Source organism: Equus quagga, chromosome 5 (assembly GCF_021613505.1).
Source record: "Equus quagga isolate Etosha38 chromosome 5, UCLA_HA_Equagga_1.0, whole genome shotgun sequence".
Lineage (NCBI taxonomy): Eukaryota > Metazoa > Chordata > Mammalia > Perissodactyla > Equidae > Equus > Equus quagga.
The window spans coordinates 128826818-128898906 of NC_060271.1; positions in this window are offsets into that span (position 1 = coordinate 128826818).

Below are 72089 nucleotides of genomic sequence, written 5' to 3' on the forward strand. Positions count from 1 at the left end.
AGATTGGATTTCTAACCTACAGAATTGTGAGGCAATAAATTCGTGTTGTGTTAATTCACTGTTTGTGGTAATTTGTTACAGCAGCAAGAGAAAGCTAATACATATCCCGATCATTTTGCCTGTTCCTGAATATCCAGTACATTGCATCATACTATATACACGTGAATGTTTTCTTTCACTTGGTTAGATGCTTTCGAGATTCATCCATGTGGAGGAAAGTCAGATCCAATGGTGCTACAGGAATTTCTGCTGAATGAAGTGCTGTATCCCAGGAGGAAATGGTTCTTTGAGGAAATATTAACACATTGAACAAGAACTAAAACTGCCATCTGGTTCTTTTGGGCTCCACGTGCCAATGAATCAAAAATCAAATAAAGGAAATTGCTATATCAGAGGAAGTAATTAATACACATTACAATGAGGAGCTAGATTGCTGCTTCACAATAAGGGTATGGAAAAGTATGTATAGAACAGAAAGAATTCCTTAAGATATCACTTTGTCTTCCTGTAACCATTGATAACAATGACTGGACAATTGTAGCAACCATAGATTGACTTAGGTAGACTGAAGTCTTACTTCTCTCAAGGAGAAAGGTCTAAATTCAAAATGCAGCCTCCAGACCAGTAATATTAGTGTCACCTAAACTTGTTAGAAATCCAGACTCTCAGTCTTCATCATAGATTTAGTGAATCAGAATCTGCATTTTAACAAAATCCCAAGGTAATCCATAAACATATTAAAATTTGTGAAATACTGGTCTAAATAACTTCATCAGGCAAGCAATGTAAAACAGATGAAGCTCTGGCTGAATGTGAGGGAAGCCTAAAATGGATGGTAGATGATGGAGAGGATAAATATTAATTAGAGATTCAATGAAGAATTGTATCTTGTTTATCTAATTGTCTTTTATTAAATTTTTTTGGTAATTGAAGTTGGCAAGAAGAATAGGTATCTCTTGGTGAAAGTCGTATGAAAAAGATTTATGTGACTAGAAATAGAGGAGGTTCTCTTCCTCAACTTGATAAAGAATATCTATCAAAAAAACCCACCACTAACGTCATACTTACTGGTGGGAACCTCAAAGATTTCCTAGTAAGGTCAGGTACAAGGCAAGGATGTCCCCTCTCACCACTTCTTCTCAACATCATACTGGAAGTTCTAGCTAATGCAGTAAGACAAGAAATGGAAATAAAAAGTATATAGATTGGGAAGGAAGAAATAAAACTGTCTTTGTTTGCAGATGACATAATAATCTGTGTAGAAAATATGAAATAACTGACAAAAAGACTTTTGGAACTAAAAAGCAATTACAGCAATGTTGCAGGATACAAGGTTGATATACAAAAGTCAATCACTTTCCTGTATACCAGCAATTAACAAATGAAATTTGAAATTAAACACAATACCATTTACATTAACACCCCCCAAAATGAAATACTTAGGTATAAATCTAAACAAATATGTATGAGATCTATTTTAGGAAAATTACAAAACTCTGATGAACTAAATCAAAGAAGAACTGAATAAATGGAGAGATATTCCAGGTCAATGAATAGGAAGACTCAATGTTGCCAAAATCTCAGTTCTTCCCAACTTGATCTATAGATTCAACGTAATCTCAATCAAAACCCTAACAAGATATTTTACAGATATTGACACACTGATTCTAAAGGTTACATGAAGAAGTAGAAGACTAAGAATAGCCAACATAATATTAAATGGAATATATGAGAAATAAGTTCCTACCTCTCAATTTTGCTGTGAAGATAAAACTGCTCAAAAAAAAAAGTCTTATTAAGAAAAAAGAAACCTCACATGTTCTATCCTAAATCCTCTGCCTCTCCCTTTAAGCTAGTCATCGATATGCCAATCAATTCATCACAAGCTTCAATCACCCCTGTAGAATTGCAACCTGAGAGCACTTTGCCTTGGAACTGTGCCTCTCACCTCTTGCCTCCTGCCCCAAGGATTCTCTAATTCCATGCAGGGTGCCAACGGATGTCTATTCAGCACTCAAGTTAGCCCAATCTTGATGTGCCAAGGAGTTCATACCAGAGGAGTCACCCTTAGTGAATGGAAGTTTGGAGCTAGGGGTCCCCTGCAAAGACAGTTCTGAGATAGGCTCCTCAGAAGATCTACAGGACCCCGGAACAGTTGCCTATGTTTCTGACCAACTCAAAGATATATCTTTGCACTGGCTTTCCCTCCTTCTCTCTTTCACTCCTGCTTTTCCTTACTCTTGCTACCTGAGTTCACTTCCAAAATAAACCACCTACTTGCAAAACTCTGCTTCAGATTGTGTTTCTATGAAAAACCGAGATAAGATAAAAGGATTTTTAGTGTATATTAATATTTGGTAATTAGGATTGGACTTCCAAACCTATCCAAGATGGAATAATAGGGAAAGGATTTGCCATCCCATCTGAAATAACTAAAAGGCCATAGACAGCTCTCAAGACATTGGGCACTGGCTCACAAATAAAATTGTCACTAAGTGATGGGCAACAGAAAAGTGAGCCCAACAGCTGCACCGGTTTACTGCATGGAGGTTATTTCTAAGCCCAGAGAACAGGGAGAGAAACTCAGGAAGACACTGACGGTGATGTAAGGAGAGAGAACTGGGGTCCAGAGAATGATGTTATACCATTTCACGTGTAGTATAAGGAACTTTAGCACCATATGCACAATTTTCCCTCCCAGCCTCTATGCTAATATTGTCATATATTTTGCATATAGATATGTGTTCACACACATGCACAGATTCACATATATATATCCCCAGTGTTACTATTTCTGCTTTAAAATATTGTTGTCTTTGGGGACCAGTCTGGTGGCACAGTGGTTAAGTTCACACATTCCACTTCCCAGCAGCACGAGATTCGCTGGTTCGGATCCTGGGTGCAGGCATGGCACCACTGGGCACGCCATGCTGTGGTAGGCGTCCCGCATATAAAAAAGTAGAGGAAGATGGGCACAGATGTTAGCTCAGGGCCAGGCTTCCTCAGCAAAAAAGAGGAGGACTGGCAGTAGTTAGGTCGGGGCTAATCTTCCTCGAAAAAACAAACAAATAAATAAATTAAATTAAATATTGTTCTCTTTTAGGATGGGGGTAATCACACTGCAGCCAGTAGACCAAAACCAATGAGTTACCATTCCATACCCATTAGGATGGCATAAATGCATGCATAACCATCATGCATACATACTGACAACACCACATGTTACAGAGAATATGGATCAGCTAAAATTCTCACACATTAATAATGTGAAAGGAAAAGGGGATAAGACTTTGGAAAAGATTTCTCCTTTTAGTATATGCTCAATGAAAATATCATTCCACAAAAAGACTTGTACCAGGCCGGCAGGGTGGCACAGCAGTTAAGTGCCTACCTTCCGCTCCAGCAGCCCGGGGTTCACTGGTTTGGATCCCAGGTGAGCACATGGCACCACTTGGCAAACCATGCTGTGGTAGGCGTCCCATATATAAAGTAGAGGAAGATGGGCACGGATGTTAGCTCAGGGCCAGTCTTTCTTAGCAAAAAGAGGAGGATTGGCAGCAGATGTTAGCTCAGAGCTAATCTTCCTCAAAAAAAAAAAAAAAAGAGAGAGACTTGTACCAGGTGACTTACAGGCTTTTTATAAGAGCCCCAAACTGGAAATAACTCAAATATTCCTCAACAGGATACTGGACATACATATTTTACAATATTTATAATGTGGAATACTACTCAGCAAATGAAAATAAAGAAAATACTGATACACAAAACAACATGAATGAGTCTCATAAATATTATTTTGAGCAAAGGATGTGTATTTCTATTTATATGAAGTTTAAGAACATGAAAAATTAATCTATGGTATTAGAAACTAAAGCACTGCTTCCTGTGTGGGCCAGGATTTATTAAAAAGGAGTTTGAAAGAACTTTTTGTAGTGATGAGAGTATACATACCTTGTTTCTATAAATATTCTGATAATAAGTGGGAAAGGTCAATCATATAATTTCTAACAGTAAATTTTAATGTCCCAAAGGCAATAAGCATTGTGATATCAAGATCAGTTTACCTTGAGACTTGGGAGTGACTAAGAGACAGGAATACTAAAATGTGTGTGAGCTAATTCCTACCACCCTATTCCCTCCACCAAAATCAATTTCCATTCCAATATTCCATATTGATACAAACAACAATGAAATGAATCTCATAAACAACAAAAAAGAAAACCAAAAGTAGTGTGAAATATAGAGCCAAGAGATCAAGACAAGTTTGAAATTGCCCACACGTTAAAAAGAAGAGTTGTTGTCATGAGGTAATGGCAATGGCGTAGCCTAAACTTGCGTTCAAACCACTGAAATTTCAATGAGTGGATTTATCCCATAAGAAAGGTATCTGGGGGCTGGCCCCGTGGCCGAGTGGTTAAGTTCGCGCGCTCCGCTGCAGGCGGCCCAGTGTTTCATTGGTTCGAATCCTGGGCGCGGACATGGCACTGCTCATCAGACCACGCTGAGGCAGCGTCCCACATGCCACAACTAGAAGAACCCACAACGAAGAATACACAACTATGTACCGGGGGGCTTTGGGGAGAAAAAGGAAAAAATAAAATCTTTAAAAAAAAAAAAAGAAAGGTATCTGGCAGGAAGGGAAGCACTAAAACCTCATTATTTCTTGGTCAATCTCTTCACTAGCTATAAGTGATAAACTTTTATGGTAAGCATGAATATTAAATTAAGGCAGAGGGAGGTCAATGATCTTGGAGATGTTTGCTTCCATTAGAGACATCACACGCGAGGTTTATCTTAAGTCTAAGAATAAGACTCGGAAATCCACATTTTATGCCATGTTCCTTAATCACTCTGATTCAGTCATAAGCAACAAGGGATAGACAAGAAAGAACACATAAGAATTGTGGTAATAATGCCTAAGAGAATACTTTTCCATAAATTTGTTTAAAACCTACAGTCCATAGATCTTTTCATCTCTGCAGCTAAATGAAGTTACCCACGTGTACCTTCTACAGAGCCCTAGCGCTCGTGGAGTGTTCTGTCTCTCATCCTCTCTCTCCATCTCAGTACAGGGCTGTCAATTTTTTGATGACGTATGCATTTCAAAGACATTTTCCAAACACTGCACTCAATAATGGACCATTTGTTTAAGAGGGTCAGGAGTAGTTCAAACCTCATAATGTGTATAAATGTATAAAAGTGGTTAAATATTACCTTATACTTCTATAACCGAATACAAGTTATTATGGTTTTATTTTAAGGGAGGTTATTGTGACCTTGGTACTCATACTCTAATAAATTGCTACCGCGTTCAATGGCTAAAATTCAAGCATTTAATCAGAGGTTCTACTTGATTTTTCATCTTAATCTAGGAAATAATTTGGTTTCCAATATTTAGTCTCTTGCTTGTAGTTTAACTACTCAAATTCCTCTGTGTTATTCTTTAATGTAGAAAAGAAGATAATTCTTAAATTCTTCAGACTTACAGTTTAGACTTTTATATATCTATTGTTAAAGATTTATAAATATAGGAGTGACAAGCTCTGTTAGGCATCATATAACTTGTTTTATGAAAGATAATTTTCTTAAAATGAATATATTTTAGTCTGGAGGAGGTGGAATTGACATAACACCTCTGGAGAGGAATTAAAATAGGTGAAATATGCGTAAACACTAATATATACATTTTCTTTTATTCTTGTTGACTATCTGGGTTAGAAAAATAGATAATATGAAATGGAAATAACAGGTTTGGTAATCAATCGGATCTAGAATCAAGCCCAGGCTTGAGCCTTCACTAGAATCTTCCGGGATCTTAAGCAAGTTACTTAATTTTTTCAGACTCAACTTCCTAATAGGGAAATAATATTATCACCTTTTTTTGTATGGGGGGAGAGGGCTGCAAACAAAATTATATATATATATATATATATATATATATATATATATAATGTGTTCAATAAGTTTGTTTTTCATTCCCTTAACTGGGCCCTTATCATGTATCAGCATCACTTGTTCCTCTGAGTCTCTAGGTTAGTGGGTGGTATGAGGATTTACATTGGTTTTATGTAAGTAGGCAATACGCTGTGATTTAACCAAAACATTGGATCTAGATTCAGGGGTGTTGAAGCCCAGTTCTGCCTCTGATACTCTTCCTCTGTGTTTATTAGACATATGACTTAAATAATGCTGGTGAATTTTCCTACTAGGTTGCAGGCATTTGTGAGTTCAAAAGAGATAACAAGGGCAGACATTCTTTAAAGCATTGTAAAAACACAAAAGTCTATTTTAGTCATGATGTGTGAATTTAGGGAGCTGAAAACTATTATAGATTTACTCCTACTTTAAGACCAGGATAAATGACCATAAACAACTCTGATGCTTCCCCTATCTAACAGACAATACCCAGCAAAGTTCACTCATTGCAAATTGGCATTTACATCCATATCCTGATCAAGTAAATTACTTTGATAGTTAAAATTCTTTATGCACATACTCACCATCAGACAGATTTACCTGTTTGGTACAGGGAACCAGATTCCTCAGGTTCCATGGAATCCTGGCGTCAAAGCTGGACTTTGGAAGAATATTTTCCAAATTTATGCACGGTTTAGAGTAATCATTTAACACTTGGAAGACATAAAATAATAATCTCTTAAAATAATTGCTGAGCTTTTCTAAATAAGCTAAGGGATCCTCATAACGACCCTGTGAAGTGGAAATCATTCTCTTTGACAGAAGAAACCAAGACTCAGAAAAGTTAAAGAATGTGTCAAAAATTATATTGTCAGCAAGTGGAGGTCTAAAAATAGAGCCAATTTAGCCTATTTTTAATTAAAATGAAATTTTCACAATGTAAATATTGTAACACTTACAACACTTTCCTCCTATTGTCCAAGTAGGTCTCTAACAAGACTGACTGGCTTCTTCACTTTTAGGTGCCCCAGGGTGAGTCCCTGGGCTTGGCACAGAGTTGTCTCAGTAAATGAGTTTTGCTTAAGTAGATGAATATGGTGAGATGAAAAGAAGGAAGATGAGAGGCAGAGCTACAACAAAAGTGATTCTGAACATAGAGCAACGGACATTTAATAAGAAATTGATAATTGACAAAAATGAAAATAGAGGCAGCTATTTGCAACAGAGGTGTTACATTATCTTACTTTAACAAAAGATGAAATTTAAATGTTTTCTCTAAGATAGAGATACTCAATCACATGAAAGACAGACTGTATTCAGAATATTTACATAATTTAAAAAATAGATTTTGGGAAAATTTATTAGAAGTCAAAAGTCTAATGTGATATTTTGGAGAAACTGTTTTAAATGGGAATGAAAGAAAAACTTGAATTCTGTCAATCTTCTTTATTCATTTCCACAGTCACTTAAAGAGGTAGATTTACGTGTGCTTTTTGGTCCTGCATATGAGTTTAATACTAACAATTTAGACTTATAAAAATCCATAGGACATTTAAGGGTTCATAAGTCAGTTAGCTTGAAGAATAATCGCATTTTACTATCCCTTCTTCTCCCTGTTCTCACTGAACCACACACACACACACACATACTCGTATCCCCTAGCGGGATGCAGGGGACGGTGGGAGGGAAGGAGCACTTTTAACAGTGGTTACTCTGGAGAAAGAGCAGTTCAATAATAAGCTAAAACCTACCTGGACTAGATGATAGGACCGACTGATGATGATTGCTCTCACATTAATTACATATTGAAGGTGTTAGGCATTTATATCAGATTAAACTTGATAACCACACATCACTATGTCACATTCCATAATGAGAGTGATAACAAATCATTTTGGTTCATCAACCAAACCTAAGCACTGCCATGTCTTGTTAATATCAAGGGATATTGTAAACTAGAAAAACAGAACCTCAAAATGTCAGCATTCATTCTCCCTGTGAGCAGGGGGAAAAATGCTGTAATAAGGTCACAGACCCCAGCCAATGTGTAATATTGGCTCAGTTGAGAACTGTAACAAGAACTGAAAAGGAGCTTTTCATCAGCTACACAACTGCTATTGTCAGAAATTACTGCCAAATCTAAAAATAAAGAAAACACTTCCATACAAGCAAAAAGGCATGGGTTGCCCAGTTATTATTTTGTAGATTTTTAATAGGTGAGAGCCTCACATTAAAAATAATGGAGCTTCTATTTTTTTTTTTAACAGAAGAGGGAAAAATGAAGAGTTCCATATTCTGTGGCTCAATTTTTTATATAAGATGCTGTTCTGACACAACTGGGTGATGCAAACACACGCCCACCAAACTTGCACATGTTAATTCAATGTTAACCTCCACACGAAGAGCTGGTTTGGGGAATTAGTTTTCTTTGTCTTCCCCTCCTATCCTACTACTTTAATAAATACCTTTCCTCCGTTTTGTTACTCTTCTAAAATTTCTACATCAGAGTCCAGGTCCAATAGTTGCCAAGAACTACTGCTTATCTGAATCCCAGAGTCTACACCTCGGCATTTCCTTTGGTATGGGAAGGGCTCAAAAATCTGGCAGCAGGACCTCTCTCTTTTGATTTAGAGAAGCTTTCAGGATGTCTGCTCTGTCGTTGTCTCCCACTGCCCTGAGTCTGTTACTAGGAATCTATTGAACCAAAGGCTCCAAATTTCTCCTGCATCTGGTCGGCCTGACTCCACAAGCAAAAAGCTCTTGTCCATATGCAACACTTCCCCCGCCCCGCTATTGCCAACGCCCAGCCCATTGGTAAAGTTAACAGTTACGTCTACTGTATATTGGACAAACTGGACCACATTTTTTCAAATATTTTTTTCTGCACTATTCTTTCTTTTCCTTTTGGAACAACAATTAAATACATGTTAGACCACTTGATATTGTTCATCAGGTCACCCTGTTAAATTTTTTCACCTGCTTTTCTCCGTGTACTTCAGATAAGATCATTTCTATTGATCTGTGTTAAATAACAAACTTTTTGCTTCCATTTGCAATCTGCTGTTAAGCTCATCCAGTGAGTTCTGTTTCAACTTCAGATATTTTACTTTTATTTCTAGAATTTCCATTCAGTCTTTGTTTTATAGTTTCCATTTCTCTCATGAGGATCTCCATTTCTTCCCTCACTTTGATCCATCTTTTCCCTTAAGTCCTTTAAGATATTTGCAATAGTTTCTTTAAAGTCTTTGTCTGCTGGCTGCAAATCTGCCTCATCTAGGGTCTGTTTTCATCACTGTCTTTTTTCTTGATTTTTCTGGACATCGTGGGGAGACTGGATTGAGGTGTCTACCCGTAATGAGTGTTAAATTTTGTTCTCACAGGTGGTTGAACTACTAGCATATGATTTTGATCATATCAGGTTTGTCTTTATTTTTTGTTAGGATGAGTCTGTTTCATTTCTCCTTAGGCATAGGGCTCGTCCTAACTATAGAGCATGGACCTCATGCCTGAGGTTCCCATAGTAGTCTCCTCATGTAGCTGGACTGAAAATCCAATGTCTCTCAGCTCTGTCTTCTAATATCTCTATTCATCTTCAGCCTCACAGCTGGCACTCTGATGGCCTTCTGAAACCTCAAATAGTGCATGCGTAGTCAACTGTTGGCCAAAAAGACCCACTGACTCCAACGTTTTGCTCTTCCCTCTATACTTCTTGAGTATCATGGGCTTCTGCAGGATCCTCTGAGCACCTCTCTTCTTTCTCACTGAAAATCCCAGCCCCTTCAGCTTCAGTCTGCCTGACCTCTTCCCTTGGGTTCTACTTTCCTGTGTCACAGCAAGGAAAGTGTCCCCAATCAGATAGTCTGGGCTGTGAAATTAGTAAAGGAACTTCAACTAAATTAGACTGGAAAAGACCTGTAGGGTGAACTCTCTTGCCCTATCACACCCAGTCAATTACTCTAAACAGGAAGAGACATATGCTTGCTTGTCTGACAGGCAGGTGTTTCCTACTTGACTACCAGCAGAAGGACGGAAGATTTCTCAGCCTTTCCCGACAGCAGCCCAGCCAATGAGAGACTGTAATAACCCAACCAATGAGAAGCCTCTACACTTTGGACCCCCACCCCCTAGTTTCTTCCAATGAACTTTTTGTTTATTACAGCCCCTCACAACTCCCCCTTCTCCTTTATTAAAGCAAGTCGCTTCCCTTGTTCTCCGGATTTGCTTATCGTCTGCCATAGCCAGCATACCGGGAATTGAAATTCTTTGTGTTGTTCCTGAATAAACTCGTTTTGCAGGTAAAACAACAGGCCAATTTACTTTTTTAAATTGACAGGGCAAACGTGGGCCTTAATTTATGTATTCCATTCTCTCAAGGATCACAGACTATGCTACTTCTTATCCAAGGTATGAATACAATAGTCTTGTATATTTTGTCCAATGTTATGGTTTTTATGGTGGGTAGACAAGTACTATACTAATTACTTCATCATGATTCCATGTCAAAATTCCCCCATTTCCTTTACATTTAAAGGTGCTCTATTAATTTCTTCCAGTGATAACCAGAACTGCCATCCAATTATTATTCTTTCACACATGACTAAATACTTTTCTTTGAAAACTGCAATACTAGTGATAATTTTGGGAAAAGTCTAAGTCATCAATTTCAATTACTTTAATAATAATGATTTTACATAAATTATTAAGTTCTTAGAAAATATCAGGCATTGTGCATATCACTATATGTGGATTTCTCATTAATCGTTACAGAACTCTATAAGGTAGGCACTCTCCTCATTTCAACTATGAGACAAATGAACAGAAAAACAAAATAACTTATTAAGGTCTTATAGCTAGCTAGCACCTTTTGAATTTAGGAACGAAACTCAGGGAGTTTGCCCCCAGAGAGTCTATATCCTTGACATGTGATATCATGTGAAAATACTGAAATAACTAATTAAACTGAGAAGGGACACATTAGTGATCAGTGCTAAATAAACAACTTTTAGGGAGAAAATATTAAAAATCACAAAATGGAAGCATAACCAATTAATATTTGTAAGCAGAACCAAAGGAGGAGGAGAAAACATACATTTTGCAAATATGTCATAGTAAAGAAGGTACCAAAGAAAAATACGTATTTGGTAATTAATGTGTAGAAGAGTAAAATTAATAACTCTAAGTAGCTCAAAGTTCAAACTCATGTCTTATTGTGTCTTTAAAGGAATGACGGGAAAGACAAATCCCTAAAACTGGATGCAGGCGGGGAACTTGTTTGAGAATCCCTGCTTGCGGAAGGTTCATAAACCAGCATAAATCTGCACCACACTTACTTAAGTATGATTAAAGGAATTACTTATCACTGCTAGGGATTAAACTAATTTTAGGTAAGTCACTGGTTTCTGGCAGGACTATAAGGATTTTATAAGCCTTGAGTCATGGAAGGAAGACAACTGGCTCTGGGCCCAGCCTGGTGAATGGTGAGCTCCTTGACGTTGGGCAGGTCATTTCTCCTCTTGGGCCCTCTGTGCTTTCATCTACAAATAAGGACCTGAAATACATAGTCATTAAAGAACTTCCCTGCTCCACCTTCTGTGCACACTTTATCAATGAAATGAATAGAAAGTTTAAAATATTTTCAATTCAAAATAAATCTAAGTGAACACCACTTAATAGAATTCTTCTGGGTTATAATAGATTTCATTGTAATAAACAGTTATCGATAACCATCCTTGAGACTTGAAGCAACCTCACAGCAAATCTAGAAAAAATTAGTAACTGGCCCATTACACTACTCATTCAAAGGTACTCTTACTAGCCCTTGATTCAAGTTCTGTCCGTGGAAGTTCTTGTGGATAGTTAACAAAGTAATCATAGAAATTCCTCTAGGATAAGTATGGAAAATCCTGAGCGTCTGGACATCACAGTGCCCTGCTAAAGGGGAAGCTTTGTGATGATCAAGAAGTGAGAAAAAAATATCAGTCAGTCTACTGACTAGAAGCTTATTTTGTCTTTTAAAAGCTGTGTGATGTTGTGTTATTTTAATTTGTTGAGCTTCAATTTATGATCCTTTGAAATAGATTAATAATGCCAAATCTACATACAAATTGGAGGACTGATGATATTGAACATAAAAGATTGGGCATACTGTCTGAAACATATTAGGTTCTTAATAATTAGTAGTTATCATTCATTATCTTTCTTTGATTAGCATAAAAACAAAGCTGTTATTTTATTCTGTTTTTTAACAACCTTCTTGAGATATCTCTGTCATAAAAATTGTATATATCTAAGGGGTACAACTCATGTTTTGATATATGTATATATGAAAAGATTGCCTCAATCAAGCTAGAGAACGTATCCATCACCTCTACACATTTACTGTGTGTGTGTGTAGACGATTTAAATAACTATCTTAGAAAATTTCAAGTAGAGAAAACATTATTGTTAACTATCACCACCATGCTGTCCATTAGATATCCAGAACTCATCCTTCTTGCGTAATTGACACTATGTGTCCTTTGACTAATATCTCTTCCTCCCCCCATGCTCTATTCCTGGTAACCACCATTCTACTCTCTGCTTATATGAGTTTGACTATTTTAGATTTCACATATAAGTGAGATTATGCAGCATTTGTCTTTCTGTGTTTGCCTGATTTAATTTAGCATAATCTCCTACAGGCCCATCCATGTTGTTGCAAATGCCTGGATTTCCTTTTTTAACACTGAATAATATTCCAGTGTATGTATATACCACATTTCCTTTATCCATTCATCCATTATTGGACACTTGGGTTGTTTCCATATCTTGGCTATTGTGAATAATGCTGCAATGAACGTGGAAGTACAGATATCTCAATGACAAATCTATACGCTGACTACGAACTATCCAAAAAGGAATTTTGAAAGACAATTCCATTTACAAAAGCAACAAAAATAATAAAATGCTTAGGAATAAAGTTAACCAAAGAGTCAAAAGACTCGTACACTGAAAACCATAAAACATTGATAAAGGAAATTAAAGAAGACACAGATAAGTGGAAAGATATGCCACATTCATGGAAGAATTAATGCTGTTAAAATGTCCATACCACTCAAAGTGATCTACAGATTCAATACAATCCCTATTAGAATCACAATGGCACTTTTTACAGAAACAGGAAAAAAAATCCTAAAATGCTTATTGAACAGCAAAAGACCCAAAATAGCCAAAGTGATCATGAACAAGAAGAACAAAGCTGGAGGCATCACACTTCATGATTTCAGGTTATACTGCAAAGCTATAGTAATCAAAACAGTATGATACTGGCAGAAACACGGATGTATTAGTCCCATAGAGCAGAATAGAGATCCCAGAAATAAATCCACGCATTTATGGTCAAGCAATCTTTGAGAAGGGTGCCAGGAATTCTCAATGGGGAAAGGATAGTCTCTTCAATAAATGATTTTGGGAAAACTGGGTACCCACATGACCCTTATCTCATACCATAAACAAAAATTAACACAAAATGTATTAAAGACTTAACTGTAAGACCTGAGAATCTAAAAGTAGCAGAAGAAAACATAGAGGAAAAGTTCTTGGCTTTGGTCTTTGCAATGACTTTTTGGCCATGACCACAAAAGCACAGGCAACAACAGGAAAAATTAAAAGATCATGTGACCTGTTCAGGAAACTGAGAAAAACTGATACAGATTATTGATCTAAGTTGGATTGGGAAGAACATTGAACAGAGAAAGAAACTGACTTTGCTCATATCTTTGGTGCACAAGGGTAACTTTATACCTAAAAAATTAACCCTCATTCACATTAAAAGAGCTCAGAACCATCTCTCCTCAATAAAAATCTTCAACAGGCATTTCTGCCTGGCTGGATTGAATTGGGAACCCTTGTATGATATAAATAGTAAGTTACTGCTTAGCACCTGTGATAGGCAGAATAATAGCCCCCAAAGATGTCCATGTCCTTATCTCGGGAACCTGTGAATATGTTATGTTACATGGCAAAAGGAAATGAAAGATTCAGATGGAATTAAAATTGTTAATTGACTGACTTTAACATAGGGAGGTTATTCTGGATTACCCACATTGTAATCACAAGAGTCTTTAAAAGCAGAAGAGGAGGCAGAAGAGGCATTCCGAGAGGTATGCGAATTCAAACTGCTGTTGCTGCCTTTGAAAATGGAGGAAGAGAACCATGAGCCAAGGAGTGTGGGTGGCCTCCTGAAGCTTGAAAAAGCAAAGAAACATTCTCCCTTAGAGCCTCCAGAAGAGAACGTAGCCCCACCGAGACCTTTGCCCAATGAGACCTGTGCCAGATTTCTGACCTACAGAACTGTAAGATGGTAAATTCAGGCTGATCTAAGCCGCCAAGTTTGTGGTAATTTCTTATGGCAGCAACAAGAAGCTAACACAGCACCTTTCGTGAGAGAATGATGATGACACAAAAGTAATCACTACCCTTTCCGTGAACTTGTAAATTCTCTGATTGTTACTCATTAAAGTGGGGTCATGTGATTCTGCATGCGTGTAATTCTGATTTCAGATGACCACTGCTCTGAAAGTTTGGAAAATCTTTCTAATTCCTTGGTAACAATCTTTCTAGAATATCTGTTGTTAAATAGAAAACTATAGACTGAAAATAAACTACAGAGCTTATTTTCAATCTCAGCTTCTTGCTGTTTTCTTACTGTTCTTTCTCTTTAACTATTTTTACTGCTAGAAACATCTGTGAGGAGAAAAGCCAGATGTGAAATAGCCTGGAAAACAGTTTGTCTAGAGGTGCTCTGAAAAAAAAAAGACTACATCAATTGTTTTTACTTTGGGAAAAGTGAAGGTAGGCTTTAAAAACTGCACAGACAGCATTATAAAAATACTCTTCAAAGTGTATTTTATTTTGGGATAGCTGCTCATTAGACGAAAAGCATTGCTATATTATGGAAAGAGTATTGGATTGAAAATTAGGCTATTTTGTCTCTATTATCAGTTCTGTATTTTTACGCTGTAGGCTAATCTCAGTTTCTATATTTAAAGGGTGCAAAACTTTAATGAACTAATGTGTATGACTTCATGACTTTAAAGTGTAAAGTGTGGTGTTTTAATATGAGAGAAAACTATGATACGTAATGGAAAGAACAACAATTGAATAAGCCAGAGACTGGTTCAGTTGTAGGAGAAAGAGCACAGGTTTTAGAGTTACAGTGAATTTGGTTTAAATCTTCACTCCACCATTGCCTACCTAGGCTTAATCAAGTTATTTACTCTCTTTAGTCATTCTTTCCTTATTTGTAATAATAACGGCAATCCCAATGTTAAGGGCTTTTTCGGGGCTTAATATAGTAATGCAATCAGCTTCCTAGCACAATCTCTTGCCTTTAATAAGTGAATGACGTTAACTGAAATAGATCAATGCAAGTTTGTGGGGAGCTTCTGCAAGACTTAATGCTCAGTCTTCTTCTGCAAGAAGTGATTCTCACTTTTCCTGTGAGAATTTAATGAGAAAACATATAGATTTGCCTAACACAAATTGTTGGTGGTGGTGCCATTGAGTTGATTCTGACTCCAGCAACCCTGTGTACATCAGAGTGGAACCCTACCCGATATTCTGGCCCTATATCAGACAATGCTTTGCTGCTATTCATAGGGTTTTCATGGCCAATTTTTTCAGAAGTGGGTGGCCAGGTCCTTCTTCTTAGTCTGGAAGCTCTGCTGAAACCTGTCCACCATGGGTGACACTTCTGGTATTTGAAATACTAGTGGCATGGCTTTTAGCATCACAGCAACATGCAGTTGCCATAGTATGCCAACCGACAGATGGGTGGTGTGGTTCCCTGACTAAGAAATGAACCCAGACCGGAGCCATAAGAATGTTGAATCTTAACTGCTGGACTACCAGGGCTGGCTAAAACAAATTAGGTATTCAATAATCACTTACTAAAAAATGCAGAGTACAAAGTCCATCGGTTCCCTGTTCTGATTAGGGCTGGGCACAGACTAGGAAACATGTCAACATCTCGACCACACGCCCCCATCTTACACAGTGCATTTTCACCTATTTCAAAGGAGGTCTCATGGTAAAGTTGACCTTCAGGATGGAGAAGATGGGATGCACATTGTGGGAGTCTTTAGGGTTTGAAGCAGCTACTACCACAGAATTGCAGCATCAAAGGAAAAGAAGGCCCTGATGTTATTTGTTAGGCAGTTAAATCTAAGTCCAAAACTGAATTAAAAGACCAGTGTAAGGAAGACAGTAAGAGAAGGAAGAAATCAGAAGTATGATTTAGGTGATTTCATTTTACAGAGAAAGGTAAGGGTTGGAAAGTAATTGCTGTGATGTCCTCACGTCAATACTCTCTCCCGGTGGGCAGAGGTGTGTACCCTTTATGGGGTCATGAACCTCTTTGGGGATTCATAAAACATGTTGACCTTCCCTTAATAAATTCAAATGAACATTTGCACAAAATTGAAGGGTGTTCAAGCCCATCCATGGAGTTCAGGTAAAGATCTCCTGCTCTGGAGATTAGATTGATTACCAGAGGGGAAGATGGGAGGGGGGAGGGAGAAAGGGGTGACTAGGCACATGTGTGTGCTGCTGGATGGTAATTAGTCTTTGGGTGGTGAGCATGATGTAATCTACACAGAAACTGAAATACAATGACGTACATCTGAAATTTATATAATGTTGTAAACCAAGATTACATCAATAAAAAGGAAAATTTAAAAAGATCTCCTCCTATGATCATATATTCTTAATGAGTAAATTAATTGATAAACATGGACTCAGTTCAATAAATGTTCAGTGATGTTCAGCTAAAAAAGTGCAGTGTGTCTCCCACAGAATTGACAGCTGTTTTGCCGGGGTGAGAAAGGATTGTCCTTAAGTCTGGAATTCTCCTTTTGAGAACACTAACAATTTGATCTTTAAGATTTTTTTCTCCAGTGTTTTCTTCAGTTTGGCTTACCAAATTCCGAGTTATAGACTTGTTCGAGGTTTAGTAAATTTCTTGCCAAGGCATAGAGACATATCTTTATTTATAATTGCTGAGCACCACAGATTTGGTTTCAAATGTGTTAATATTACAGTTTCATACTGAGAGAATTTTTTTCCCATTTCTAATGGAGTTGGGAAAATGCCGTCAATGCTGCCTAGTCTCCTATAGTGCCTCTTTTTATGCACGTCTCCCAAGCACAATTCCTCACATTCTCAATTCCTAAGTCCGCATTCTGTGTACTTAGGCCACAGAAAAGAGATCAATCCACTAGCAAGTTATCTACCTTTCAGGTGAGGAAGAAATTTTCCTCTCTCCTTCTTGGTTCTTCTGGCTAGTCTAAGAATTAAATGTGAGTCAAAATAACTGGAGAAAATAAAAGTCTAATGGCATATATAAATGGGAGAAACCCAGGAAAACTGAGTAACTCACCAAAAAGGCTGAAGCCACCACCTTAAATACTGTCTTCAGCTAAAGACAGAAGAGGATGTTGGGGGCAGTGGTTTGGGACTTCAAAGAGGAGGAAGGCAATTCACATGGAGATGGAAAAGCAAATGTTTGGTAAACAAATGTTTGCCATGCCATGCAGAGACAATGGGACATGGAGATGACTTTGATCAAATGGGCCTTGCTAGGTTTCTCTGTGTCTACCACATCTGGTCCGTATTATACTATAGCTATCTATGGTGGTAGCTCCTTCCTGGAACAGGCCTTCTAGCCTTTTCTTTTTTTCTTGAGGAAGATTAGGCCTGAGCTAACATCTGTGCCCACCTTCCTCTATTTTATACATGGGATGGCTGCCATAACATGGCTTGATGAGCGGTGCATGGGTCCACACCTGGGATACAAACCAGCAAACCCCAGGCTGCTGAACCAGAGTGTGAGAATTTAACCACTGCACCACCAGGTGGGCCCCCAGGCCTTCTGTCTTAAATTTGTTTGAGCAGTTGTGGGGTGAAAGGCCAAAGTTTCTTCCTGAGATTTTTTTCTTAAAAATAAACCAAAGAAGGGGCTGGCCCCGTGGCCGAGTGGTTAAGTCTGTGTGCTCCGCTGCCGGCGGCCCAGTGTTTCGTTGGTTCGAATCCTGGGCACGGACATGGCACTGCTCATCAAACCACGCTGAGGCAGCGTCCCACATGCTACAACTAGAAGGACCCACAACGAAGAATATACAACTATGTACTGGGGGGCTTTGGGGAGAAAAAGGAAAAAGTAAAATCTTTAAAAATAAATAAATAAATAAACCAAAGAAAAACATTTCGCAGTGGCAAATTCTGCTCCCCTACAACCTCTATGTGAACTGTTGTATTGCTTTATTTCACAACATTTTGACTACTTCCATCTAAATCAAAGCCACTGCCGGGTTACTATAGTAGTCTCCCACTCTTCTCCCTAACTTTCACCATTTCACAATTTATTCTCAATACAGTAGGCCAACTGATATTTTGAAAAAAATATTCGGTTGAAATATAGGACACCAACATTTTGTAGGTCAAAATGTTGTATATTGGATATTGCATAAGATCCAAGATAATACATTGTATCATATCACTCATTTGCCCAAAATCCTAGAATGGTTTTTTATCATTCCTAGAATAAGTCTGAAATCCCTGTCTTCTTCTACAGGGCCAATGTGATATAGTTTTCGCCCAGGTCATCCACACCATCTCAAACAAAACTGCTTCACTTACCCAGCTAAAGCCACATTGTCAGACTTGCTGCTCCTTGAAAATTCCAAGCTGGTTCCTGCCTCTGGCTTATCTGCCTAGACTGCTTTTTTCCCAAACTTTCTCATGGCTGCTTACTTTTCAGCATTCATATCGCAGCTCACACATTATCCTTTTTGAAAGCATAGATTCATACATTGGCCAAATTATCTACTATCTATCTACAGATAGCTCTCCTCTCCTCATCACCGCAAACACCCTACTTTATATCATTTTCTATTATCTTAGCCTACTTTAATATTGATGGCTTTTTTTCCCTACCTGTCCATATGTTTTTCTTTATTTTCTTGTCTAATCCTTAGTTATCTTTATAATAATAATGTGAACCCTCAGGGTCAGGGATTTGTCTGAGTGACTTCTCTAGTTCCAATACTAAGAGAGTATCTGAAATACATTTAGTATTTGAAAAATACTTGAATGAATGAAGGAATGAATAGCTCAATCAAAAAGTGAGGAAAATCAATTTATTCTTTCAAATTAATTAATTTATTTTTAACCAAATTTCACTGGGCATGAATTATGTGAAATACATTAAGCCAGGCAATCTGAGTAAGATCTATACTAAAAATAGTAGATACCACAAATGGACTCATAGTTCATAATGAAGAAACACAGGTGCAATATACATAGGTGCAAGATAGAATACTCTTGGTACCCTAAGACACATGCAGGTAATTTTTGAATTCAGAAACAATGGACAAATGTTTATAGCAAGATTAATTGAGTCACTAGGTTCCTTTCTCCTAGGGTAAACAGTAGCTCATCTGCTACTTCAGATTCTAGGAAGGTTAATGTGGTAGCAAATTCCTGGATGAATTGGATGGGAAAGAAGCCAGAGATTAGAAATGTAGATTTGAAGCCAAGAGCAAACAGTAAAGAAGGAAAGAAAGGGTCAGTTGACTTGGAGATGAAGAAAATGCACAAGAGAAAAAGCCCAATAGGCAGCTGAACATATGGAATTAAGGGAAATCACTTCATTTATACAGGAATTAATTTGATATCAATTTTGTTGGCTTTGTTTGGTGCTATAAATACTGTCTCTTTATAGAAGTACAACCATTTTGTTATATAAGCCAGATCTTTGGAAAGAATCCAAGAAACCTCACTTCCTCTTACACACAGTGAGATCCAGCACTGGTCTGTGAGAGGGATGGAATAAGATCAGGAGTGTATGTCCTACTGAGACTGAAAATTGACTTCTGATTTATAGTCCCAAACTGCACTGGAACAACTAATACGGATGCATTAGTATCGGTTATAATATCGAGCAGGATTACAAGGGTACAATCCTTCCCAAGATTATTAAATTTCTAATATAAACTGGTAACATAGAGAAATCATTGAACTATGTAAAGGCAGAGGTGATACACCTGCAATTACTTTGGAAAACCGTTTATTATTGCATGGATAGCATGAGCCACTTACATTGACATGTCACCATTTTTGAAAGAGAAAGACCTGGATCTGAGTTCCTTCCATCCTTCCTTCCTTCATATTCTTTTCTCTTTAAATTTACATTATGGAATGCCTACAGTAGAATATATATAATATGCATGTAGAGCTTAAAGAATAAAGATAAAATGATGACTTAGGCAACTACAATCCAGTATAAGAAATATACACCTTGATCACAATTCTCCCGCTTCCATGAAGAAAACCACAGGGCTGAATATTTTAATACTAGTTCTCTGGATCTTTACAGCTTAGTTTTACCTGTTTCTGGCTATGTGTAAATGGAATCATACCACAAGCTTTTTGAGTGTGTGATTATTTTTTTCTTGCAAATGCTTAATTTCTAGGTCATTTGTCAAAGGACCTTTCTTTTTTATATTCTCTTTTATATTGTGGAATATAATATGCTCAGAAATAACATATATAATATGTAGGTACAACTTAATTAATAGTACTAATAAAACAAAGACCTATATACATACAAACCAATTTAAAAGATAGGAAATTACCAATAACTGAATACTCCAGTGCACTTCCCACTGATCACAGACTCTTTATCCAGCTCAGAAAAAAAATTCTGTTTCTTGTTATTTTCCTATTTCCGTAGTGTTTGATCACAAATATATGCACTCCTATGCAATATTTTTAATTTTACGTATTTTGACCTTTATATAAATAAAATCATTAAAAATGTTCAAAATTAATTGCATTTTCTTCTCAATGTTTTTCAGTAGGTATCCATGTTGTTTTATGAAACTATAGTTTCACAAAATAGAATTATATAATTATTTTGAAATAATTAATATGTTTTATATTTAAATTATATATTTTCATAGATCGATGCTTATATTTAACTCTCATTGCTATATGCTATTTCACTGTTTGACTACACCATAGTTTATTTATCTGTGTTTTCATAATCTGACTTTCGTTATTTTTATTGTTTCTATTCTAGATGCTGCTGCTTTGAACTTTCTGGTATTTGTCTCCAGATGTACATGTGCAAGTTTCTTTTGACTATATATACCACAATACGTATTTCAGGGTCATAGGTAGGAAATAATAAATTTTTCCATGTAGTCCCAAATTATTACTCCCAAATTATTGATTCAAGTGCATCTATCATTTTGTCAGTATTCTCAGTGTTTTACGTTGCCAATAATTGGTATAATCAGTTATTTTAATTTTTTTTTTTTATTTCTCAATCTGTTGAGGGTGAAGTGTTGCCTCATTTTGGTTTTCAGTCACATTCTACTTACTGCTTATGAGGCTGAATCTCTTTTTGTAAATATTTACTGGGTATTTCTGTTTTCTTATCTATGAAATGCTGTTTTATGCATTTTTCCCATTCTTCTCTGGTGAAGTCCGTCTCTGTCATCGATTTAGAGAGCTTCATTCTGTATTCTGGTAATTTTGTTGGGTTTACATGTTACAAACATATTCTATTAATTTGTGGCTTTGCATTTTCGCTCTCCTTTTGGTGGCTTTTGATGTTCTTTATTCACGTAGTCAGATTTATAAGCTTTGCCTTTAACATTGTTCATTTCAGGTCTTACTTGAGAAGTTTTTTGTTATTCAAGATTCTAAGTATTTTCTCTGACATTAATTCCTTTTTTAAGATTTGCTTTTCACATTTAAGCTCTTAGATGCTCTGAAATTTAATTTTTGCAGATAGAATGAGATGAGAATCAATTTTAACTTTCCCATAAATGGGACCAATCGTTCTATTCTTTTCAATTGTCATTGTATTTCCATTCATATTAATGCAAGATCTATCAGAAATCAAATATGGATTTACTTATATGTCCTCCTTTGTCTACCATCTTCACTTATCTATCACTGCACAAAATCACAGCATCTTAGTTACTATATCTTTATTATAAGTTTTGATATCTGATACAGAAACCTTGTTATTTTCCTTTATAGCAATACTGGTAAATATTGACTCTGCTATTATGGGGGAAAAAATTGGTTGTTAATTTCCAGTCATACTCACACAAAAATATCTGTTTTTAGTTTATCGGAATTATAATTGACTTCTATAAAATTTTTTGTTGGGGTTACCATTTTTATGATATTGGGTACTGCTATTCATCACCTTAGTATATTTCTCCATTTATTTAGATTATTTTTAATGGCTATAAAATAAAATTTTATAATTTTCTGCTAAGAGTCTTGTATATCATTGTTATTGTTAGCCAAGGGGATCTTATTTTTTATTGCTATTGAAAATAGCATCCTTTTTAAACAATATATTTTACAGCTATTGCCGGTAAATAGAAATGAAATTTTCTCTTTCTTGATAAGGATTATATATCTGACAAACTTGCTCAGCCCTCCTATTAATTTCACAATTATCTGTAGATTCTTTTGGGATGCTATTTGGAAAAAGTATTTTCTGGGAATAATGATAGATTGTCTTCTCTTTTTAATTCTTTTAATTCTCATTTCTTTTGGTTTTTGTTAAGACTATAAACTATACAACCTGTTCTCAACACAGTAATGGTATATTATACGTTATCTTTGAACTTCAGTTTCTTGGTGTTACAGCATGTATGCTATGTAACCAGTTGTTATTAAGAGTAGATAAACATGAGACACAACCATATGAGTTCAAGGCATAAAATAAATACTTAAAGAGGGTCTTTTGTCCCTTCCTTCGCATATGCACAGAGAATGGTAAATATTTGTTACAAGTTTAATAGTTTACCCTGATTACTCTAGATTAATAAGATATCTTAGTTGTAAATTATATACCTAGCAAGGATGATAGTAGAGAGAAGCTAGAAAACACACACACACACACACACAGGGTGTCTAGGAAGAAGAATATCCTGAAATTGCTTTTTTTCCTCTGTATCCAATTAGAAATCCTTTAAAGACAGGATAAAAGAAAGATGACCTTGAATTATTTTAGCTTAGTAGAAGCACTCATAATTGTCCTAAATCTCTGCCTAATATTTGTGTCCAGGAGATGTGGCTTAAAATTTGTCTCCTATGAATTAAAGAATGTCAAGGGCCGTCACAGGAAAGTGAAACAATATGGAAACAAAACCTCATTTACATCGACACATTCGTTATAAACAAGGCCTTTGAGGAAAATCACTCTGTTAGATATTTTTTGGGGGAAAGTGAATCATAAGTAAAAATAGCATAAATTTTATCTATGGGATTATGAATTGAATTATGACAGATAAATTCCTAGGATTTTCCTTGAAGTCAGCCCTAATTATACTCTTTCGGGGGTCCTCGGTGAATATTCAGTTTTACGACAGTTTTGACTTTCATTAATTTGAACAAGAAGGGAAAGAGTTTTCAGAAACCATATGAGCAAAATGTTTTTACAACCCCAGCGGTGCTATTGATTCTAATAATTAAAATCTGTAACTAAAATGAAAAACAGATTTAGAAACTGAAAATATGTAGGTTTTTCAAATCACAGCAGTTGCAAGCCAATAAGCCAATGTTTCTCTCTTATTGTGAAGTCAAAGTACTAAAGTGATTTCTATAACCTTAGGAAAATTATGGGGTTTTGCATGTAAAATGTTGTATTTGCTAAATTATTTATTCTCTTTTTTATATAAGCCTGCTCAAATGCTGCCTCTTTCTGTAGATACATAAAGTTTGGGTTAGAATTCCAAACACTTCTAGAAGCATGATACAAGGATCCAGAGTTGGGCTGACCTCAAGGACTAGAAACAAGAAGATGTACGTAAAGAGGCAGGAAGCCAGAGTTCTGGTGCTGTTTTGCAGATGACTAACTGTATATTCTGATAAAAGTCACTTTGTTGCTCTTGGTCTGTGTTTTTCCATCAGTGAAATGAAGAGGATATTGGACGAGGATCATCTACGACAAAGCATTCCTTTAAAATTGTATATCAGTATAATTGGCACGAGAAAACATTGAACCCATCAGGTGAAGCTCAGCCACATCAAATCCAATACCCAAGCACAAATCAAAGTGGGTTAATCCCAGGCAGGTAAGTGATGAGAAAAGCAAGAGATACCAGATTTTTTATCACTCACTTCTACTTGCCTCTTTCAATTTCTGTTTGCTTGGCTTTCTTACATCCTTCATTCCAGAAGACCATCTTGGAGCAATCTCCTACCTCTGGGAGATGCCTTTGACTAGATAAACCCTACGATGGTGTTTCTCAGTGGATACTCAGAGGTTCACGGAATGTAGTAGTTATTAAGTTGGCTCCACAGCTATGGAACCTCTAGTTAGTTCATCTGTAAAATTGAATTGATGATTGCAGTAATAACACCTATTTAGCGGTGTTCTAACAATTAGATAAGATGATGTATATAAAGTGTGTTCAATAAACATTAGCTGCTATTGTACAATTATTATCTCCCAGAGTGCTTATTAAAATTCAAAATTCTTGGCCTCATCTCAGAGTCTGATGAAGTGAGTTTGAGGCATGTATTTTTTTAGCAAGCTCTCCAGGTGTTTCACATTCATACTCATATTAGATTATTATTAGCCAAAGGGAAAGAAAAAAGAGATAAGAGGACCTAATTTTACTTTTGTTCTTGACCAAAGTAAGAAAATGAGTCCTTGAGACTTCTTTGTGGTCTAGCTCAGCTGACCAGAAAAAAAGGTCCAACCTATCCAAAAATTACACTATTACATTATTTGGATTTGCACACTGTGCTAGTTTCTCCTTCAAGAAGGTAGAGGGTGTAATTGTAGTAGAAGTAGCTGTGTGGGGCCTCCCATGGGCAGAATCATGAACCACTAACAATGATCCCTTGTCCTTAGCATGAGGACCAGTGGTTTTATATAAAAAGATAAATAGACCATTGTCAGATAAGATGATTCAAGACGATATTATCAAGCAGGCTAGTTAGAAAGGTAGCCTCTTTTAACAGATGGCATTTAGTCGTCTTTTAAACATCTTTTTTGAAGTGGAAAAAATTATAGTTAGAATGATTTCAGATCATATTCTACCAACACTTTTAATTATCAACTAAAGTTACTGAAAGATAAGGCAACTTAACTGATTCAGGTAGAGAAATAGGTTGGTAAATTCATGTTTTCTTCCCCATAGTTGGTCTCCTGAGATCCTCTATAGAATAAAAATATCTCGTTTTCTACACAAAGTAGGAAAACCACGGCTCAGACAGTAAATCACAGGTATTTGCAGTAGGCGACATCTGTTGCATAGAGATGAACCTGCTGGAGAAAGTATGCAATTGCATTGAATCTATGATCAATTTGGATACAATTCTTAAAAGTATCAAGTCTTTTAATCTATGAAAATTGTGTAAATTTCCACGTATTTAGGTTTCCTTTGAATTCTCTAATAACTTATGTTATTGAAAAAAGTATGAGTATGGAATTTATAAAAAGTATAAAGGTCTTTCAAGTCTCCTGTTAGATTGTTTTCTGGGTATTTGATATTTTAAAATAATATTTAATATGGCATAATATTTAAATTATTTTCTGGGGTTTTTTTTGCTGCTGGCATATAAAAACAAATACTTTTGCTATATTGTCCTTGTATCTAGTAATCACGGCATATTAACATATTAACTCTAATTATTTGTTGATAGATTCCTTTAGGTTTTCTAGTCATGTAATCTGAAGAAAAAAGTTTATTTTTTCCTTTCCAATCTTGCCTCATTCATGAACCCCAGAAGAAAATGCTTTCAATGCACATGACTAGGTGTAACATTTACTTTTTTTTAAATAGATAACCATTATAAAATTTAAAAATTTCCTTTCATTGTTAGCATGAGAAAAGATTTATCATAATTAATATTACATGTTAGCAGTTTCACTTTCTGCATCTAAGATCATCACACGATTTTTCTCCATTAATACAATCCCATTGTTGAATTGCGTTAATTTAGTTTGTTAAATGTTAACCACTGTGTGTTCCTGGAATAAACTACACTTTGCCTTGATGTATCATTCTATTGAGAAATTATTGGATATGATTTGTATTATATTGTTTAGGAGTTTTGCATCTACGCTTATGAGAGAAAATAGGCTGCGAATTCTTTTTTCTTATAATATCTTCTTCAGATTTTGATATCAAGTCGCATGACTTAGGAAATGTTACTTCTATTCTGTTCTCTGAAAGATTTTGTTTAAGAGTTATATTATTACTTCATTAAATGTTTGCAAGAATATGTGAGACTAGACATTTGGACCTGGAGCTTATTTGTTTGGAAGTTTTCTAGTATGGAATAGAATTTTTAAAATCAAACACCAGAGATTTTTATTTCTTGCAAGGTCAGTTTTGATAAATTTCATAGTTTGGTAGACTTATAGTGTTGTAAAATATGAATTCTTTGAAAATTTACATATAGATTAAATGCAATCTTAAAATTAAGCGAGACTTTTTGGTGCACGTGGAAATTGAAAAGATGATTCTGAAATTTACTTGGAATTGCAAAGGGGTAATTATGGTCAAGTTAATCCAAAAATAAAAGCATAACTGGAGGGTTTACGTTTCTATACTTCAAGACTTTTAAAAAATTTGATACCTTTAAAAATAATAGTAAAGAGATTGTGATGTTGGTACAGGATAGATGAATTGAACGCTAGAAGAGAAGAGTTTAAACATAGACCTATTCATAATACATGAGAGAGAAAACATGACAATGTGTCAGACTGGGGTCAAGTTTTCCCCTCCAGAGATATTAAGTTCTATGAGAACAGGGTTCAACTGGGACTACAGAAGGCATCAAGTACATATTTTTCAAATGAATAAACAAAGCATTGGTAGACATGGAGACCAGCAACCTATGTTCAAACACAAGGTTAGTTATTGTGATGGTTAATTTTGTGTGTTAACTTGACTAAGCTAAGAAATGCCCAGATAGCTGGTAAAACATTAATTCTGGGTGTGTCTGTGAGGGTTTTTCTGGAAGAGATTAGCATTTGAGTCAGTAGACTGGGTAGAGATGGCCAGCCCTCACCAATGTAGGCAGGCATCTTCCAATCCTTTCAAGACCTGAATATAAAGAAAAGGTAGTGGAAGGGTCGTTTCTTTTCTCTCTTCTTGAGCTGGGACATCATCTTCTCTTGCACTCAAATATTGGAGCTTTTGGTTCTAGGCCTTCAGACTCTAGAACTTACATCAGTTCTCCCTTCTCAAGCAAAAAGAGGAAGATTGGCTACCGATGTTAGCTCAGGGCCACTCTTCCTCACCAAAAATAAAAAAAAATTGGAGCAATCACTTCACTTTTTTAGATCTCAATTTCTTCACCATAATATGGGAATAATAATGGGGCCTATAGTCTAGCATTTCCGAGGGGATTAAAAAATTCATATCTAGTGCTTGGTATAATGAATAGGCCATACTAAATGTTTAACGCAAGCTGGTTATTACTGTAACTACGATTATTGCATGAAACACGGTCAACTCTCTAATCAACAGAGACTCTTGGTGCAGCCTGAACTCTATATTATGAACTCCTCCAGAATTACCATGATCAATTACGTTTATGCCCCAATAGGATTGTTTCTTTCAATGACATTGATTATACAATACCTTTAAAAGAGTATACACTTTGTACTCTAAGTTGACTGTACTGTTCACTAGAGAAGTAAGAGTGACATCAATAATACAATTCAACACCATATGTGCCAATGATTTTGAAGATGATGAGCAATTTTCTATGATGCATATCATAGTTGCACTATTTTGTCTGAAAAACTCCATTTGGATATCTGTTTAGACCAACATGTGTTTCCTGGCTTGCACATTTGGTGAGAAATAAAAATGTTCATATTATGTGTATAATGTCTTATATGACAAACATTCAGCAACACCTCTGGTTTTGCATTAATCCAAAGGGAGACATGATATTCTTCACTTTTGCTTATTCATCTCTTGAATATCTCTGAATTTCAGTGAAAGAAAAGGGTTTAGGGATTTGTACTGAAGATAGGAAAAAGGAGTGTTTTCCAGAATAATGGAGAAAAAAGTGTTATCTAAAAATTGACTAAGAAATTGGCATTCTTGCCTCAATCCTTACCATAATAATATTACTGACCATGACAGTTTTGGAAAATCTCTCTTTATAGGTTTGTCTTGCATAATTACCTAACTAAATCATTGGCCATTAACACACTTCTATCAACATTTGGAATTTTCATATATTATTTGATTTTGTAAAATACAATCAAGCGTCACTTAACAACAGGGATACATTCTGAGAAATACATCATTAGGCGATTTTGTCCTTGTGAGAACATCAAAGAGTGTCCTTACACAAACCCAGATGGTATAACCTACTACACCTCTAGGCTACATGGTGCTAATGTTATGGGACCACTGCCATATATGTGTTTCGTCCTCTACTGAAACATTGTCATGTGGCAAATGACTGTATTCAACTTTTTTGTTTGTTTCAAGTAACACTTTTATTGGCAGTGGGAAAGTGATGGAGAAGTTCTAGAATAGCAATCAGAAATCTCAGAAGCCTGCATTGAGACTCCTCTCTCTCCAATCTGTTTTCTACATGGCTCCTAGTCTGCTCTTCCTAAAATGTAAATGATCGTATCACTTCCTGAATAGAACTATGTAATGGCTGTCTTTTACAACTAAGATAAATTCTAATCTCCTTAATAGAATATACAATAAATCATCAAGTCCTGGCTTTTATTTATGTCTCCAGCCTCACACATCACCACTGCCTAATACCTTCATGCTTTGATTAGCTAACCTCCACCTACTTGTCTAGTAAGAAGCCTGATCTCCCACAGGCACTCAAGAAATACAAATGTGAGGTCTGAGCAAGTTGGCAGCAGTAGCAGCATACTATTGGAATTTCCCAGTCCCCTCTATAAAAGCAGACAAAGCCACCAAAACAAAGCAAAATACATGAAAAATATTTACGATAAAACCAAGTAACCAAGTATCCTCATGAACTCTAAAATGTGAAAATGAGGTGCAAAATATCACCACTGAAGCCCAGATCATCCAAGCAACTGGGCAGAAGGAAATGGAAGGAAGGCCCTGAGAACTTGGAACACAGAATCTAATCATTAAGAGATACTGACTCCCAAAGGGCCCACATTCAGTCTGGGAAGTGAAGTGAGCCAATCAAGAACAGAGGAAAGGAGGAAGAGGCTTCGCTGGCTTTATTTTGCTAATGAGTATCAAGAAAGGCCTGGCAATTCATGGGAATCTGTGTCATGAATTACTTGAGGCTAAAAACTGAAGCACTTTCCAAGACAAACCTCTGAACTAAAGAGAAAGTACTAGGAATAAAATCTAAATTGACTGAGACAGAGATACTCCAGGCAGAGGAAAGAGAAAATCCTGATGAAAGCAGGAAGGGAAGGAGAGAAGACAGATCTCAAAAACTGCAGGGCTTAATTTTTGAGTACTGTCCATGAGCAACATGAGAAGAAACTACAGAATCATGAATCTAGGAAAGCTATCCTGGTCTAACCTCTCTTCTTAAGAATAAAGTAAAACCCATGTGATTCAAATATGGGGAAAGTAAAAGAGGCTGAGCAAAGGTACAGTAAAAATACATGCCGTATTCTAAAGAGATTAAAACAAACACACTTTAAACTACTGTTTTAAAACCAACTAAAGAATTCTTTTTTTTTTAAAGATTAGCCCTGAGCTAACATCTGTTGCCAATCTTCTTTTTTGTTTTCCTGCTTCTTCTTCTTCTCCCCAAAGCCCCCAGTACATAGTTGTATATTCTAGCTGTAGGTTCTTCTGGTTGTGCTATGCGGGATGCTGCCTCATCATGGCCTGATGAGCGGTGCCATGTCCGTGCCTGGGATGAGAACCAATGAAACTCTGGGCCACCGAAGTGGATCACGCAAACTTAACTACTCAGCCACAGGGCTGGTCCCCCAACTAGAGAAATTTAATAAAGTGATAGAAGTAATGAAAGTGCAACATAAACCAGAATTACAAATTTTAAAATGAAGATGTAAAAGAAGGGCTGATAGAAGCTGGTTCCATGATGTAGTGATTAAGTTCAGCACACTCTTCTGTGGCAGCCCAGGTTTGCAGGTTCAGATCCCGGTCACGGACCTACAACACTTGTCGCAGCAAACCACATATAAAGTGGAGGAATATTGGCACAGATGTTAGCACAGGGCTAATCTTCCTTAGCAAAAAAATAAAAAATAAAAGAAGGGTTTATAGAAGTAAAGAAAGAACAAGAAATATATCATTTCAAAAATGAAGATTACACTGTAAACAACATAAGAGAAAATGCCTCAAGTAAAAGAGAATGTGGAAAAGAAGACAATTTTTAAATGAAACTTTAGAAAAAATGAAGAAAAAGATTAAAATGATATAAGAGAAGTGGCAGACTTAGGAAATAGAAAAGAAAGTCAAATATGTCAAATAGTGGTTCCTAAAGAAGAATTCCAAAGCAATGAAATAGGAAACATATTATAAACCATAATTTAAGAAAACTTTCCTGAAATAAAGAATACTTGAATCTAAATATTAAAACTATGCACCAATATTTTCAAATAACATTATTGGACTTTAAAAATTAATAAAAATAATTCAGAGAACATCCCAGCTCCTCCAAAAAAAATTTACTTATGAGGGAACAAAAGTAAGATTGACATCAGAATTTCCAATAGCAACACTTTGCAACCTATATAAAAAAGAAAATAGTAATAATCTTACTGGAAAAAAATTCTAAAAGAGGAAGAAAACGCTTAACAACCTGATAGAAAATTGTTCAAGAAATAAGAACAGTGAGTCCACATTAAGAAAAGAAAAAAAGAATTCAAACGGCCCTGAAACATGTGGAAAGACCCTCAAAAGTAATGAAAGTTAAATGTACATGAAACACAATTTCTTAACTGTTTTTTTGTAAAAATTCAAGTTTGTCAGTATATTCTCTTGGCAAAGCTATGGGGAAATATATTTCTCTCATATATTGCTGGTAGCAATGCCAAAGGATATGAGCCTTACAGAGGAGAATTTGGCAATATCTAAAAAATTAGATATGCATTTCTTCTTTGATCCAGCAATTTCATGAGCAGAAATCTATCACAAAAATACACTGCCAAAACTATGAAGAGTTGTATGTACAAATCCACTAATTGGAGCACTATTTGTAATAGCAAATGTTTGCAATAACCTAAGTGTCCAGCAGGGACGGTAGAAAAAATATAGTAGAGTTCCACAACGGAGTACTCTCCAGATGTAAAATTAGGGATTTCTGGATAAACTCTTATGACAAAAGTAAAGTGGAGAAAAGTGTCTACAATTTGCTACTGTTTTTCTGAGAATGGGGTCACTCTTCAATAAGATAGTAGCAAATGAGCCATGCCTTAGGATGTGATATCTGGGAAACCCACATTAAAACACACACCAAAGATAATTGAATCAGTAAATTCTCAATAAAATCAGTAAATTTCTATAAAATGAAACAGGACAAAAACTTTATTAGCCACCTTAGCAAGAGGCTAGGAAACATAGTCCTTATTTTGAAAGTCAATCTGTCCAGTTTTTCCTAGTCAAGCTGTACCTCAGGATAACCAAAGTGTCGATGGGAAGTAATTTTACTCCCCAGAACTATTATAGATAATATATGAAGGAATAATGCTAAAATTATAACAGGAACATTTTACTACCCCCACTCAAACAATAGATCAAGACAAGAGTCATCAGTGGCTGTTAACATCATAGAAAATGAAATGACCAGGCAATGTTGCATTTTGATGGAAATTCAAGATACCACCTATGAAGTAAGACCGTACAAACCTAACCTGAATCTAATCAAGTCTCCAGGTCTATCTACCAACTTAGAAGAAATACAACGAAGAGAAGAACACAACAGAGGAATCCACATAGTTACAATCAGCAAAATTCATATCCTGGGACTTTGAGGAAAAAAGGACTGCTATATTAAACAGAAATTGCAAAAAAAAATTAAAAATTAAAAAAAATTTAAGTAGTTGAAGGAGGGAAACCTATAAAGTTGTTAAAAAGACATAAAAGACATGTTGAATATTTGCAGTATATGAATATTATTTCATCTTGATTTGAACAAGAAAAATGAATAAAAGTAGAGGTGTAGAAGAAATTGAGCACTGACAGTTTTTTGTGATTAAAGAAATATTATCATATTCTAGATGTCATGTGGTATTTTAATCATACTTTAAAAGGGTCATATTTTAGAAATACACAGTGAAATACTACAAATAAAATGAGGCATTATCAGGGTTTTGCTCCCCATCAATCTGGAACGGGAGAGTTGAAGGGTATCATTGAAATAAGACAGGCTATGACTTAATGATTGTTGAAAGCAGGTGAGGGATATGAATTTATTATATTCCCTCTACTTTTGGATATATAAGAATTTGTCCTATAGAAACTCACAAAAAAAGAGAGAGAGAAAAATGTGTGGAATTAAAAGAAATTCGTGTCATACTTCAACCATTTATTAGCATCATCCATGACTATTTCTTGCTCAAGGAATGTCTGCTCACTTTACAATAGAATGGGCAGGGATAGGAGGGGCCGGCCTGGTGGCACAGCGGTTAAGTGCACACGTTCCACTTCGGCGGCCAGGGGTTCGCCAGTTCAGACCCGGGTGTGGACATGGCACTGCTTGACAGGCCATGCTGTGGCAGGCATCCCACAAATAAAGTAGAGGAAGATGGGCATGGATGTTAGCTCAGGGCCAGTCTTCCTCAGCAAAAAAAGGAGGATTGGCAGCAGTTAGCTCAGGGCTAATCTTCCCCCCCAAAAAAAAAAAAAAAAAAAAGAATAGAATAGGGAGACTCTTTTACCAATAGTCACTCAGATTCAGGTGGGAAATGTTTCCACAGTCCTACAGCTACACCATCTAGAACCCCTGGTCTTCTTGCTTGCAGTTGGGGCAAGAAAACCTTGAGACTTGTGCAAGGGTGTTCACTGCCTCAGCCAAAAAGCGATGTCCTTCTGTTCACATGATTTGGCCAGAACTAGTCCCATGGCCCTGCTTGATTGCAAGGACTTTGGAGATATAGCATCCTACACAAGGAAGGAAAGGAGTGGGAACAGATATTGGTAGCACTAGTAACGCTCACTACACCATTTCAATGGATCTTTAAAAATAAATAACATTTTGTGAAGCATTTTAGAATGTTGTGTCTCATGCCATTCTCTATGCAGTCTTGAGAGACTTGGATAGGTTAATATTCCTACTTAAAGATGAAGAAAATGCCCTTAGGAATTTCCTCAGTTCATGCAATGAAGGAAAACATATTCAGGACTTCCGACTTAGAACATTTCTTTCCACCTTATGTGTTTGTGTAAGAATTAAGTAGGTTTATACACTAGTAATTACTTTGTATGCTGCAAAGCATTCAGTAAGTTAGTTAATCTCTCTCCTAAGGAAAGAGACTCATCAATGTTTCTCTGTGCCATACGTGGGGGCAGCTTGGTGCACTGTGGAAACGAGGTGCTGAAAGTCATGGTGAATCCTAACTGTTCTTATGGTCTGGCCAACTGTCTAAGGACCTCCTTTGCCAAAAAGAGAGAAGAACATTCCTTCGTTTCCTATGACCACCATTTTGCTTTGTCCTCCTCCATTATGTTAATGGCTGAATCTATAGCTTGAGGTCTCAATCTGCTGGGACAATTAACCTGAAATAGCCCTCTGCGGTGCTCATAGAATAAACAGTTATAAATTAGGGCAAAGTGTTTCTAGGTGAGAGTCCCACAGCCGTTTCTCAGGCCCAAATAGCAGACGGCAGCCTCAGTTAGTGCCGCTTAGAAGTGGTTAGCACCAGGCTTTTTGGTCCTTTACGCAAGCTGAAAAGAAACAAAGAACTTGTTTGAATTGCGTTTTTAAAGAGACATTTCTCAAAGTAGACCTACACAAGTGAAAAAAGAAAGAAAAACAAAAAAAGCTGAAAATGGGCACAGTGTGTTCACTGCCATTTGCATAAGTATCAGGCACAGTAGGAAGCTGTGGAGTGAGTGAGAGACAAGCACAGCTCCAGCTTTGGTGAAGGAGTCCTCGCTCCACCTACATGCCAGGAACTTCCAAGTTTCCAGATCCTTCCTGACAGTGCTCCCTCTGTCTGGGAGTTTGTGACAGTGTTACCTACACTTAGAGATGTTGTTCAGTATGCAAGTGCCAGATATGAGAACCTGTTAAAGCCTTCCTCAATTCCTCTAGCTGTGAGAAAACACTTCTCTCCACAGTTTCTAAATATCCCTCAATAATCTGTGCCTAATTATTGTACTTCTTTAAAAAAAGAATTACTTTGATTGCATTTAGCTCTTGATACACTTGTACATGATATTGCATTTAAGTTTCCAGAGAAAGAGGGTGAGAGTTGTTTTTCTCTCTGCTTAGACTCTATACCACATTGATGATTAATACCATAGACCAATAAATCTGCATTGAGTGGGTAATCCTATGAATGACGGAATGGAAAATGAATGAATGAAAAAAATCCTTAAAAAAGAAAATTTAAAATTTCAAGTATAGCTGGCAAAACTCAAAACCTCACCCTTTAGAAAATGAAAATGTTGCCCAACCAAACAATTTCAGTGCTAAATGTATTCTTCTGAGAACTCAAAAGGCTTCTGCTAACTTTCATTTATATTGAAGGGAGAAAAACATAGTTAAAAACTGATTTCACACCCTCCCAAATCTTTCACGCTTTAGCACAAATGCCCAGCTGTTTTGGACTCTCATCTGTTGTGGCAGTTCTTGACTGGAGGAAGTGTTAGAACATGCAGTTCTTGCTCAGCAGAAAATCACCCCATCCCAGAGTTAGGAGCAGTCTTGACTGAAGAATGGCTCTTTCGTGAGGTGAGCAAAGTTCCTTCGGAATCTGGAAACTAGTTGTTTAGCAAGAATTGTGCTTTTCTTTATAGTTTCTCTTTTTGCTTAATATGTGTCTTTAACTATTACAGTGCCAATTAAATTTCTATGTTCAAATATCTGGGGGTTTTTTCCCCAATAATATTTAAACTCTCTTAGGACTTGAGTTATGGCCTCACATTCCTTCAATCACCACAGATGCCAAAAGAATGACTTTCATATTGTTGCCAGTCAATAAATATTTGTTTATAAAATGATAGGATACACCAAATGTATTCCTTAGGATTGTTTAAGAACTGAGATTGACTTTGAATGAGAGGCATTATTACTAAAGAGTCTACGTATACAGCTTTGATCTTCCCGTTGACCTAAAAGGTAAGAAAGTTGGTGTCATTTTAACTTCTAAGAGTTGGGCAAATTTATAATACAAAATTTTATTTCTTTACCATCTTATTATTTTTATGATTTTAATACTATTACAAGCAGAGAATACGAGTCAAAATTTGTTGAGATTTTATTTATATGTGTGTGACTTCCTCTTAGTGGAAATCTGCTATTTTGTTCAGTCCGTGGCTCTTCTCATTGGAGGCTCAGTTCCTTCTTGTCTGGAAGGAGCTGCTCCTGCCCTTTACTCCCATCAACTGCATGGAAGGGCACTTTGCTCAGACTTGGCTAATGAGAGGACTTTGACTTCACGGCCAAAGTGAGTGACTAATAGATAAGGACGTGACTAAACTCCAATGAGAATAACTCTGGGATTTTTCTCTTACAACTATTGGAAAAGATTCTTCCCCCACTGAGGTTGATAAACTGGCAGAACAGGAGATGTATGACATCAGTCAGCCGCCTTGCTCATCAAATAGAGACCGTATCTAACAGTAAGGTAGGTACAGCCTCAGTGCCATCATTGGAATCCCTCTTTCCAGCTGTGATAAAGCTAGCAGCACCTCTGGACTCCCTATTCTCATGACCAAATAAGTTTCCCTTTTATTGGTTAGCCGATAAGAAATACATTGCTGTCAACTGCAGTTGAAAGAATCCTGATAAAATAGCTTTAGGATTTTACTGTTTCTAATACTCACATGTTTTCTTTAAAATACTAACATCCATAATCTTGGGGTAGTACAATCAATTGTTTTAGTATTGTGTCATTGTTTAATTGTTATCATTTTCTTCTTTCTTAATAGTACACAACATAATGGCATGTCATTCAACTAATAGTATTTTGTATTTGACGAAATATTATTGGATAGAATAAATATTTATCAGCATGCCACATGTACTGAAAAAGAAACTACATTCTATATAGCTCCACTAACCAAGACTATAGTCACTAGTCACTTGGTTTTTGACCGCAAATGTGGCTAATTTGAATTGAGATGTGTTTTAAGTATAAAATACACATCAGAGGTCAAAGGTTTAGTGTGGACAAAAGAACTTAAAAATCCTAAAGACTGAACCGAAATACTGTTGGACCTAATCAACAAATTCAGTAAAGTTGTAGGATATAAAATCAACATAAAGAAATCAGTTGTGTTTCTATACGTGAGCAAAAAAATATTTGAAAAGAAAAAGAAAGCAACCCCATTCACGATAATATAAAAAATAAAATATTTAGGAATAAATTTAACCACAGAAGTGAAAGATCTGTACAGTAAAAATTACAAGACACTGATAAAAGAAATTGAAGAAGACATAGACAAACGAAAAGATATCCTTTGTTCATGGAACAGAATTAATATTGTTAAAATGTACATATTACCCAAAGTGATCTATAGATTCAATGCAGTCTTTACCCAAATTCCAATGATGTTTTTCACAAAAATAGAAAAACAATCCTAAAATGTGTGTAGAACCAGAAAAGATCCATAACAGCCAAAGCATTCCTCAGAAAGAAGAGGGAAGCCAAAGACATCACACTTCCTGATTTCAAACTATACTACAAAGCTACGGTAATTAAAACAGTGAGGTGCAGCATAAAAATAAACATGTTGACCAGTGGAACAGAATACAGAGGCCAGAAATAACCTCCCACATATGCAGCCAACTACTATTTGACGAGGGAGCAAAGAATCCTCAATGAGGAAAGAATAGTCGCTTCAACAAACGGTGTTGGGAAAACTGGATAACCACATGTGGAAAAACAAAATTGAACCTCTATTTTACACCACTCACAAAAATTAACTCAAAATGGATTAAAGACTTAAACATAAGACCTGATACTGTAAAATTCCTAGAAGAAAATATAGGGAAAAACATCCTTGACGTTGATCTTAACAATTTTTTGGATATGACACCAAAAGCACAAGGAACAAAAGCAAAAATCAACAAGTAAGACTACCTCAAACTAAAATTTGCACAGCAAAAGAAACAATCAACAAAATGAAAAGTCAGAATGGGAGGAAATAGTTGCCAACCATATGTCAGATAATGAGTTTATATCCAAAATATATAAAGAGCTCATACAACTCAATAACAAAAAACAAATGATTCAGTTAAAAAATGGGCAGAGGAACTTAATAGACATTTTTTCCAAAGAAGGCATTCAAATGGTGAACAGGTGCATGAAAAGATCACTAATCATCAGAGAAGTGCAAATCAAAACCACAACAAGATATCACTTCACTCCTGTTGGAATGGCTGTTATCAAAAAGATAAGATACAACAATTGTTGGTAAGGATGTGGAGAAAAGGGAACTCTTGTGCAGCTTGTGGGATTGTACACTGAAGCAGTCACTATGGAAAACAGTATGGAAGTTCCTCAAAAATTGAAAAATACAACTACCATATGATCCAACAGCCTCACCTCTGGGTACATATCCAACACAAATGATTTATTTTTTATAAATAGCTTTTTATTTATAAAAAAGTTTAAATATACAAAAAATTAGAAAACAATATAACAAATATTTGGGCATCCAGCTCATGAATTCAACAAAATTAGTCTTTTTTTATGTTTGCTTCATATTTTTAAAAAATAACAATTTCACAAAAAAATGCTAAAATCCCACATTCCTATAGTGTTCCTCTGCCTCCCTACCAAGTGATAGCCACTATCCTGAAGTATTTTTAAAGTATCTTTAATACAAACATATGAATCCATACAAACATGTAGTATTAAATTCTGGGAGATAACTTTTTTACACACTGTATAGTTACCTGTATAAGTTATTCACCCTAATACTCAGCATTGTTTTCAAAACGCAATCTTTTCAGATTAGAACATTCATTGAGCGGCTATATACAATAAGTTTGAATGAGCATATCATGTTTTATTTTTTTCCAATTATCTCCTCTTGGATTTATGTTGTTTTCAATTTGGGTTTGGACAAAATACAATCTAAGAGTAAACATCCTTGGGCAAGCTTCCTTGTACATATACGCTCCTTTGGGCTCTATTCTGTTTCCTCCCTATTGCATTGGCTGGTCCTTCTCAGCCTTCTTTGCTAGCTATGACTCCTCTTCATGAACTGTTATTGGACCTTCCTTTTGCTTACTCCCTAAGTAAGATCATACAATTCTAGAGCTTGAAACACCATCACATGCTCATAATTACTCAACATATATCTTCCACTTTGACCTTTCTCCAGAGCTTGTATTTCCAACTGCCTGCTTAATGCTTTTCACTTGGAAATCTAATAGATATCTCAAATATAATTGTGAAAGAGTAATTTTAAATGTCATATTCTTCCAAACCTGCTCTTGCATAGTCCTCTGCTTTTCAGAAAATGGCACCATCACACACTTAGCCACTCAAGCCAGAAACCTAGCAGTAGAGTAACCTCCTAGGAGTAGAGAGCCTGCTTCTCTCAGATACTGTTAGAAACTACCTTCACCTTATATTGGCATGCCCCTCCATTCTCACGACCACAGTCCTACAGCTTGCAGTTATCGTCTCTCACCTAGATAAATGCAGTAGCTGCCTACGTGGTCTCCCTCCTAGGCTCCCCAAATTCTTCAGAAAATTATCGAGAAAACTACCAGAGTGCACTTTCAAAGAGTTCAATCATATTGTAACATTTCCCTGCATAAAATAATCTTCTAACTAGTTTTCTATCACACACAGACTAAAAATGATTTGCTGTGGCTTAAAAGGCTTTACGTACTCTGTGACAGGTCCATCTCTATCTCCCTTCTCTCTCATCTTCCCTCCACCCTGCTTTAACCACACCATGACTCCTTATCTAACTAATCCGAATCTTCAGGTCTTTGACCTTGTTCCTCCACTATTTCCTTCAGGTCTCTGCTCAAATGTCACTTGCTTACAGAAGCCATTCTGGACTCACCGAGGTTAAAATAGCACATCCCTCATGCTTTATTTTCTTTTCTCAGTTTTAGTGTTTCTTTGGAGCACTTATTACAATTTGCTAGTATAGAATATGTTCTTTAATTTGTTTTGATTTTTTTTATCTTTCTCCCATTAAAAATCTAAGTTTCTTGTACATAGAAAAACTCATCCATCTTATTAACCACTATAACCCTGGGACAAAGAAAAGTGCTCACCACTTAACAGAAATTTAATAAATACATGTTCAATTAATTAATTATCCAGAAGCAGAATTATTGACTGGTAATTTATGCACATAATCAACTTTACTATATTTTGGAAAATTGTCTATGAAAGTGGTTACACAAAATTACTTTCCAAACAACAAAGCATTAGTTGCCGATTTTCCTCACCCTTGTGACCAATTAGCTATTAGTAGACTTTTTCATTGCAAAACAAATGGGTATACAATTATAATCACCTATACTTTTCATTTCTTTTTTCTCTGTTTACTATGAGGTTGAGCAGCATTCTGTCCATTGGCTTGTGATTTCATAACTGACATTTATGATCTGTCATATGTGAAATTACCATGTATCAGTGGGTGTGTTTCCAGTTCTTCATTGTGTTCCATTGGACTTAATAGCCACTCTCTGCCACACTATTTTAATTATGATTGCTTCACATGAATTCTTTATAATAGAAAAAGTTCTTCTTCATTATTTTCCTTCCAAAAATTTGATTCATCTTCAGTCCTTACGCATCCATACATATTCTAGGATCTGTAGGTACATTCTATGAAAAACTTTTTTGGGATTTTTACTCGAATTTTATTTGAACAATAGCTTCATTTGACAAGAATTGACATCATTAAACCAGAGAGTCACTGCATTTTAAAAAAATAATAAAGATGATCTTTGGCACCGACATCTATAACTTGGGAAAGAGCTTTTTGTGGGGAGAAATATTTGTTTAAGGCTGAATTGGATCCTAATTCACCCGTCCCGCAAACTATGGTCATGAACATATTTCTCTTCGTTTAGATTGGGGCTAAAAGAAGCAGACACATTTATATATGTCCTTCAGCAACTGTGGAGGGATATTTATGGAGAGAGACAAGAGAGAAGGGCTCTGTATTTTTCCAATTAGCTAGAGCACTGAATACATATTGGTGTAAGTAAGCAGTTAATTACTGCCATAGCCAGACAAGTAGGCCAAGTCTTTACTTTCTACCATCTACTAACAATTCATTCTTGATAACATAGAGAAGTTGACTGAAGTTACCTATTTAAAGCCTTAACTTTAGGCTTAGTTTTTGTATGGAGAACGATGTCCATAAATTCATGAGATGGAGTAGCATTCTCTCATCCCCTGGCCTTCTCATGGTTCTCAGACATGAGAAGATGTGTATTCAGCTCTTCCCAAGGAGGGTGTGACCTGCTGGAAAAGAGGGAGAGAATGACCACCCAGTCAAGTCTAAGATTTTAACAAAAGTCACACCCACAGAGCCCAGAAAGGCAAATTAGGGAATAAATAAAGCACCAGACCTGAGGAATCGAATTTTCATCCTAGATGTTGTGAAGAGAGAAAGTTCCTACCTGTGAGTATATTCCTGTCATTGTAGCAGAAATATGAAAATGACATTAAAACGACTCTAGAACTTTACACTATTTCTACGGAGGGAGGAGAAATCTCACTTCTGTTCTTTGTAATAAGTTGGTTCCTTTAATTTTCTTTTCTGCCAGTAGTGACAGATTATTACAAATTTGATCACACAAACACTGGATTCATTTTAAATTATAACATTGCAAGGAAAATAGGAGTGCTCTCTTCCTTCACCACCCAAAGCAATTTTAAAAGACAAATCATTAAAAGTCCACTAATTTTATAGAGAAATGCCAACATTTTTCCAATTAAATTACACCAATCTGTGTGTTTTTAAATCTTTAATAAGCACTTAAAGCTGTATCTCATAATAACATTATAGTATAACATAGAGAAACAGGACAAGAATCTGAATGAAATGGAGGTTGATCTAAAAGTAAGAAGCCAGAGAATGAATAAAATTGGTAATAAAATTGAAAAAAATGTGTGACCCAAAGGAATAATATTTATTATTCTGCCTGAGGCTGCTGATGTTCATGGCTTTAGATTCACTTTCTTGACATGGATATAGAGTAAATGTAATGGAAAAATTTTAAAGATTGAAGGACGAGGGGTGTAGGTGATGAATTTGTAAGGTTTCTACTTCCCCTGAATTCCCTAAGGCTCAATTTTTTTCTTTTTTTTTGAGAAAGATGAGCCCTGAGCTAACATCTGCCGCCAATCCTCCTCTTTTTGCTGAGGAAGACTGTCCTTGATCCCTGAGCTAACATCCGTGCCCATTTTCCTCTCCTTTATATGTGGGACGCCTGCCACAGCATGGCTTGACAAGCAGTGCATCGGTCCACTCCCAGGATCTGAACTGGTGAACCTCGGGCTGCCAAAGCAGAACGTGCAAACTTAACCGCTCCACCACAGAGCCAGCCCCTCCAGTTTTTTTAAATGTGGGAGATTTTACTCTCAATGAGGAAAACAGAAGGCTTTAAGCAGGGAGGAAATCCTCCAAATCACCAGAGGGAAATGTCAGGGCAAGTGGAAAGAACGACAACTTCATTGGCTTTGTGTCTGTGACAATTCTAAGTTAGCCCATCCAGGGAGGTTATAGGTGCGTCGATTGGTTGAAGACAAAAACCTATTAGCTTTTGGTTATCATCAGTGATGCCATCTGCCTCCCATAACTTCAACTTCCTGCTCTTAACTGACTCCTAAATAAACTGCAACTTCTGCTCATTCTCATTTCTTATTTCCTCCTAAAACTATGGTAATCAAATTTTTAGATCCAAACTCAACTGAGATTGTCTTGATAAGAATCACTAACTGACTAGTTAATAAATCACATGGAATAATCTCAGTCCTTTTCATCTCGGTCTATTGCTTTTGTCATTACTGATCACTGCCCTTCTTTGAAGTACTCTGTAGTGCCAACATCCAGAGTGGCGCCCTATTTTGTCCCTTGGTCTCCCTGGTGTTTAGACTTATAAAACCAAGTAAGGCTGGAAATATTCACCAAGCTGTTTCACGTGGGCCTAAGTTCGACCTGTCTAGCTCAGTTACTGTGTTTACATTGGGATTAGACTGGGTAACCCACCTTATTTCCCAGGAATGTCTCCCCTGAAAAGGAAAAAGTAGATCACAGGTCGGTTGCTTTAACTCTTTCCTCCCCAATAAGCAACTTTTAATGATTTTTTTTCTTTCTAATTGGTTTTTCTCCATCTTATTTTTATGTTAAAAATGCAGAAAGATGCAGATTTTTTTTACAAAAGGGTATTTTTACTTTGAATAGGAGAAAAGGATTAAATGAACCTCACTCCTAGATATAGAGGAGGTGAGAGGAAAGGACTGGGGAAGAGCTGACTGCTGAACTCTTGAGTGATTTCCTGAGCAATTGGTCGCTAACTCTTAATTCCTAGATTCTGGAACTCTGGACTACCCACTTCCCATGGGTGGCTGTTATTTTTATGTGAGAATTTGACTGGGCTAAAGGATGCCTAGATAGCTGGTAAAACATCATTTCTGGGTCTATCTGTGAAGCTGTTTCCAGAGGAGATTAGCATTTGAATTGGTGAACTGAGTAAAGAGATGGCACTTCTCAAAGTGGGTGAGCATTAGCTAATCCACTGAGGACCCAAGTAAAACAAAAGGTAGGGAAGGGCAAATTCACTCTTTGTTTGAGCTGAGACATCTCCCTTCTTCTGCCCTTGGACATTGGCGCTCCTGGTTCTCCAGCCATCAGACTCAGATTGGGACCTGTACCACCCACCCTTCAATTCTCAGGCCTTCAGACTCACACTGAATTACACTACCAGCTTTCCTGATTCTCCAGCTTGCAAACAACAGATTGCGTGACTTCTCAGCCTCCATAACTGTGTGAGCCAGTTCATATAACAAATATCTCGATAAATAGATAGATAGACATTGATATAGATCCTATTGGTTCTCTGAAAAACCCTGGCTAATACATCTTGCATCTACCTTGTGATCCACATACCATCTTAGGGACGTTAATAAAATTGATACTGGACAGAAACAGTTGAAATTCTTTTCCCCATTAGCAAAGGAAACTGAAGGGCGTACCCACCAATGACATATTCCATATGGATATTGTGGGGGCCTGGATTTGGCCACTCCAAGATGTGTCTCTTTGGCATGATGATTATTTGAGGCTGGTTACTTTGCAGACAGGAAAGCAACTGAAAAGTAGAATTTACTTACCCTTTGTAAGAGACATTTACATTGTAAAGGAAATCTCCATCTGTAAAAATATCTCCCTCTCTGTACCAGGAAGAAGGGGAGATGACCTTATCTCTAGAGACTCTTAATCAATGGGGAAGGCAGGGACTTAAATCTGCATTTGTTTATTGTGCTTGTCTGGTAACCTCCTGTCACTGACACCCCCCACCCATTGGCATTTCCATAAGGATAAGCATCTTTCCTTAGGCTAGGAACTGATTGCTGCACTCACCTTTGACCACCCAGCTCACCTGTGACCACCCAGCTCTAGACAACAGACCTGCCACCCTGCTGTGTTCACCGAGACAGCAGACCTATCTGCTGTTTCCATCAATCGCTGTGCTGACAGCAGTCTCGCGACTATTGTAAAAGGGACATTTCAATCATATGTGAAACATCCTGTTTGGGGGTATATAACCACTCTGTGCACCCCGCTTCTTCGATGCTCTTTCTTCCTTTGGGAAGAAAGGCCTCAGGCCATGGTCCTCAGATGTCAGAACTCTCCCATGTATACCTGTTATAAAGCTTTGTTTAATTTTCTCCTGTTATTCTGTCTCATGTAAATTTAATTCATTCTCCGGCCAGAAGAACCCAGAGAAGGTAGAGGAAATGTCTTCCTCCCCTACAATATAATATCATAACAACACTATATATTCAACTTTATATCACATCACTCTATATTCCTTATATCAACACTTTGAAGGAGATAGTATTGTTTCATTTTATAGTAAATTGAGGCTCAAAAGATTTTAAACTGCTTTCCCAAAGTCTAAGTATTGTAGAACTAGAGTTGAACACACATGCACTTTCCACGAGGCTGCTTCTCTGCCGCAATGACCCTTCTTAGGATAGTTTAAATGATCGTCTAAGGTCAAGTTCTGCTAATTCTTTATCTTTATCTCTTGCCACCTTGTGCCTACATTTAGTATTCTCAGTATACCTACCTGTAAACACCATGCTATTTCATGTCTTCATTCTTTTACCAGTGATCCTTCCTCACCTGAAATGAATTGTTCACTCCTTCCTCTTCTTCTGGCTAACTCCTACTCAAATTCCTTCCTTCCTACCATTCTTCCCTCCTCCCTCTCGTTTTTTTTTTCTCTTTATTGTTTGAACAAATAGTTTTTGAGTGTGATGTGGATTAAGGCTGCCCCAGCTAGAGAAGCCCAAGGTGACCTGGCCTACATGCCAAACTATACGACCCAGTGGACTTTTTTTTATGGTATGAATTAGGACCGCCCCAGGGAGAGAAGCCCAGGGCATCCTCACCTACATGCCAATCTATATGGCTAGATTCTTATCTAAAGTTATATGACCGCACAATAACCAGACCCCATCTGCACTGAAATCATTTAATGACTTTTTACATCATCTTTTCTTTTCTCCAGTAAAAATAAGTCACGTACCCATGACTTATAAAATTAGCCCTAACCCTCAACTCGGGGCAGCAGCAGGAGCTCTGACAGCCCGTGGGTCCTGTCCCCACGCACCAGCTCTGCCTGCCCATGGGTCCTGTCCCCATGCCAGCGGGGACAGCAGCAGCTGCTCTGCCTGCCCATGGGCCCTGTCCCCATGCCAGCGGGGGCAGCAGAAACGGCGGCAGCAAAAGCTCTGACTGCCCATGAGTCCTGTCCCCATGCTATTCCACACTATTCTCTAAATAAAAGAGCACTACTGCCAGATCTTGAGAGTCTAAGAAATCTTTCTTTCGACTCCTCGGCTCACCAACCCCACATCAAGTGTATATATAATACATCAGATAGCTGTTAGGGGCTTGACAAACAATGAAGACCAAGACACATCCTTACCTAGGAGAAGCTCTATTTAGTGGGGTGGGTGAACTTTATACAGATCATTTCAATATGGTGTGATAAAGACAATAATGAGATAATTACAAAGCACTTTACCTGTTCATTTCCTTATCTAGGAACTCTCCTAGACTCCACTGGGATAGGTATGGTAAGCTTTCTCGACACTTCCATGGACTTTCTATGTATCTTATCACTGGAATAACTGCATTCTTCGATGGACATTATGTGTTTATATGCCCATCTTCTCCACCTGACCATTAGTTCTCCAGGCAGGAATCATGACGTGTTCATATTTGTGTAGCTGTTTTTTGGAAAAATTAATGACTAATAGCATTAGAGAAGTATGGTTATGGATAATTTATTTGGTTTCTTAAATATTCAGTGTTGCTATACAATTTATGACATTTACAGAATAATTTTTAAAAACCAATACATAGAAATATTTATGCCCAGAAATTTCATTTTTGCTGTGTAAATAATATTTGTTAGATATGTTATCTTTATTTGTATTTTGTAATGATACAGGCAACCTTTGCTCTATAAGGATTACAGGTTGAACTCACGCTGTTGGCAATCTGGTTCTTTGCCACACCTAATGTTTCTCAGTAAGCCCACACTGTCCTAATTTAATACTTGGGCTCTGGGCTTGCTTCATCACTTCTGTAGTGGACGTGGGGGTGGGGTAAGACAATTCTGGGAATTAGTCAAGTAAGATATTTCATTCTCTAGAAGAAAAGTCAGTCATAGATGAGGAAATAAAGGGACAGAGATGGTGGCAGGACCAAGAATCACCTGACAGGATTGAAATAATCCCTGTATACTCCATTAGCAGGTCTTTAAAACTAACCTAATAGCACATAATTTAGTAAATTGTGTAGTTGTTTTGCAAAAAAATTCAAGACATATCTTTTAATCTCCATCATTCCTCCACCTGACGCCACTCCTAATAAATATAAAATCACTGTGTTTGCAAACTATGTAAAGGTAGATTTCAACACAACCCCTCTTCCCACCAGTGTGTTACCCATGATATAGAAGTTCTGGGGAGAGTGAAGGATAAAGATGTTAGGAGTAAAAAATATTACCAAAGCCATCCAAATGACTATAGTTTGTGTTGTTATCTTTTGTGGGTGCCTCAGTTGGCACAGGAGACCAGAAACATTCTCAGCCTATGACGGCATGCTGGGTCTCCTAAGATATGAGTAGTTCATAGGCTCAGGCAAATTAAACACATTTAGGATGACAGGATTTTAATAGTAAATTACTTATCTGGCTCTTCATTGTCATCAATGATCTTGTTTCTGTTTATAATTAATGATTGTAGGCACTCTGTTTCCCCAACCCAGGCAGTATTCCCTGGGGGAAAGGATCGTGTTTTCCTGCAACTATTGACATTTTTTAGTGCTTTCAATTTTGCTCACAGAGGAACACTCTGATTCATCCTTCCCCTGCTGGCTTATCCTCTGGGCTTTTATTCCTCAGGATTTAGTTTGCTAATTTTAATTTGCTAGCACATCAGAAAGCTGTCATCTAAACTAAAACTGCAAAGAGTCTCTCAGAACCATCTTTTCTGTGTGAAGCTTAAAAATGTGACCTTTAGCTTTTATCTAAAAATACAGTGAAAAATACGTGTATGAATTTGGTTTCTACATTTACTGTAAACACCTGTGAAAAGACTCGGTTTTTCATATATTTTACCACCCTCTATGTAAAACATCACATGAGGGGAAAAAAATCTTTCAAAATTTAGTCTGGAAATTTTTTTTTAAAGATTTTTATTTTTCCTTTTTTTCTCTCCAAAGCCCCCCGGTACACAGTTGTATATTTTTAGTTGTAGGTCCTTCTGGCCGTGGCATGTGGGACGCCACCCCAGCATGGCCCGACGAGCAGTGCCATGTCCGTGCCCAGGACTCGAGCCAGTGAAGCCCTGGACCGCCGAAGCGGAGTGCGCAAACCCAACCACTCGGCCACAGGGCCGGCCCCTAGTCTGGAAATTTTGAAAATAATAATAATATCAATAACAACAACTTCTATCCCTGAGAAGCTTCTTCACTTCAGTCATTCTGTTAAGAGCTTTTTAGTGGATAATAGACCCTTTCTGTGCTAAATGCATCAAGATTAGATGCAAGTATTTCTTTAATCATAATGAATACCTTCACCCTTCATGTTAGTAAATATATTTCCTCCTTTTTCTCAACCCTTTTTGCCCTACCTATTGTACTCATCTTATGTCTTGGTCTTGCTTTTGTAAGCTTATTTAATGTCTTATTTGAAAATTAATGAGGTAACATAAATATTAGTAAATTTGTTTTTACTACCTAGTTCTCTGTTTTATTGCATTGCATGTAATCATATCAGAGTTTAGTGAAAAAATGAAGGATCTGAGGTAAAAAATCAACCTATAGCTCTCAATTATGAACATAAAGGTAAACATCCTAATACAAATACTAGAAAACCAACAGAACTTGATAGATTTTGTGGGAATTGATGTTAGAGGAAATTAGACAATTTTCTCAGGAATGTAAGATTCACTTAATATCAGAATGTGTTATGATATTACACCATGCCAGTTGATTCAATAGGAAATATGACATACCATCAATTTGCATTGAAACAGTGTTTTATTGATTTGTCCAAAAGGCAATGCTTGCTTCTGCCTCTGTACCTATTGTGCTTTCTGCTCAAACACAGCAACTTTCTGAATTTTGACTGGATTGACTCAAACAGATTCATTGAATTTATTTTTTCTCATTCAAAAATATTAATTGAATATTATTTCTATGCCAGACCTTATTCTAGACAGCAGGGGGAAAAAATAAATGCTAAACGTGTGGTCCCTGGTCTATAGGAGCCTGCATTATGCAATGAAAGGGCTTTTACAAGTTAACTAGACCAGTGGTTCTGGACACCCGGCCCTGGAACATGAGCTGAGTCAGCTCTCCAAGATTTACCTGGGGAAAAAGTTAAACTATAGATTCCTGAGCCCCACAAGAGCTACAGAATCAAAATCTTCAGATGTGGAGTAGAGGAATCTGTATTTTGCACAAACTCTTAAAGTAACTTGGATGAAGAGTTTGGGACCGTTGCCTAGTCCCACCTTCCATATAATGTATCTAATGGCACATCACTGGATACCTAAAAAGGGCTTTAAGTAAACAGTTTGAGGGAGAAGAAAGAGCCAAGAACTTAAAGCTTAAAAGAATAACCTTACCAAGACCCCAAACACAATTTTTCCTTGAGAATCACTTCCTTGTGTACTTTTCCAAATATTTCCTTCACAGTCAGAAAAAACAAAAGTGGATCTGAAAGATATTTTCAATATGTATATCAACTTATTAAAATGAAAATCCCCAAAGCTCATGGGATCTCATAAGATGTACAAAACAAAAAGGTGGCAGTTGTATCCACCTCAACACTAATTGGATCCCACCTGGAGCTCAGAGCATCACACTTCGGTGAGACATCATAAAATCATGGCTTGTTCAGAAGCGCAACCAGGATTGTCATGGTATTGAAAATTATTGCATGAGGAGTAACAAGGATGTTAAAATGAGATTTTTATTCCATAAAATTGAAAAAAATACCTGAGCTTGGAGTCAAATCCTTGCTCTCCCACTTATTACAGGTAGTAGACACAGAGTTGCTGCCCCCTCTCCCTTCTTCAGGCTGACACACCATCTCTGCTGCTGGGACTATTTGGGGCATGCTCTCAGCCATGGATACTGCCTCTTCAAGGTTATGTCTTCTCCTAGGGCTGGCCCATGGCCAATGATGAGCTGGAGTGGGCATACATATATCCGGCCCTTTTGTCTTAATTTGGGACAGCTTCAAAGGGTGATCCCAGCTCCAGATTGAAGTCTCAGCTGAAACCCTTTTGGGGCAACTTTTCCTTCTATCTTATTCTGCTTTGCTCCTTCCTCATTGTGTATCTCCTGAAGTCACTCCCCAAAGAAGACTCACCCAGAGCTCTCCATCGCAGAGGTTCTTTCCAGGAAGCCTAATCTAATACACTAGATGTATATGCTTTAATGAGCCAGCATCTCAGTGCCTTACTTTCCTCACCTATAAAATGGGGAATGAAATATTTATTTGGAGGAAAGAAAGAACACATGGCACATAGTTGGGGATTAATCAATGACTATATGTTTACTTAATTTTTTAAGTCCTTTAACATATACTAAAACATAGTAATAAATTGGATGGTTCCTCCATCTATAAATCTACATTTTATAGAACATTATTAGATCCACGATCTCATTAAAAAGCACTTATGTCTTGTTGGAGAGATAGCAACCTTTTCCAATTATGAACTTACAGAGAGCTTCCTACCATCCTCTCCAGCTGGAAATGAATCTTGTTTCATGACGCCATTTCTGTTGTTAATTGAGGCTTTATTTATCATTGTTATTTCTTTCAAAGTTTGTATATGCTATAAATTCTAGCCTATCTTGAATGGAGGGAAAATAATTGGAAATCTGTTTCCCCATCAGCTAAGTTTTCTCCTTTTGAGAGACAAGAAACCAAATCCCACCTACAGGAAAGCAAAGGGGAGTAACTTCTTCTGGTGTCAAAATGCAGGATGTGTAAGTGACAAAACCAAGAGTGTAAAAGAGAGTGTGAAAGAAAAAGGAGGAAGTGTGAAAATCAGAGGATGAAAGAAGAATCGGAAGAAAATAAGACCAATCAGGCTTTAAAATTGGCTATAAATCACAAATGTATTGTTTTAACTGATTTTTTGCAAAGGGTTAAAAAGGTAAAAATAGGATTAACCGTCTGAAAAAAATAGGGAGTGTATTTTATGAGCTAGATGCCCATCAACAACTAATTGAACAAGACATTACAGAAAACAGTGCATGAAACCTCTCTGCAGCCCTTTCATGGTCTAATGCTTTCTGCTTCAAGGAATTAACTCGTCCAAGGCCTCAGAGCTAGTAAAAGGCAGAGCCAGAATTGAAATCCAGGCTCTCCTGTTCCAAAATCCTGCAGGGTGCCCTACAAATCCACTGGATTCATTATATCAGATGTTCCTTCTGCTGAGCATATTAGTGGGTAGAATATTTTTATAGAGTGTATAGATAGAAACAATGAATGTGAAAGCGCCCAGCACCATCCCTGGAACACAGACATAGACACTGAATTGAATGTTTAGTAAATCTAAGCGCATAGTTGCATCTGGCTTTCTCATTCAGTACTGTGCTGCTGATCCTTGCTGTTTATGCATTCTTAGGTAATTAAAAAGATTAAGTGACCAGTGATTCTTTGATGGATGCTGTGCAACATAGAATTGTATTTTTAATTGTAATATAGATCACTCTGTTAGATGTGGCCTGGTGACAGACTTGCTAGCCTAGATCTACAGGTTCCTAAAAGCAAGTGTTGTCTGCTTCTGTCCTTCCCAGGCTGCCTCTCCTTGGCCCCATCGCAGAAGACACCAGATCCAACAGAAAGCACGTGAGTTTGGAATCAGATGTGCCTGGGTTTGAGTGCTGGCTCCAATGCACATTAATTGTATGACTGCGGGCAGGTCATTCACTTTTTTGTGCTTCAAGTTTACATATACAAATGGAAATCATAATATCTCTGTCACACAATTGTTGTAATATATAGACTAAATAAATGTGAAATAAAATTAAATTTAAAAATTTCATAGTAACATTTCAATGCATGTAACTTTCCTCTTCTCCTCTCCCATCTGGTCTTCTCTCTATATACATATATATGTATAAAGCCATTATATATATTGTAGGGGAGGAAGACATTTCCTCTTCCCAAATGTGGGTTCGTCTGGCCGGAGAACGAATTAAATTCACATGAGACAGAATAGCAAGAGAAAATTAAACAAAGCTTTATGAGGAACCATGGCCCGGGGCCTTTCTTCCCGAAGGAAGAAAGGGCACCGAAGAAGTGGGGTGCACATAGTGGTTTTATACCCCCAAACGGGGTGTTTCTCATGTGATTGACATGTCCCTCCCACAATAGTCACAAGATTGCCCTGTCGGCACAGCGCTTGATGGACACAGCAGGTAGTGGTCTGCTATCTCAGTGGGCGTAGCAGGAGGCAAGTGGATTGTCTGGAGCTGGGCGGTCACAGGTGAGTGCAGCAATCAGTTCCTTCCCTAAGGAAAGATGCTTAATCCTTAAAAAATGCCGAAGTTGGGAGGGGGAGGGAAGTCAGTTACAGGAGGTTACCAGACTAGCACAATAAAATGCAGATTTAAGTCCTTGCCTTTGGTATTGATTAAGAGTTTTCAGAGAGAAGGTCATCGCCTTTCTTCTTCCTGGTACAGAGAGGGAGGCACCTTTTACAGATAGAGATTTACCTTACAAATGTAAATGTGTCCTAAGGAAGGGCAAGTTCCATTCCTCAGAGCCTCCCTCCCTGTCCCAGTTTATCAAAAGCAATCAGCCTCAAATAATCCTGATGCCAAAGAGACATATCTTGGGGTGTCCAATTCCAGGTCCCCACAATATATAAACCCTTAATAAACATTAGTCTCGATCTCCTTGTAAGCAAAAAGATAAAAATAGCAAACCATAATCTTACATTTAGATACATAAGTTCAATAACTATATTGAACCTCTGATTTTGAAGGCAATGGGTCACGATTTACTTAAAAGTCGATTTCATCATTTTTATTGCAGGAAATATTTCTCTTACCGAAAGCGAACAATTTTATCTATCTAAACAGTAGGATCATAACAATTTTCTTCCCTGTTTGTCCTAAAGCTCCAGATGGGCTTATTGTTCTCAAAGTGACATGCACCCCCACCTTTAATTGAAGGGAAATCTGTGGCTCTTGGCTATTTGTACTCCCCAGTTGAAAACTCTCACTACCTAACACATTCACCCTTGATGCTGAGATCTTCCAGGATTGATTTTTTTTTCACAGCTCAGCAAAAGGTATGCGAGAACAATTTATTTATTTACTTATTATTATTTCCCTCCTAAAATATTACAAAGGACTCTCTTTTTACTAAATTTATTCTCCTCTGGATATCATTTTCTCTCCTCTAGTGACTGGACAAAAAAAGAAAACATTTTTAGACAACAACATGACTGAGAGAATTATCTGCTTTCATGAAAACTGCCAGAAATGGTATTGTGAACACATCTTGCCTTTGTTATTTCTCATTATCCCCCAGAGTTCTTTAGTTTTCTCTTTGTCTTTGAAGGAAATCTGTGCTCTTTTCAGCCCAAAACGAATTAAAACCATACCCAGTGTTTCAAATATAGATATTTACATTTAAATGTTCTTTAGTAGAAGAAAAAATGGAACAGGGACAAAAAAGATAATACAATGCCTGTATGCCTTGCACATGTCTGCACTTGGTGTGTTAGAGTTCTGGAATAAACCCTGCCCTTGGCACAGAATGGGAATTGAACTGCTCAAAACTAGGACACAAACTGGTATTTGGTGCAGTATTGCTGGCCTTTTTTCACAGCTCATGGAAGCTACCCCGTCAGCAAACTTTAATAGAGAGAGGATACACTGGCAGATCGTATGCCAATCTCTGGAAGAGGCACCAGTGGCGTGAGCTGGTGCTGTGGCTGTAAACAATGCAAATATGAAGCCATTTGAGAAGGAAACACTGTTCTTTACTCTCGAAAGTACGTAATGTGTAATTTTGTGAGACTTGGAATACCTTAAAATGTGTTTTTTCTATCTTACATTTAATTAATAGTTGGGATGTAGAATTTTAGGTTGGAAATGTTTTGTTTTGTTTTCAGAAATAGGAAGCATTATATTGTAGGGGAGCAGAATTCGCTACCCCCAAATGTGTCTCTTTAGCTTGGTTATTTTTAAGAACAAAAGACTCAGAAAGAAACTTTGAACTTCCCCCTAACTGCCTAAAAGAATTTAAGGTAGAAGGCCTACTGTAGGAAGGAGCTCCCACCATAGATAACTATAGTATAATATGAACTAGGTGTGGTAGACGGGGAGGAACCCAGCAGGGCCCATTAGATCAAAGTCATCTCCATGTCCCATTGTCTCTGCATGGCCTGGCAAACACCTGTTTACCAAACATTTGCTTTCCACCTCCATGTGAATTGCCTTCCTCCCCTTAGAAGTCCCAAACCACTGCCCCCAACATTCTCTTTTGTCTTTAGCTGAAGATGGTATTTAAGGTGGTGGCTTTGGCCATTTTGGAGAGTTACTCAGTTTTCCTGGGTTTCTCTCACATATACATGTTATTAAACTTTGCTTGATTTTCTCCTGTTATTCTGTCTCACGTCAGTTTAATTCTTGGACCAGCCAGAAGAACCCATAAAGGCAGAGAAAACTTTCTTCCTCCCCTACTAAATATTTCTAGTTTTCAGTGTTGCTGGTAAGAAGTGTGCTCCATTTCCAATACTTGTTATTTCGTTTGAGGCAGTTTTTCCCCCTCTCCTTGGAAGTTTGTAGAGCCACCTCCTGTCTCCTATTGTTTTGCAATTTCACAATTTAATACCTAGAAATGGTACTAAATTCGTATTTTTGGTTAAGCACCAGCTATCCATTCCAATGTGAAACAGCATTATTTTACTTTTAGGAAATTATCTGGAAATATTTCTTGGATTACTTTTTCCCTCTCTTTCTAAAAGTTTGTCTTTCTAGCGCTCAGGTAATGCAGATACCTGAACTCCTGTGCTCACCCTCTCATTTCCTTATCTTCTTGCTCCTATTTCCGTTGTTTTAATTCTTTGTTCTCCTTTTTGGGGATTTGATTTTTTTTAATCCATGTTCTTTTTAAGTTTTGAGTTGTCATTTTTATTTCCTTTAGTTCTTAATTCACCAATACAATTTGTTCTCTCATCTCTCTAAGTGAATTGATGTGGGTTTTTTTGTCCTGTTTGTTTTGTTTTGTTTGTTTGAAGTATTCTCACTGTATCTTCTCTCAGTCTTTTCTTTTTAAATATTGCTTTTTTTCTTATATGACAGCTTTGTTTTGGGTCTTCTATAATAGACACTTTACCCCAGTGTTTGGTGATCCTTGTCTGTCTGCTTATATTTACAAAGAGGACATCAAAAAGCTGACTTAAGGAAATACGCTACAGCAATTGAATGAATGAACTGCTGAAAATATGTGACAACACAGATCAATTTCATAAATATATTGTTGAACTAGAGTCAGGCTAAATAATATGTATTATGTGATTTCACTTATATACAGTTTAATCAGACAAACCCATCTATGCTGCTGGAAGTCAGGTACCACTTATCTTGGGGGAATTGAAAGGGGAGGGCATAAGGGTGGCTCATGGGTACTGGTCATGTGTTATTTCCTGACCTGGGTGTAACTTATCTAAATGTGTTTACTCTTTGGTAATTTGTGCATTTTTATGTGTATATTATCCTTCAAAAAATATTTTAAAATTCTTATTGGAACAATCCTTATAAAATTTTTTTAAAGAAAACACACTATAAGCTCTTTGTGTGAGGAAGTAGAATGCAGTAATTTAGAAACACAGGTCTTCACTATATGCTGATCTTCCTGGGCTGATCTTATAAAACCAAAACAAGAACATAATATTAGTATCATTTATTCTTTTCTATTGGGCTGATTTTCTAGGAAAATTTGCATCTCCTGACTGAAGGGTGGAACTTTACCACATTCAAGAAGCTGAGTGGAGAAGACAATCCATCTCATTAATCTTCCTCCCTCAAATATGAAAGTACTATTCTCACCGTATCCATGGTCTTTTTAGAAATTAATAACATTCGTTTACTTTATTAAGATGTAATTCATATCATAGTATTTACTCTTTTAAAGTATACAATTCAGTGGTTTTATATTTACCAACTCATTTAATCCTAAAAACCCTGTAAAGTAGGCGTTAATATCACCCCCACTTCACAGATGATGAAACCAAAGCCAAGAAAGGTTAAATGACTTCCCTGATACCTTGAATGAGATCATCAATATAAAATACCAAAAAGAATGCATTCAACAAAGTAGATATTCAATAAATATGAATTATCTTTTTTCCTTAATAAGTAATTAAGAGGCAAATGATAATATATATCAATCATTACTTTATTCAACATTGACCTAACCACCATTCAATTCCAGCCACGTGTGAGATGCTCTGTTTACAGTGACGATTAACTACTGCCCCTGCCCTCAAAAATGCTCACAAATACCTGAGAAACAGACGTTAACAGTAGGCACGGATGTGAAAAATATTTAGATAGCAGTTATTGCTATAGCTTATCTGTATCCAACACAAAGAATGAGTGAAAGAAAGCAAATTGGAACCAATTTTTCAGCACAAAATTATTATTTAAATCATCTACTCTCTTAAGCATTGTGTAGACATATGAAAAGGAGAAAACACTGATTGCTCATGGAACTTCAATGTGAGACATAGCAGATGACCACACACACTAAAAGGAATAATATCTCATTTCTATGGGAAACAGGAGCTCAGTTAAGAACAAATCGCTTCCAGCTGGGGTCATCCAAGAAGAGTAGAATTAGCACTTGAAGGAAGCAAGAATTTAGAAGCTTAGAGGAGCAAAGAAGACACTCAAGATAAAGATGTATTTAATTTTATTCATTGATTCATGTCACACATATTTATTAAGCATATAAAATATGTTAGGCATATGGAAGTCACAAAACTACAAAGATAAGTGAGATATAATTTCTACACAAAAAAGCTCACTATCCAAAAAGAGAAAAGTAATTACATAGACTGAACCTAGAGTAATGAATTATGTGTGAATAAATCCACACATACAGAGGTGAAGAGGGCTATCAATGGGAATTTGGCCTTCCCGGAGGGTATTGCTCAAAGCAAACCAGAACAGTGCAGCAACATAAAAAATAATGGTTCTTTGGGGAAGTTCAGAAGCCAAAATCAGCAGGGACAAATGTCAATATAAAATAGGAAGAAGCAGAGGCAAAACACAGGAGTGGACTGAGACGTGAGTCAAAGGAAGCATGCTGGGAACAAAGCAAGAAAGCACTGAGGGATGCTTGCAGAAGGAGCTGGGGCGGTCAGTTCACTGCTATTGATTGATGGGTTGTGGGGCATGGACAACAAGCCTGCCTACAAATAGAGTCAGGACAGACAGTTTGCTAGTGGTTTGAACAGAACTCTCTGAGCAAGTGGAGGGACTGGTCAGTGTTGTTGCTCAAGGAGACAGGAAAGGCTTCAAAGAAGAGGTGATGTATATATTGGCCTTTAAAAGTTGGATAGATTTCTGCCAAGTGGAGAATGGGGCCAGGAAAGGTCACTTTATGCAGAGGGTGCAGCATGCTCAAAGTCTCACGGGCATATGAGTGCACAGCTACATGGGGTATTCAGGGACTATAGTATTCTGGCATGTTTAGCACATCACATGAGTGGGAAGAAACAGTGGGATATGTTACTTACAGAGAATTTCAGAGAACTCTAATTAGATGTGAAGGGAAAAAGAGCTTTTGTGCAGAAATAGTGTAAGTTTTTCTTAGTTTTCAAGTTATATTTTTCCTTTTGGCTCTAAATAGAATTTAAGCTTTATTCATTTTGGCAAATAGAGTGAAGTTCATTTTTTCAAAAGGAAAAGTTCACCAATGCACTCGTGGTGAATTTTATGTGTCAACTTGACCTGGTCACATGGTGCCCAGATAGTCAGTCAAACATTATTTCAGGTGTTTCTGTGAAGGTGTTTTTTGATGAGATTTACATTTGTATTGGTAGACTGATTAAAGCAGATTATATTTATGTACCAGATTTATGCTTTTAAACACCCCAATATTTCGTAAGATGCAGCCTGAGATAAAGAATCTGTGAAGCAAGAAGTAAACAGGAAAGTTTCAAGTGTCCTAACAACATGACCTCAGACAGCCTTTCTTTGGGGGATAATTATTGCCTTTATCTCTACATAAAGACACACAACTCACGTTATGGCATACAAAAAATCACTCAGAATTTTGAGTCTAAATGACCTCAGTACAAATTTTTGCTTCATTTCCTACCACTCGAATAACCAGAGGCGAATGGCTTAACTTCAGAAGCCTCAATTTATTCTTCTACAAAATGGGAACATATATAAAAAGCTCTTCCGTAAAAAGAGATCTGACTCATATGGCAAGGTGCGAAGAGCTATACAAAACACTTGTCATGTAAAAGTTACTACAGATATCGACGCCTTCCGTTAGCCTAGTGAGTGCAAGCGTGTGTTAGTTTTCCCCCCTCTCTGTTTGCCTCCAGGTTTCCTCTATGTCCTCCCCCATGAAGAGAAATGCACAACAATTGGAAGAAAATCCCTGTTGTAAACCTTTGGGTTTTATTTGTCTTCTGAGCACACACAAGATTCCAGTCATTCCTTGGTTTATAGTCACGGAAGCACTAAGAATAAACTTGCATTCTCTCTGGCCAGGTGTTGAATATGCCACATAGTTGTCATCCAACAAATAGGTGGTTGCATCTCTAAAATATTTTGCTTACATTTTAGGGGGTATGAAGTCATTCAGATAATGAAATCTCAGGAAGAAGAAAGCTAAGGGATTGTGGAAATCTGTTCCTGCAGACCTGGGACTATGGTTAAACACACACACACATACACACACACACACACACTCATAAATATTAACCACCCACAAATACGTTTTATGAGCTTTCATTCAGGGGCTGTTGAAAAGCCACCTGGTTAATCTCTAAATTAATCTTTGTGCAAACAAAACTCCTGTAAGCTGTTTAGCAGGTGACCTCAGAAACAAGGCTATGTATAAGCTTCTGGCAGTCCATTGTGGGCTTGATATCTTAAAGATCTATCTTTTCTGTCCCCATCAGCACACTGCATGCTTCAAACCACACTCCCTGAATCCCAGTGTGTGTGTGTGTGTGTGTGTGTGTGTGTGTGCAGTAGTATTCTGTTTATCTTTTTCTCAATGAAAACAAACTCTCCAGACTATAAAAATATCCTCAGTCTCCTAGGTTTCAGGGCCATGGTCTATCAGAATTGCAAAGGAAGTTAGAGATCACATGGCCTAAATCTCTCTTTTTAAAACTCTGTAAAATGATAGAGGGACAATAGTGATTTTCTAGTGTCCATTTTATGGGGTGAATTATGCCCCCCAAAATATATATGAATGTCCTAACCCCAAGTACCTGTGAATGTGACCTTATTTGGAAATAAGACCTTTGCAGATGTAATTAAGTTAAGATGAGATCATAGTCCACTAAGGTGAGCTCTTACTCCAATGTGATTGGTACTCTTATAAGAAGAGGAAAACTCCATGTGAGGACAGATTCACACAGAGAGGAGAACATCATCTGAGGACACAGACACACAGTGGGAAGACAGCCACATGACTACGGAGGGAGAGGCTGGAGTTACACAGCTCTAAGACAAGAAACACCAAGGATGGCCAGGAACAACCAGAAACCGGGAGAGAGGGCATGGCCCAGCTGAGACCTTGGTTTCGGACCTGTGGCCTCCAGAACTGTGAGAGAATACATTTCTGTTGTTTTAAGCTACCTGGTTTGTGGTATTGTGTTAAGGAAGCTGTAGAAAACCAATACGTACAATCCCCCAATAGAAAACAGCGAAGCATAACTTGAATTCGTGTCATATATGCAAGTCTCTTATTCTTTGCAGTTTACTCTGCTGATTTTCTAGGTTGATAAAACATGTCATGAAAGCAGCAGAATTTCTTTCCGAGAGAGATTTAATAGCAGTTACCTCATAGAATGGGAGATTGAAGGTGTGTTTGCACAGTATGAGAAGATGTCTATTGTTTATAACAAAAAATAGAGGATGATTGAAACCATGATAGGTCAGATCTAATGTCCCTATGCCAGCTTTCCCTTGACACCACCGCTGTGCACTGTGTTCAATTATAAAAGGGAAATAGTAATCAGCCTAATTTCTGTACAGATGATTTGGTGCTCCTGTGGAAGGGCAGAAAATCTAGAACTTTAAAGCAGAATATATACTGAATGTAAACCATACCTGAAGCCAAAATAGCAATGTGGTTGTGCACAGGGACTGGAACTAGACTCCTGGACCCAGCTGTGGGCTTTGGGCAAGTTGCTTAAATCTTCTAAAGTTCACTTTCCTCATCTGTAATATGTGCATAAGAATAGCTCTATATAGGGGCCGGCCTGGCAGCGCCACAGTTAAATTCGCAGATTCCGCTTTGGTGCCCCTGGATTCGCCAGTTCACATCCCGGGTGTGGACCTACACACCACTTGTCAAGCCATGCTGTGGCAGGCATCCCACATATAAAATAGAGGAAGATGGGCAAAGATGTTTGCTCAGGGTCAGTCTTCCTCAGCAAAAAGAGGAGGATGGGTGGCAGATGTTAGCTCAAGGCTAATCTTCCTGAAAAAAAAAAGAATAGCCCCTATATAATTTTATACTGAAGCATGATGATGTAATGCATACAAAGTGATTCTTTCAATTCCTCATCCACAGCACTCCATACATCTTAGGTGCTGAGAGGAGGAGGAGGAGGAAGGAGGAGGACCCAGGGCATGGGGTGGGGGAGGGAGGCGGATGTCCAGGTGAAGGAAACAAGAGGAGGCCCCTGAAGAGCTTTGTTTACATTACAAATAAGAGCATTTTAAACATGTTTAAAATCCCATCCCTTGCCCCTGCCCTTCAGAGAAGCAAGTATATTACCACTTTTAGAAGTGGATTTCTTTCAGCATCCAGTATTAAACTCATTTTAAAACGTCAATGACCAAGTTCCTCACTCTTTATAGAATGACTCTCAGAACCCTGTAAAAATCGTCATCACTATCAACAATAGGACGTTAAACCTTAAGATACAACTTCACACATGGGAACATATTTGATTATTAAACAATTAGCAAGGGTTTGACAGGAAAATGCATGTTAAACACATAACAGATGAGGACCTCAAGTCTCGGGGAGATGAAGGGAGCTGCTGGTGGTCACTACCTGATGGCTAACTCAGAGAAAGGACTTGTGAGAGTGACAATTTAGACTCAAGCAATGTTGCTTTCAGGTTTGTTTGCTACTAAGAGAGCAATCAAATGAAATAAAAGGCAATCATGAGATCAGGGATACAAGGAAACTTGAGCTGGCATCGGTCCTCCGGTTCTTCTCCTGATCTCACATGGGTGGGCTCACATTGAGCTGTTTTCAGCAGTGCTCTTAGAGTAATGCTGGAGGGTCTTAGAAATATGGACTTGTCAGACATTCAGGGTCCACTCTAATAACAAATTAACTAAAAGAACAAAAAACCAAAACACTGCACTGAAGTTTCCTACTTTAAATGGCTATTTGTTACTGCCTCATTGGGTCTACTTACATTTCCCTTCCAACAGGCTGAACCATAGATGGCCATAGTATGTTTACTTTTAAAATTTATTTACAATAGAGGCTGGACCAAATGAGTTGCAAAAACAACAACAGAGGTGATTTTTTTCTTCATCAGCTGTCTTGAGACCTGCTCTATAGATTCTCTCTTTTCTTCCTGTTGATGCCAGTTTAGACACATCTCAGGGGTGTCCAGTGACTTTTCAGTTAGAAGAACAAGTCTCATTTTGAAAGCTAAGACGCTCTGGGTTCAGTAAAATTCAAAAGGTATAAAGAAGCCGAAAACAAGAGAGCATATCCAAATGGCCAGTACACATATGAGAAAATGATGAGAATCGTTAGTATTTAGAGACATACAAATCAAAGTAATAATAATATATCTCTTTACATTTAAAAGACTAGTAAAGTTTTTAAAGTTCTATAATAGATAATAGTGTCAGGAGTGCAGGAGAAAGATCCTCTCATATCTTGTGACAGAAATGTGAATTGCTACAGAGTTTTTAGACAACAGTCTAGAAACATCCATGAAAGTATAAAATTAAATATTTCATTGGACCCTGCAGTCTTACTCCTGGGGATCTATTCCACAAAATTAAAACACAAGTGTGTCAGGGTATACATAATAGAATTGTTATTAAAACATTGTTTTGTGGAGAGAGAAATTAGAAAACCAGTGAAAGTCCATCAAGTGGAGATTGTCAGAATAAATCACGCTGCACTCACCACGGGAATATTGAATACTGTGAAGTCATTAAAGCGAGACACAGGAATGTTTATATAATATGGCTTCACTTTGAAAGTTTATATAATATAGCCTCACTTCAACAGCCAAGTAGAGCAATGATTTTATAGCTTCAGCATATATACAAAGATATATCTATATTTTAGTTCACTGACATGAATTATCTGCTTTGTAGTGAAAGGCAAGTTTAGAATTGGGAAGACAGAAAGTGGAGGAGGGGAGGTTCAAGCAAAATAAAAAATAGTAAAATGATAAAAAACAGTAATGCATATACTACGATTACAATAGTTCCTGTATGTAATACGTATGCATGAATGTGTGCAAAATTAAATCAGAAACAAATATGGGCAAGTACAGATAACTAGACTTGGTGAATCCTAATCACTTCCAAAATTTGGGGACACAGAGAGAAAAATCAGTAAAGCAAGTCCCACTTTCTCTCTCTCACCAACCCACCTTATAGGAATTTTATTTATACATAAAAATCCTATATTTGGCCAGAAAGGGCCAGAATCAAGTGGGGAAGGTTGGCAAGCTTGTACCTTCCCCAATATCTCCAATACTTCCTGTTCCAATCCAGCGCCCAGAGGTCTGCCTTCTTCTGTCTAGTCCTGGAAACTTAACGGCTTCGTGAAAAACTAACATTTGCTCAAATATCCCCAAAGTGCTTCATCCTGTATTTAGCAGACCTCTCAAAAATTCTGGGTCCTAAAAGGATGGTTAGCTGTCAAAAAGCCTATATAAATGAATCAGAAATTCTCAAACTCAAAGGTTGACCTTGGAATTAAGACTCTTTCCTGCATCTGGAAATGGATTTTGTGCTTTATATTCAGATTTTAACCTGAATGAAGATTCCAGGAATTCATTCAGTCTGTAAATTGTGATTATCAATTAATAAAGAAGTTTGTATCATAGAAGTATCTATTCTATAATTACCTTTATTTCTAAAACAACAAAAAATACATGCATTTTATATTATCTTCATTACAGACTGATGGTCAGCTGTCTGCTGATAGAGTGAGAACCATATTGAAATAGCAAATATCAAGTGTATCAAATCAACACCGTCAACTTACTCAGTTATATGTTAATATACTTTCTCGCATATCACTAATATTTCTATTTTTAATAGGACAAGAAAACCTTTTGGAATCTTGTATTATCACTAATACATTTGATTTGGTGTCTTAGAGGAACACCTTTGTACTTGTCTTTATTTTATCTTTCAAATATTGAGGAAATTCTGGGAAATGACTCATTTTCCCCAGGAGACCCAGAAGCAATAAATGTTAGGGCACATCTGACAACTATCCAATTTCAGTGCTCAGGGCACTTGGACTAAAGCATTGAACCCTGGATGCATCCGTGCACATCTGTATCAATCATGTGGCATAACAGAGCTTCCTCAGCCCACTGTGGGAAATCCTTTCCCCAGGATTTACTAATGAATGACTATTTTATGTTCATTGCATTTTTACCCTTGAAGGCAAGAGAGAGAATACATTTATGCTAGAGAGGAAGCAGGACTAGTTAGATTAGCAATGGAAGAGACAAAGAGGGAAAGAAGAGTTCTTGAAGCTTTTTCCACGTTAAAGGAGGGGAATAAATATATAAATTGTGAAATTAATTCTCACTCTTTATTTTCTGCAAAACTGGCATAATTCACATGAGAAAGAAGGAAATCCTGCCATTTGCTACAATATGGATGGAACTTGAGGACATTATGCTAAGTGAAATAAGTCAGAAAGAGAAAAAGCTGTATGATATTACTTATATGTGGAATCTAAAAAAATGCTGAATTTGTAGAAACAGACTCAAATGGCGGCTGCATGAAGGGAGGTGAGGAGGGAGCAGTTTGGAGAGATGTTGGTCAAAAGGTACAAACCTCCTGTTGGAAGATGAATAAGTTCTGGGGATCTAATGCACAGCATTGTGAATATAGTGAACAATATCACATACTTGAAAGTTGCTAAGAGAGTAAATCTTAAATGTCGTCACCAAAAAAAGAAATTGAAACTATGTGACGTGCTGGAGGTGTTAGTTAACAATATGGTGATAATCATGTTGAAATATCAAATATCAAGTGTATCAAATTGACACCTTCAACTTACCCAATGTCATGTGTTAATTATATCTCAATAAAGCTGAGGAAAAAAAGTGGCATAATTCAAATGACTTGATTTTCTTTTTTTCCTAAGCAAAAAAAAAAAAAAAGAAAAGAAAAGGTAGGGCAGCAATAATATTAGCTACCGTTTATCGACTTTTTATCCAATAGCAGCCATTGTGCTAAGGGTTTTAAAGTTCTGCCACTTCCATTCTCACACCTCACACTAAGGCTACGCTGTGTGTACTAATTGTCCCATTTCACAAATGATTAGAGACGTAGGGAGAGTGATTTGCTTCCAAACAGGACGAAGTGGAGCAGTCTGGATCAAAACCCCAGTTGCTCAGATCTCACCTGTGCCTGGAAGCAGTTTGCTTGGGGGGCAGGGGCGTGGAGGGGAGCGGGCAGTTGGCAGTTGTGACGTTGTGACCGGAGACTTCGCTGTGGCAGACCTTCCCTCAGATGCAATGCCGAATTGACAGCAGGAATAAAATGACATTTTTCATTCGCTAAGACCTTGCATAGAATCAGTATTTGACTTTTCAGGCTGGAAGGGAGCTGAGGTAAATCTCAGTTTTTACATGAGTTTGTGCTTTATAATACTGAAAGTACTTTTGTTACGTTGTTATCTGGTTCCCTCATAACAGGGCGTGAAATGCGCAGAAATTTTGAATCTGCATTATACAAGCGAGAAAGTGAGTCTCAGAGGGTTTCCAAGCAGTATTACACAGTTAGAAAGAATGAGCCAGGCCTCAAAATCTTAAAAATGGTTTACTCCATTTGGGGATGACTTTCCTAGAGAGAAGTGAACTTCCTAAAGTCGCACTGTCAATTAGGGCTGACTGCAGCCCTACGCTCTTTCTTCTCCTTACTAAGAAAACTGTACTGTAACCAACAACAAAGCAATTATAGATTGTGCACGTGTCAGTCCAACTGGAGCCTCTGCTCGGGGCCCCCTGCCTTGGAAGGGACACCCTGACCCTTCTTCGTCCTTGTCTCTCCCCATGGGTCGTGGAAACTGCCGTGTCAAAAGGAGGGACCCACCCATCTAGATCCAGTCCTGTACCAGGAACTCATTGTCAGAGTCTAGCAGTTTTCATCCCTTGTCAGGTGAGGTTGGGAGAAGTGCCCTTGAGGATGAGATCTGGGCTCCCTCCTAGCACAGGACAGAGTTGAGCTAATGGGAAAAGAAGGGGTGTAGTTTGTGGGCCAGGATATCCGTTCTATCCAGACCTCACAAATACTAACGGTGGGTCTAATGCTACCAGGGAAAAGGCACTGTCCCAAATGTGGAAGGGTTACAATAGCTGTGCGTGTCTTGCTCTCTATCACCAAGAAGGAGTTCTCCACAAATTCTCTAATCTAGCTACTGAGCCCCTGTTCCCATAAGGCTCTGTTCTTATATTTTATAGAACATTATAACACTCATCACACTATAATCTTTTCTCATGATTCTTCAACTAGATTGTGAAAGCCTCACACAAGTTAATCCTCTGATTCTTTGTGTTTCAGCTTTTATCAGGCAATGCTTTACTTACAGTAGGTGTTCGGTAAATGCCTATTGAATGAGGGAATGAATTAAAATTAGTGACTGTACAATCTGGGCTTAATGCATTCCAATAACAATTTCATATTTCAACTAGAAATACTGTTTTTCACCAACAGAGCCCTGGTTATTGTTTCTGTGATGCTCATGACTCAACAGTGGGTCTTGAGTGTCAGCACTGTGACCAGATTAGTGAGCAGAAATGTTTCAACATCTAATTGAATTATGAACACCTTCCTTAAAGGAGAATTACTCTATGGGCTTCTTGTATTTTGGGAAATCTGATCAAAAGTCATTAAATTGTACAAATAAGAAATTTTACCTTATCTCAGAAATTAATAAAAATACTTTTTCATCCTAATTAAACACAACAGTTGTTGAAATCTAAGGGACTGAGGAATCAAAAAGGTCCTTTGGACTTTGGTATGTTTCTGGTCATTTCCATCTAAAAACACGTTAATGGTATCTTTTACATGTGTGCTATTATTAAGATTCTTTATAAATATGGTATGCAATTAGGAATTTTATTCAAAGTACCTGTAAAAATTTTAGTATATGGACTGAACCTAGCAAGTTTCAGGAACTCACCAAATGGTCACCAAACTATAAGTCTGGGAAAGACTCACTTAGACATGAACATGAATATGAGAAGACATCAAATATTCAAAGAGCTTTGTAGAATTTGAATTTTTTTCATGTAAAATAATCTGTATTAGGCTTTACAACAACCCTAAGACTGTAAGTGTACTTATTTGTACAAGACTCCTGGGGCCATGTATTGCCTCCAACCAGGGCTCACCTCACCTGAGGGAATACCGTGTTCAAGAACTGGGCCCTGAGATTTCTTTGTACTGCCATATTGTCTGCCCTCCCCCAGCTGATGAGAGGAAAGTTGTAGCTAAGAGAGCTGGCTACCAGATACAGAAACCTGTATTTTTCTTTCAACAAACAGCCTTCCTGAAGTACACAAATCCTCCAGACTCAGCCCGACTCCTTTGTGCAATACCTGGGTTTGCTCCTCAGGCCAGGGTCCCACATGAGGCTCTGGGATATCTGTGTACAATTTGTACAAAGTAGTGTGCAAAGAAATAAAAGCAGAGCTTTGCATTTGTTTGCTTATTTTCCCTAAGTCAGATGGCATATCTTTTCTGTGGAATCAGTCTCATGGCATGAGAGTCTCAGAGCATTCCTTTCCAAGAGTTATTTGGAAAATATACACTACAATGTAGTTTACAGTCCAAATGTAGACTGCAATTGATAAGATTTCTTCTAAAATTTAGTATTATAATGATTATATATATAATACATCAGAACTATTATTATTTCTAATTATTATAATATTATTAACTATTATTGGTTCTAATTATTATTCTATTATTATAATATGTTAGAATTATTAGAACACCACATAATAGAAGAAAGCTTATCAGTTGTAGTCTACATCTGGAAACACTTAAAAACGTAGACTTTTGAAGAAGAAAGACTAATCATATGTACATGTCAGCCTAAGTGGCTTTGCTTTTAATTCTTTAAAGCTGTTCTGAACTTTAACGCGTATACAGATATTGTTAAAATGCAGATTCTGATTCGATAGATCTCAGAGCTGCCAGAGATTCTTCATTTCTAAAAATCTCCAAGGTGAATCTGATGCTTCTTTCTGTCTGTTTTGGACTACAATTGTGCTTGGTTGGCTGAACACAAGTATCAAGTAGTCACCTGAAAAATTACATCTCTGAGGCAGGACTCATGATGCCTCCCATGGAAGAAGAATGGGGCAGTCAATGGGACTTGCAGAGGGGGCTGTCTGGGTTCTTCCTGATGGCAGAGTGGTCACGGCTCACTGCATCCAGCAGTACTGAGACCTCATCACTCTAAACCTGACCCCTCAGCTGTGCCTCCAGGAACTCTAGACCCAAAATCTGGGAGGAGTGGAACAGCACCTAACTCAGTTGTTTTTAGACTGGGTTTCGTAGAACACTACTACTAAGTGTACTTTGGCATTTCTACAAATATTTGATTTGAATTTTATTCTGTATGTAATATGACTATTTTTGAAAATGTAAAAACACGTTCAAATGTGCTACATAGTATTTTAATACTTGAGAGACCACTAGAATGTCAAGTTGAAGTCTCAACGGCTGGATTGACAAGAAACTTCATTATACATTTGATCTTAGTGAAACACTGCTTTCTTCGGGTTTAAGCATGTGACCCAGAAACGGCAAAAAGAGCCCTTTTTTGAGGGGAGAAGTATTCAGACGTTGGATGTACTGGCTGTCTTATACAGGTCCCTCGGAAGGCTCTGCTACAGTTATGGCTTTGCCACCTCCCGTGGGTTAGCTGGAAACATCCTCGGGTCTTCGTGAAGCACTGCTTAGAATACTAAGGGAGAGCCCATCAGATCTGGTGATACATCCTTCCAGGGCCTCTGTGTACTCTTGAAAGGATTACGCGCTGCTACCGGTAGCTCACCAGCTGAAGGGAGTGTCATTCATAGCATGGAAATCATTAATTTATACATTTATCATGACAGATTTCTGGAAGATTGTCTTCTGCTATGTTTGGAACTCAGGGCAAAAACATAAATGATATATGCTCATATGGCAGATTCAATCACTCTGTCCTTCCTACAAACTCAATGCCTCATATAGACCCCTACCACATTTATTACATTCTATTGTAGACATTAATTTCTTTCTTTCTTGTCCAATACAGTATGAGATACTTGAAGGAAATATGTTTGGATGTCATATTTGAGCTTAAAAAATAATTTAATAGTCAGATAAGTGGAAGAAACTTTGTTCCAGGCAGAAGATTCAGCATGCCTAAAGGTGCAGCCGCGTGCAGAGACAGGAAGGAAGCAGTTTCATTTTAGGAGCTTAGGTTCAATATCGTCAACAACAGAAGTGGAAGATAAAATGCACAAATCATATGGCTTTGTGAAAAATAAAATGATAAAAAGAATATAGCAGGATAAGTAAATAATTAGTGCTTAGTAAATCTAAGTATCCATTTCTTCCTTCCCCCAAACACATTTCTACCACCATTCTTAACTAAATTTTCTTATTTTAAAGTGGACAGAAATAATTGCACTAACTTGTAGGTTATTTGCACAGAATAGAATTAAATAAAGTGGTACAGTGGTTGAAAACATGCTTTGTCAATTCCAAAGCATTGTGCACATTTTGACTACCGTTTAGAATGATTGTCCCTGATGTATGTTTACATCAATAATGAATTGCATGTTTATTCTCATTTCCCCCCAAATGGAATTGTACACACTGTGTTGGCACCAAAGGATGAAAAGTTATCCAAATATCCAACTGATGAACTCTGGTCAGATATCCAGAAAATTGCCTCGCAGCATCATTTTCAGAATATGAAACTCATTTTTCCCGAAGAAAAAGAAATTCCCCAATGAAGCCATGTAACTCTTGGTTTTAGAGCAATGGATCCAGGAAAAATCTGGTTTTGCTACAGAAAGTGATTGGGCTCCCTCGCTCCCTTTAGCATAGCACGAGTCCCCAGCACCACACAGCACTTTGGGTCAAATCCTAATGACCTATCCGTTTGCTGGGCCAACAAAGAAAACAGAAAATGTTCCTTCCCAAGTTAGCTCCCTGTATGAGCAATGAAGAATAGATCAGGATGAAAGGGGCAGCTGCTTATGTGTTCAATGGTTCTAGTGGAGAAACTGTATTGTTGATTCACGTCCAACTTCATATTCCTGAAGCAAAATTGTATTCCACTTAGATCTGTTAGAGACCTTGCTTTGCATGGCTTTTGTCTCTATGATTCTCTGCAAAAATGTGAACACTGCTGAGGCAGGAACTTTCAGTCCTTCAAGTACATCATAAAGTTCAATAAATACGTGCAGAATGAATGAATAAATAAACGAATACGTACCTCGAGGGTAGGGTCAATCCTTGTCCAGTTCACTTCCGCATCTCTCTTCCTCTAGCCTTGTCCCATTTTCCTGTTCCTAGTGTGGCACAAGCAAAATACGGTAGAGCCTATGGTTAGAGGAGAAATGACCGAAAATTGCTTCTTTCAGGATGAATGTATAAAAGTAGCATGATGATCGTGCGCTTATCCAGGACTGCTGGGTAGGAGAGAGAGGAATAGATATATTTTCGTCTCAGCAAAATCTGGAAGTTGCTTTTCTCTCAAAAGGGCAAATGCAGCATGACATTATTTCTAGCGTGATGTATCACAGGATGTAGGCATTCCGAAGCTCATACAGCACGAAACAATATTTTTAATAATGTTTTGTTGTGTTTGTTTTTACTTAAGGGGAACTGAGTAACAGCATAAATGGAGACTGACTTTTTTTCTACATATGGCTACAAAGATCTAATTTAAGAAATAGAAATTCCAGTGCATTCACTTACTGGGTGTCAAAAAGAGTTCGCAATGCTTTATGCGCAGCATTTTATTTAAGGCTCATGGCAACCTTCTGAGGTAGATAATTTATGGAAAGCTTTTCCAACAGCAATGTTTAGGAGATAAACTTTCTATGAACTTTCTCTCTTGCCCAAATGTTTATGAGAATTTGTTTTTCTTATTTTTATTTTTTTAGTACAATGACCACCTGGAGGAAAGTAATACACCTGGATTTGGGTTAGCTTCCTTCTCCCGACAATATCAAGTATCAGCTGACAACACAAGATGGCCTAGCCAACTAAGTCAGCTCTCCAGACCCGTCAAAGCCCCACTATGTGCAGGGGCCACCAGCTGAGTGAGTCTCTGTGGGACGGGGGGCTGCATTACCTTCTGAAAGCTGTGATCGAATGAACACAACTGTGCTTTACTCAGCTAAGGAAATATTTATTTTACTGTATCTTTGTTTCAGTTTCTGTTTGTTTTGTTTCTGCAATTGCCACCAACCCATAACATCTTGGTTTCTTCTACAAGTAGAAACTGTAATTAGTAGTTTCATTTTACAAGTGAGAAAATAGAAATACACAGAAAAGGTTAAGAAGGTCACTCAAGGTCATAAAATTAGTAAGTGTTAGAGCTGGGATATCGAACAGCAACTGTGGATTCACTGAAGAGTCTAAACAGAAACGTAATTTTGTCTGACCAGAGCAGAACACAAACTATTACTTTAAGAAAAGCTGACCAAGTGTTTTCAACACTTCTCCTCTGAGGAAAAATTATGGGTGACTATCAGAGTCCTGTTAAATCTGTGCTGTGTGGTATATGAGCATGTTGAGTATATCTTTATGGCGTAAAAAAGAAAAAACCTAGTGTGACTACTATTCTTAGTTGAACAGTGTCTCTCAAAAATTCATATGTTTACCAGAACCTCAGAAGGTGATCTTATTTAGAAACAGTCATTGCAGATGTAACTTGTTAAGTTAGGATGAGGTCATACTGGAGTAGAGTAGGTCCTTAATCCTTCGTGTTTCCTATCCTTATAGGAGGAGAACAGAGGGGCTGGCCCTGTGGCATAGTGGTTAAAATTCAGCATGCTCCACTTCGGCAGCCCGGGTTCATGGGTTCAGATCCCAGGGACAGACCTACACCACTCATCAGCCATGCTATGGTAGCATCCTACATACAAAGTAGAGGAAGATTGGCACAGATGGTAGCTCAGGGCAAATCTCCCTCAAGCCAAAAGAGGAAGATTAGTGACACATGTTAGTTCAGGGTGAATCTTCCTCACAAGAAAAAAAAGAAAGAAAAGAAGAGAAGAGAGACATGGGAGAAGATCACATCAAGACAGAGGCAAAGATTAGAGTGATGTGTCTACAAACCAAGGGACACCACGAATTGACAGCAACCACCAGAAGCTAGGAAAGAAGCATAGAACTGATTCTCCCTCAGGGCCTCCAGTAGGAGCCAAACTTGCTGACATCTTAATTTTAGACTCTTAGCTTCCGGAACTGTGAGAGAATAAGTTTATATATATATATATTTTTTTGTTTGTTTGTTTTTTAAAGATTTTATTTTTTTCCTTTTTCTCTCCAAAGCCCCCTGGTACATAGTTGTATATTCTTTATTGTGGGTCCTTCTAGTTGTGGCATGTGGGACGCTGCCTCAGCGTGGTCTGATGAGCAGTGCCATGTCCGCGCCCAGGATTCGAACCAATGAAACACTGGGCCGCCTGCAGCGGAGCGCGCGAACTTAACCACTCGGCCACGGGGCCAGCCCCAAGTTTATATATTTTTTAAGCCACTCAATTTGTGGTACTCTATTATGGCAACCTTAGGAAACCAGTACAACTACCCAACTAATTTGAAAATTCCATCCACACAGAAACCTGCACACAATAATAAGAAATGAGCTATCAAACCTTGGAAAGATATGGATTAATCTTAAATGCATATTGCCAAGTGAAGGAAGCCAGTCTGTATGAAAGAAGCTACTACTGTATGATTCCAATTATATGACATACTGGAAAAGGCAAAACTCTGGAAATTAACACGTTTAGCTCAATATAGACACAGATAGTTACATAGAAAAATATTTATATACATGTGAATATACATAAGTTAATATACACATCTATTTCCTTGCTCTGTCTGTTGAGAGGGCCTGAAGGCAATGACATCTCAGTTGCAATGAGCATACCTGGGGCCCAGATCTTGGTTTCTAACACCATTCTCCAATAAAAGGAACCAGGGCTCTTTGGAGAAATGACTGATTCTAAGACTGGGACAGGAAATATACAAGGCGAGCCTGGAGAATTCGGTGGTGCCAAAAGTAAGAAAGCACTCAAAACAACCCACAAAACTCCACGATGATGGGGATAATGTCAAGGGGACACAGGAGCCAACTGAAGGAGTTCCCAAAAGCTGACATGGAAGAATTTGAACAACAAAGTAAATAAAATAGTGTTGGATTATAACCCAAAGTATAAAATAAATACCCTTGAGTCCATTCTAGTATAAATACACAATAAATGAATGGGGAGAGAAGATAAATCTCTTCTGCTGAAGAATTCCTAACAACTCCCAAGTTGTAGGTCAACCATGTAGAGCTGTGGTTAGATTGCCACCTGGTTACTTTATACATAAGCCTAGTTCACACAGTGACTTCGTAAACAATGTTGCTTGGTCAAAGATTTGTTAAGGTCTTTTGCAAATAACTTTGTACCAGGCTTCCATGTGCACTTAATAAATATTTGGTGAAAGGATGAATGAATGATTGAATCAATGAATCAG